This window comes from Triticum aestivum, chromosome 3B (assembly GCF_018294505.1).
Source record: "Triticum aestivum cultivar Chinese Spring chromosome 3B, IWGSC CS RefSeq v2.1, whole genome shotgun sequence".
Lineage (NCBI taxonomy): Eukaryota > Viridiplantae > Streptophyta > Magnoliopsida > Poales > Poaceae > Triticum > Triticum aestivum.
This window is the reverse complement of record NC_057801.1, coordinates 54,790,802-54,862,890: the sequence shown is the minus strand read 5'-3', so window position 1 is coordinate 54,862,890 and position 72,089 is coordinate 54,790,802. Positions and strand designations below refer to the sequence as shown.

Below are 72,089 nucleotides of genomic sequence, written 5' to 3'. Positions count from 1 at the left end.
CCGGTCAATAACTAATAAAGGGATCTGGATACCCATGTTGGCTCCCACATGCTCCTCGATGATCTCATCGGATGAACCACGATGTCGAGGATTCAATCAATCCCGTATACAATTCCCTTTGTCAATCGGTACATTACTTGCCTGAGATTCGATCGTTGGTATCCCAATACCTCGTTTAATCTCGTTACCGAAAAGTCACTTTACTCGTACCGTAATGCATGATCCTGTGCCCAGACACTTGGTCACATTGAGCTCATTATGGTGATGCATTACCGAGTGGGCCCAGAGATACCTCTCCGTCATACGGACTGACAAATCCCAGTCTCGATTCGTGCCAACCCAACAGACACTTTCAGAGATACCCATAGTGCACCTTTATAGTCACCCAGTTATTTTGTGACGTTTGGTACACCCAAAGCACTCCTACGGTATCCGGGAGTTGCACAATCTCATGATCTAAGGAAATGATACTTGACATTTGGAAAAGCTCTAGCAAAACGAACTACACGATCTTTGAGCTATGCTTAGGATTGGGTCTTGTCCATCACATCATTCTCCTAATGATGTGATCCCATTATCAATGACATCCAATGCCCATAGTCAGGAAACCATGACTATCTGTTGATCAATGAGCTAGTCAACTAGAGGCTCACTAGGGACATGTTGTGGTCTATGTATTCACACGTGTATTACGATTTCCGGATAACACAATTATAGCATGAATAACAGACAATTATCATGAACAAAGAAATATAATAATAACCATTTTATTATTGCCTCTAGGGAATATTTCCAACAGTCTCCCACTTGCACTAGAGTCAATAATCTAGTTACATTGTGATGAATCGAACACCCATAGAGTTCTGGTGTTGATCATGTTTTGCTCTAGGGAGAGGTTTAGTCAACGAACCTGCTACATTCAGGTCCGTATGTACTTTACAAATATCTATGTCTCGATCTTGAACATTTTCACGAATGGAGTTGAAGCGATGCTTGATGTGCCTGGTCTTCTTGTGAAACCTGGGCTCCTTGGCAAGTGCAATAGCTCCAGTGTTGTCACAGAAGCGTGTGATCGGCCCCGACGCATTGGGTATGACTCCTAGGTCGGTGATGAACTCCTTCACCCAGATTGCTTCATGCGCCGCCTCCGAGGCTACCATGTACTCTGCTTCACATGTAGATCCCGCCACGACGCTTTGCTTGCAACTGCACCAGCTTACTGCCCCACCATTCAAAATATACACGTATCCGGTTTGTGACTTAGAGTCATCCAGATCTGTGTAGAAGCTAGCGTCGACGTAACCCTTTATGACGAGCTCTTCGTCACCTCCATAAACGAGAAACATATCCTTAGTCCTTTTCAGGTACTTCAGGATGTTCTTGACCGCTGTCCAGTGTTCCATGCCGGGATTCCTTTGGTACCTTCCTACCAAACTTATGGCAAGGTTTACATCAGGTCTGGTACACAACATGGCATACATAATAGACCCTATAGCTGAGGCATAGGGGATGACACTCATCTTTTCTCTATCTTCTGCCGTGGTCGAGCATTGAGCTGAGCTCAATTTCACACCTTGCAACACAGGCAAGAACCCCTTCTTAGACTGATCCATATTGAACTTCTTCAATATCTTATCAAGGTATGTGCTTTGTGAAAGACCTATGAGGCGTCTCGATCTATCCCTATAGATCTTGATGCCTAGTATGTAAGCAGCTTCTCCAAGGTCCTTCATTGAAAAACACTTATTCAAGTAGGCCTTAACACTGTCCAAAAGTTCTATGTCATTTCCCATCAAAAGTATGTCATCTACATATAATATGAGAAATGCTACAGAGCTCCCACTCACTTTCTTGTAAACGCAGGCTTCTCCATAAGTCCCCATAAACCCAAACGCTTTGATCATCTCATCAAAGCGAATGTTCCAACTCCGAGATGCTTGCACCAGCCCATAAATGGATCGCTGGAGTTTGCATACCTTGTTAGCATTCTCAAGGTCAACAAAACCTTCCGGCTGCATCATATACAGTTCTTCCTTAAGATGGTCGTTAAGGAATGCCGTTTTGACGTCCATTTGCCATATCTCATAATCATAGTATGCGGCAATTGCTAACATGATTCGGACGGACTTTAGCTTCGCTACGGGATAGAATGTCTCATCATAGTCAACCCCTTGAACTTGTCGATAACCCTTAGCGACAAGTCGAGCTTTATAGATGGTAACATTACCATCCGTGTCCGTCTTCTTCTTAAAGATCCATTTGTTTTCTATCTCTCGCCGATCATCGGGCAAGTCTGTCAAAGTCCATACTTCGTTTTCATACATGGATCCTATCTCGGATTGCATGGCTTCAAGCCATTTGTTGGAATCTGGGCCCGCCATCGCTTCTTCATAGTTCGAAGGTTCACCATTGTCTAACAACATGATTTCCAGGACAGGGTTGCCATACCACTCTGGTGTGGAACGTGTCCTCGTGGACCTACGAAGTTCAGTAGTAACTTGATCTGAAGTATCTTGATCATCATCATTAACTTCCTCTTCAATTGGTGCTGGCACCACAGGAACATCTTCCTGAGCTGCGCTACTTACCGGTTCAAGAGGTAGTACTTCATCAAGTTGCACTTTCCTCCCACTTACTTCTCTCGAGAGAAACTCTTTCTCCAGAAAGGACCCGTTCTTGGCAACAAAAATCTTGCCTTCGGATCTGAGGTAGAAGGTATACCCAATGATTTCCTTAGGGTATCCTATGAAGACGTATTTTTTCGACTTGGGTTCGAGCTTTTCAGGTTGAAGTTTCTTGACATAAGCATCGCATCCCCAAACTTTTAGAAACGATAGCTTAGGTTTCTTCCCAAACCATAATTCATACGGTGTCGTCTCAACAGATTTAGACGGTGCCCTATTTAAAGTGAATGTAGCTGTCTCTAGAGCGTTTCCCCAAAAAGATAGCGGTAAATCGGTAAGAGACATTATAGATCACACCATATCCAATAAAGTGCGATTACGACGTTCGGACACACCGTTACGCTGAGGTGTTCCAGGCAGCCTGAGTTGTGGTTCCACATTTCCTTAATTGCGTACCAAATTCATGACTTAAATATTCTCCTCCACGATCTGATCGTAAGAACTTTATCTTTCGGTCACGTTGATTCTCTACCTCATTCTGAAATTCCTTGAACTTTTCAAAGGTCCCAGACTTGTGTTTCATCAAGTAGACATACCCATATCTACTCAAGTCATCAGTGAGAGTGAGAAAATAACGATATCCTCCGCGAGCCTCAACACTCATTGGACCGCACACATCAGTATGTATGATTTCCAATAAGTTGGTTGCTCGCTCCATTGTTCCGGAGAACGGAGTCTTGGTCATTTTGCCCATGAGGTATGGTTCACATGTGTCAAATGATTCATAATCGAGAGACTCTAAAAGTCCATCAGCATGGAGCTTCTTCATGCGCTTGACACCAATGTGACCAAGGCGGCAGTGCCACAAGTATGTGGGACTATCGTTATCAACTTTACATCTTTTGGTATTCACACTATGAATATGTGTAACATCACGTTCGAGATTCATTAAGAATAAACCATTGACCATCGGGGCATGACCATAAAACATATCTCTCATATAAATAGAACAACCATTATTCTCTGATTTAAATGAGTAGCCATCTCGTATTAAACGAGATCCAGATACAATGTTCATGCTCAAAGCTGGTACTAAATAACAATTATTGAGGTTTAAAACTAACCCCGTAGGTAAATGTAGAGGTAGCGTGCCAACGGCGATCACATCGACCTTGGAACCATTCCAGACGCGCATCATCACCTCGTCCTTCGCCAGTCTCCGCTTATTCCGCAGCTCCTGCTTTGAGTTACAAATATGAGCAACCGCACCGGTATCAAATACCCAGGAGCTACTACGAGTACTGGTAAGGTACACATCAATTACATGTATATCACATATACCTTTGGTGTTGCCGGCCTTCTTGTCCGCTAAGTATTTGGGGCAGTTCCGCTTCCAGTGTCCGCTTCCCTTGCAATAAAAGCACTCAGTCTCAGGCTTGGGTCCATTCTTTGGCTTCTTCCCGGTAACTGTCTTACCGGGCGCGGCAACTCCCTTGCACCCTTCTTGAAGTTCTTCTTACTCTTGCCTTTCTTGAACTTAGTGGTTTTATTCACCATCAACACTTGATGTTCCTTTTTGATCTCTACCTCCGCTGATTTCAGCATTGAATATACCTCAGGACTGGTCTTTTCCATCCCCTGCATATTGAAGTTCATCACAAAGCTCTTGTAGATCGGTGGAAGCGACTGAAGGATTCTGTCAATAACCGCGTCATCCGGGAGATTAACTCCCAGCTGAGTCAAGCGGTTGTGCAACCCAGACATTTTGAGTATGTGCTCACTGACAGAACTATTTTCCTCCATCTTACAACTGAAGAACTTGTCGGAGACTTCATATCTCTCGACCCGGGCATGAGCTTGGAAAACCATTTTCAGCTCTTCGAACATCTCATATGCTCTGTGTTGCTTAAAACGCTTTTGGAGCCCCGGTTCTAAGCTGTAAAGCATGCCGCACTGAACGAGGGAGTAATCATCAGACTGCCAAGCGTTCATAACGTCTTGGTTCTCTGGGATGGGTGCTTCACCTACCAATGCTTCTAAGACATAATCTTTCTTTGCAGCTATGAGGATGATCCTCAGGTTCCGGATCCAATCCGTATAGTTGCTGCCATCATCTTTCAGCTTGGTTTTCTCTAGGAACGCGTTGAAGTTGAGGTGGACATGAGCGTTGGCCATTTGATCTACAAGACATTTTTGCAAAGGTTTTTAGACTAAGTTCATGATAATTAAGTTCATCTAATCAAATTATTCAATGAACTCCCACACTCAGACATACATCCCTCTAGTCATCTAAGTGAAACATGATCCAAGTCAACTAGGCCGTGTCCGATCATCACGTGAGACGGACTAGTCGACATCGGTGAACATCTTCATGTTGATCGTAGCTTCTATACGACTCATGCTCGACCTTTCGGTCTTTCGTGTTTCGAGGCCATGTCTGTATATGCTAGGCTCGTCAAGTCAACCTAAGTGTATTGCGTGTGTAAATCTGTCGTACACCCCGTTGTATTCGAACGTTAGGATCTATCACACCCGATCATCACGTGGCGCTTCGAAACAACAAACCTTTGCAATGGTGCACAGTTAGGGGGAACACTTTCTTGAAATTATTGCGAGGGATCATCTTATTTAAGCTACCGTCGTTCTAAGAAAATAAGATGTAAAACATGATAAACATCACATGCAATCAAATAGTGACATGATATGGCCAATATCATATTGCTCCTTTGATTTCCATCTTTGGGGCGCCATGATCATCTTCGTTACCGGCATGACACCATGATCTCCATCATCGTGTCTCCATGAAGTTGCTCGCCAACTATTACTTCTACTACTATGGCTAACAGTTTAGCAATAAAGTAAAGTAAATACATGGCGTTTAATCATTGACATGCAGGTCATACAATAATTAAGAAAACTCCTATGGCTCCTGCCGGTTGTCATACTCATCGACATGCAAGTCGTGATTCCTATTACAAGAACATGATCTCATACATCACATATATATCATTCATCACAACTTTTGGCCATATCACATCACAAGGCATATGCTGCAAAAACAAGTTAGACGTCCTCTAATTGTTGTTGCATGTTTTACGTGGCTGCAATAGGGTTCTAGCAAGAACTTTTTCTTACTTACGGGAAAACCACAACGTGATATGCCAATTTCTATTTACCCTTCATAAGGACCCTTTTCATCGCTTCCGCTCCAACTAAAGTGGGAGAGACAGGCACCCGCTAGCCACCTTATGCAACTAGTGCATGTCAGTCGGTGGAACCTGTCTCACGTAAGCGTACGTGTAAGGTCGGTCCGGGCTGCTTCATCCCACAATGCCGCCGAAGCAAGATAATACTAGTACTGGCAAGAAAATTGACAGCATCTATGCCCACAACAAGTTTGTGTTCTACTCGTGCATAGAAACTACGCATAGACCTAGCTCATGATGGCACTGTTGCGGAACGTTGCAGAAAATAAAAAAAATTCTATGCTTCACCAAGATCAATCTATGGAGTTAATCTAGCAACGAGAGAGAGGAGTGCATCTACATACCCTTGTAGATCGCGAGCGGAAGCATTCAAGAAAACGAGGTTGAGCGAGTCGTACTTGTCGTGATCCAAATCACCGATCATCCTAGTGCTGAACGGACAGCACCTCCGCGTTCAACACATGTACGGTTGGGAAGACGTCTCCTCCTTCTTGATCCAGCAAGGGGGAATGAGAGATTGATGAAGATCCAGCAGCACGACGGCGTGGTGGTGGATGCAGCAGCGATCTCGGTAGGGCTTCGCCAAGCTCTACGAGAGGGAGAGGTGTTGCAGAGGGAGAGGGAGGCGCCAAGAGCATGGGTGCGGCTGCCCTCCCTCCCCCTCTTTATATAGGCCCCCTAGGGGAGGCGCCGACCCTAGGAGATCCAATCTCCAAGGGGGGGCAGCGGCCAGGGGGGAAACTTGCCCCCCCAAGCCAGGTGGAGGTGCCCCCACCCCTAGGGTTTCCAACCCTAGGCGGGGCCCAAGGGGGGGGGGGCGCACCAGCCCACCAGGGGCTGGTTCCCCTCCCACTTAAGCCCATGGGGCCCTCCGAGATAGGTGGCCCCACCCGGTGGACCCCCGGGACCCTTTTGGTGGTCCCGGTACAATACCGGTGACCCCCGGAACTTCCCCGATGGCCGAAACCTGACTTCCTATATATAATTCTTCACCTCCAGACCATTCCGGAACTCCTCGTGATGTCCGGGATCTCATCCAGGACTCCCAACAACTTTCGGGTTACTACATACTAATATTTCTACAACCCTAGCGTCACCGAACCTTAAGTGTGTAGACCCTACGGGTTCGGGAGACACGCAAACATGACTGAGATGACTCTCCGGTCAATAACCAACAGCGGGATCTGGATAACCATGTTGGCTCCCACATGCTCCTCGATGATCTCATCGGATGAACCACGATGTCGAGGATTCAATCAATCCCGTATACAATTCCCTTTGTCAATCGGTACGTTACTTGCCCGAGATTCGATTGTCGGTATTCCAATACCTCGTTTAATCTCGTTACCGGCAAGTCACTTTACTCGTACCGTAATGCATGATCCCGTGACCAGACACTTGGTCACATTGAGCTCATTATGATGATGCATTACTGAGTGGGCCCAGAGATACCTCTCCGTCATACAGACTGACAAATCCCAGTTTCGATTCATGCCAACCCAACAAATACTTCCAGAGATACCCGTAGTGCACCTTTATAGTCACCCAGTTACACTGTGACGTTTGGTACACCCAAAGCACTCCTACGGTATCCGGGAGTTGCACAATCTCATGGTCTAAGGAAATGATACTTTACATTTGGAAAAGCTCTAGCAAAACGAACTACACGATCTTTGAGCTATGCTTAGGATTGGGTCTTGTCCATCACATCATTCTCCTAATGATGTGATCCCGTTATCAATGACATCCAATGCCCATAGTCACGAAACCATGACTATCTGTTGATCAACGAGCTAGTCAACTAGAGGCTCACTAGGGACATGTTGTGGTCTATGTATTCACACGTATATTACGATTTCCGGATAACACAATTATAGCATGGATAACAGACAATTGTCATGAACAAAGAAATATAATAATAACCATTTTATTATTGCCTCTAGGGCATATTTCCAACAAGAAGTGCTTAGCTTTGGGTTCAATCTTGCGGTGTTCTTACCCAGTGACAGAAAGGGTGGCAAGACACGTATTGTATTGTTGCCATTGAGGATAACAAGATGGGGTTTATATAATATTGCATGAGTTTATCCTTCTACATCATGTCATCTTGCTTAATGTGTTACTCTGTTCTTATGAACTTAATACTCTAGATGCAGGCAGGAGTCGGTCGATGTGTGGAGTAATAGTAGTAGATGCAGGCAGGAGTCGGTCTACTTTTTATGGACGTGATGCCTATATGCAAGATCATGCCTAGATAATCTCATAACTATGCGCTTTTCTATCAATTGCTCGACAGTAATTTGTTCACCCACCGTAATACTTATGCTCTTACATATTTGCTTTCAATCTACTTTTATTTGCATCTTTACTTTTTGCATCTATATTATAAAATACCAAAAATATATTTGTCTTATCATACTATCTCTATCAGATCTCACTTTTGCAAGTGGCCGTGAAGGGATTGACAACCCCTTTATTGTGTTGGTTGCAAGTTCTCAGTTTGTTTGTGTAGGTGCGTGGGACTTTTGAGGAGCCTCCTACTGGATTAATACCTTGGTGCTCAAAACTGAGGGAAATACTTACGCTACACTTGCTGCATCACCCTCTCCTCTTCGGGGAAAACCAACACTAGCTCAAGACGTAGCAAGAAGGATTTCTGGCGCCGTTGCCGGGGAGGTCTTCGCTCAAGTCTAGACATACCAAGTACCCATCACAAACCCATCTCCCTCGCATTTACATTATTTGCCATTTGCCTCTCGTTTTCCTCTCCCCCACTTCACCCTTGCCGTTTTATTTGCCCTCTCTTTCCCAATCTCCTCCTCTCTTTTTGCTTGCCGTTTTTCTGCTTGCTTGTGTGCCTGTTTGTCCTTATGGCTTTGCCTAAAGGTCCTGACCACCTTCTCAGAAGGATGGATGAGATTGAATCAAATATTAGAAGCTTTATGAATTTGAAATTTGAGCATAATAATTTCTTTAGAAAAGAGCTTAAGGAACAAAAAGTTTTTTGGGGTTTATGAACAAAGAGCTTGATGATATGAATAAAGAATTCTATGGTGTTAACGCTCAAATTACCCGGCTTGAAAATGCTATAGCCAAAATTTCTGACAAGCAAGCCATCTTAGTCAATAAGATGGCCGCTAAACCAGAAAAATTACATGAAAATAATGATGAGGATCTTAAAGTTATTGATGCGTCTCCTATTAGATCTATGTTTTGCAATATGAATTTTGATGATTATGGGACTGATGATGAATCAACTTTGCCTAGAAGGCGTCCCAAGAATTCGAAGTCTTTAGATCTTAATGCTAAATTTGGTAAAAGTGAGATTGGTGAATCCTCAACTTCTAATAATGTTGAACCTACTATCTCGGATTTCAAGGAATTTGACTATGATAATTGCTCTTTAAAAGGTTGTATTTCCTTGTTGCAATCCGTTGCTAATTCTCCTCATGCTTATAGTCAAAACAAAGCTTTTACCAAACATATTGTTGATGCCTTGATGCAATCTTATGATGAAAAACTTAATTTGGAAATTACTATACCTAGAAAACTTAATGATGAGTGGGAACCTACTATAAAGATTAGAATTAAAGATTATGAGTGTTTTGCTTTGTGTGATTTGGGTGCTAGTGTTTCCACGATTCCGAAAACTTTATGTGATATTCTAGGTTTCCATGATCTTGAAGATTGCTCTTTAAATTTGCACCTTGAGGATTCCACCATTAAAAAGCCTATGGGAAGGATCAATGATGTTATTATTGTTGCAAATAGAAATTTGGTGCCCGTAGATTTTATCGTTCTTGATATAGATTGCAATCTTTCTTGCCCTATTATTCTTGGTAGACCTTTCCTTAGAACGATTGGTGCGATTACCGATATGAAGGAAGGGAACATTAGATTCCAATTTCCCTTAAAGAAAGGCATGGATCACTTTCCAAGAAAGAAATTCAAATTACCTTATGAATCTATCATGCATGCTACTTATGAATTTAGTGCCAAAGATGGCACTCGTTAGATCTATCTTCGCTTTTATGCCTAGCTAGGGACGTTAAACGATAGCGCTTGTTGGGAGGCAACCCAATTTTCTTTATGTTCTTTGTTTTTGTTCCTGTTTAGTGTTAAATTTTGTTTCTACTTTATGTTTAGATGTGTTTTTATCTTTTGTTTAGTGTTTGTGCCAAATAGGACCTATAGGATAAACTATGATGATAGTTGATTTGATTCTGCTGAAAAACAGAAACTTTGCGCTCATGAGAAAAAAAATCAATAAATCACAGAAATGTGCTTTTGCATTGATTCATTTTGCTGCTGATCAATAAACAAATTTTCCAGTACGTCCTATTTTGGTAGGATTTTAGAGTTCCAGAAGTTTGTGTTAGTTACAGATTGCTACAGACTGTTCTGTTTTTGACAGATTCTGTTTTTTGTGTGTTGTTTGCTTATTTCAATGCATCTATGGCTAGTAAATTAGTTTATAAACCATAAGGAAGTTGGAATACAGTAGGTTTAACACCAAAATAAATAAAGAATTAGTTCATTGCAGTACCCTATGTGGTGGTTTTGTTTTCTTTTTCACTAACGGAGCTTATAAGATTTCCTGTTGAGTTTTGTGTTGTGAAGTTTTCATGTTTTGGGTAAAGCTTTTATGGACTATGGAATAAAGGGTGGCAAGAGCCTAAGGTTGGGGATGCCTAAGGCACCCCAAGATATTCAAGAATAGCCAAAATCCTAAGCTTGGGGATGCCCCGAGAAGGCATCCCCTCTTTCATCTTCGTTCATTGGTAACTTTACTTGGAGCTATATTTTTATTCGCCACATGATATGTGTTTTGCTTGGAGCGTTGTGTATTATACTAGTCTTTTCTTTTTAGTTTTCCACAATCATCCTTGCTGTACACACCTTTTGGGAGAAGCCTAGTTGATTATAATTTGCTGGAATACTCTATGTGCTTCACTTATATTTTTTGAGCTTGATAGTTTTTGCTCTAGTGCTTCACTTATATCTTTTAGAGCACGGTGGTGTCTTAATTTTATAGAAATTTCTAGTCTCTCATGCTTCACTTATATTATTTTGACAGTCTTTTAGAACATCATGGTATTTGCTATGGTTACAAAGTTGGTCCTAGAATGATGAGCATCCAAGTTGGGTATAATAAAAACTATCATAGAAAAAGAATTGGATGCTATGATCAACTTGATGCTTGATAATTGTTTTGAGATATAAAGGTAGTAATGTTAGGGTCATTCTAGTGGGTAATTATGAAATTGAGAAATACTTTTGTTGAAGTTGGCAAGTCCCATAGCATGCACGTATGGTAAAAGTTGTGTGACAAATTTGTTGCATGAGGTTCTCTTTTGAGTGTCTTCCTTATGAGTGACAGTCGGGGACGAGCGATGGAATTTTTTCCTATCAATCTATCCCCCTTGGGGCATGCGTAGTAGTACTTTGCTTCGAGGGCGAAGTAGACTTTTGCAATAAGTATATGAGTTCTTTTTTTGACTAATGCGAGTCCATGGACATATGCACACTTATCCTTCCACTTTGCTAGCTTTTCTTATTACCGCACAACTCTCGCCGGTATTGAACCCTTTATTTACCTTCCTCAAAACAGCCACCATACCTACCTATTATGGCATTTCCATAGCCATTCCGAGATATATTGCCATGCAACTTTCCACCGTTCCGTTTATTATGACACGTTTCATCATTGTCATATTGCTCTTTGCATGATCATGTAGTTGACATCGTATTTGTGGCAAAGCCACCTTCATAATCTTCATACATGTCGCTCTTGATTCATTGCATATCCCGGTACACCGCTGGAGGCATTCACATAGAGTCATATCTTGTTCTAGCTTTGAGTTGTAGTTTTTGAGTTGTAAATCCATAAAAGTGTGATGATCTTCATTATTAGAGCATTGTCCTAGTGAGGAAAGGATGATGAAGACTATGATTCCCCCACAAGTCGGGATGAGGCTTCGGACTTTATAAAAATAAAAGAGGCCAAAGATGCCCACCAAAAAGAAAGAAAAAAGAAAAAAAAGGAAGAAAAAAAGAGAAAAAGAAAAGAAAAAAGAAGAAAAAAATATAAAAAGAGAGAAAAAGAGAGAAGGGACAATTGCTACTATCTCTTTTTCCACACTTGTGCTTTAAAATAGCACCATGATCTTCATGATAGAGAGTCTCATATGTTGTCACTTTCATATACTAGTGGGAATTTTTCATTATCGAACTTGGCTTGTATATTCCAATGATGGGCTTCCTGAAAGTGCCCTAGGTCTTCATGAGCAAGCAAGTTGGATGCACGCCCACTTAGTTTGTTTTGTTGAGCTTTCATATATTTATAGCTCTAGTGCATCCGTTGCATGGCAATCCCTACTCACTCACATTGATATCTATTGATGGGCATCTCCATAGCCCGTTGATACGCCTAGTTAATGTGAGACTATCTTCTCCCACTTTTTGTCCTCACAACCACCACCATTCACCACCATAGTGCTATGTCCATGGTTTGCGCTCATGTATTGCGTAAGAGTTGAAAAAGCTGAGCACGTTAAAAAGTATGAAACAATTGCTCGGCTCGTCATCGGGGTTGTGCATGATGGGATTATTTTGTGTAATGAAAATGAAGCATGGCCTAACTATATGACTTTGTAGGGATAAGCTTTCTATGGCTATGTTATTTTGATAGGACATGATTATTTGTTAGTATGCTTTGAAGCATTATTATTTTTATGTTTTATAAGCTTTTATCTTGAATCATTTGGATCTGAACATTCATGCCACATTAAATAAAATTACATTATGAATTATGCTAGGTAGCATTCCACATCAAAAATTCTCTTTTTATCATTTACCTACTCGAGGACGAGCAGGAATTAAGCTTGGGGATGCTTGATACGTCTCCAACGTATCTATAATTTTTGATTGTTCCATGCTATTATATTACCCCTTTTGAATGTTTATGGGCTTTATTTTATACATTTATATCATTTTTGGGACTAACCTACTAACCGGAGGCCCAGCCCATATTGCTGTTTTTTTTGCCTATTTCAGTATTTCGAAGAAAAGGAATATCAAACGGAGTCCAAACGGAATGAAACCTTCAGGAGCGTGATTTTTGGAACGAACAAGATCCGGAGAGCTTGGAGTGCAAGTCAAGAAGCTCCCGAGGACCCCACGAGATAGGGGGCCGCCCCCCTATAGGGCGCGCCCCCTATCTTGTGGGCCCCTCGGGTGGCCACCGACGTACTTCTTCCTCCTATATATACCTACGTACCCTGAAAACATCTAGGAGCACCACGAAACACAATTTCCACCGCCGTAACCTTCTGTATCCGCGAGATCCCATCTTGGAGCCTTCGCCGGCACTCTGCCGGAGAGGGAATCGACCACGGAGGGCTTCTACATCAACATCCTTGCCCCTCCTATGAGTTGTGAGTAGTTTACCACAGACCTACGGGTCCATAGTTATTAGCTAGATGGCTTCTTCTCTCTTTTTGCATCTCAATACAATGTTCTCCCCCTCTCTTGTGGAGATGTATTCGATGTAATCTCTTTTTGCGGTGTGTTTGTCGAGATCCGATGAATTGTGGGTTTATGATCAGATTTATCTATGGATAATAACTGAATCTTCTCTGAATTCTTTTATGTATGATTGAGTTATCTTTCCAAGTCTCTTCGAATTATCAGTTTGGTTTGGCCTACTAGATTGATCTTTCTTTCCATGGGAGAAGTGCTTAGCTTTGGATTCAATCTTGCGGTGTTCTTACCTAGTGACAGAAAGGGTTGCAAGACACGTATTGTATTGTTGCCATTGAGGATAACAAGATGGGGTTTATATCATATTGCGTCAGTTTATCCTTCTACATCATGCCATCTTGCTTAATGCGTTACTCTGTTCTTATGAACTTAATACTCTAGATGCAGGCAGGAGTCGGTCGATATGTGGAGTAATAGTAGTAGATGCAGGTGATACGTCCATTTTGCATCATGCTTTTATATCAATATTTATTGCATTATGGGCTGTTATTACACATTATATCTTAATACTTATGGCCATTCTCTCTTATTTTACAAGGTTTACCATGAAGAGGGAGAATGCCGGCAGCTGGAATTCTGGCTGGAAAAGGAGCAAACATTGGAAACCTATTCTGCACAACTCCAAAAGTCCTAAAACTCCACGAAACCACTTTTTGGATTTATTAAGAATTTATGAGCGAAATAAATAGGCAAGGGGGCCCACACCCAGTCCAGGAGATAGGGGGCGTGCCCCCCCTATAGGGCGCGGCCCCTATCTCTTGGGCCCCCTGGTGGGCCTCCGACGTCCATCTTCTGCTATATCATCACCCTTCCGTGGAAAAAATCATGGGCAAGCTTACGAGACGAAACTCCATGGAACCTTGGCGGAATCAATCTAGGGCTCTGGCGGAGCTGTTCTGCCGGGGACACTTCCCTCCAGGAGGGGGAAATCATCACCAACATCATCACCAACGATCCTCTCATCGGGAGGGGGTCAATCTCCATCAACATCTTCACCAGCACCATCTCCTCTCAAAACCCTAGTTCATCTCTTGTATCCAATCTTGTATCAAAACCATAAATTGGTACCTGTGGGTTGCTAGTAGTGTTGATTACTCCTTGTAGTTGATACTAATTGGTTTACTTGGTGGAAGATCATATGTTCAGATCCTTTATGCATATTATTACTCCTCTGATTATGAATATGAATATGCTTTGTGAGTAGTTACGTTTGTTCCTGAGGACACGGATGAAGTCTTGCTATTAGTAGTCATGTGAATTTGGTATTCGTTCGATATTTTGATGAGATATATGTTGTCTTTCCTCTAGTGGTGTTATGTGAACGTCGACTACATGACACTTCACCATTATTTGGGCCTAGAGGAAGGCATAGGGAAGTAATAAGTAGATGATGGGTTGCTAGAGTGACAGAAGCTTAAACCCTAGTTTATGCGTTGCTTCATTAGGGGTTGATATGGGCCCATATGTTTAATGCTGTGGTTAGGTTTACCTTAATACTCCTTTTGTAGTAGCGGATTGCTTGCAATAGGGGTTAATCATAAGTGGGATGCTTATCCAAGTTAGGGCAGTACCCAAGTGCCGGTCCACCCACATATCAAATTATCAAAGTACCGAACGCGAATCTTACGAACGTGATGAAAACTAGCTTGACGATAATTCCCAATGTGTCCTCGGGAGCTCCTTCCTCATTATTAGAATTTGTCTGGGCTTATCCTTTGCTACATAAAGGATTGGGCCACCTTGCTGCACTTTGTTTACTTTATTTACTTTTTGCTCATTACTATTTATCTTATCACAAAACTATCTATCACCTACTATTTCAGTGCTTGCAAAGAAAATCTTACTGAAAACCGCTTATCATTTCCTTCTGCTCCTCGTTGGGTTTGACACTCTTACTTATCGAAAGGACTACGATAGATCCCCTACACTTGTGGGTCATCAGCAGGCATGAGTCGGTCTACTTGTTATGGACGTGATGCCTATATACAAGATCATGCCTAGATAATCTCATAACTATGTGCTTTTCTATCAATTGCTCGACAGTAATTTGTTCACCCACCGTAATACTTATGCTATCTTGAGAGAAGCCTCTAGTGAAACCTATGGCCCCCGGGTCTATCTCTTATCATATTTGCTTTTAATCTACTTTTATTTGCATCTTTACTTTTTGCATCTATATTATAAAATACCAAAAATATATTTATCTTATCATACTATCTCTATCAGATCTCACTTTCGCAAGTGGCCGTGAAGGGATTGACAACCCCTTTATTGCGTTGGTTGCGAGTTCTCATTTTGTTTGTGTAGGTGCGTGGGACTTTTGAGGAGCCTCCTACTGGATTGATACCTTGGTTCTCAAAACTGAGGGAAATACTTACGCTACACTTGCTGCATCACCCCCTTCTCTTCGGGGGAAACCAACACTAGCTCAAGACGTAGCACATAGCTAGTAACCTAGTGGAGAACTTTACGCTGTTACGCTTTAGGTTAGCATATGATCCTCGAACTAAGTTCCGTAATGGTAAGTATAATGGTTTCAATGTACTGATATGTTTTTAACTTAAGAAATGGGTTATAAATTTCTCTCTATACAACACCAGTCATATCCATTTGATTAAATATGAATTGTGCATTTTTTTGTTCTGAAAATCAAGTTATGTGTCATTACCATAAACGCAAAAGTCAGATATGCTCCGTTAAAAAAGATGCAATTACTGAAAATGCTGGTGCATAAGACAGAAAGCACAGACCTCATATGATCTGTAGCGCTTTAGAAGGATAGTGTAACATTGAAATTGGAAGAATAAATTTTACGAACGTGTTCAGCATGGGAGACCAAAGTATCTTAATTTAATCATAAAAGGAGTGCTATGTGTTGTATTTGGTGGCGTAGTTTAAGGCATATGTTTTCCCATGACCGCATGTACTAATGTATATATTGCTGATTGAGTGCCGTATAGCTCCAGCCGTGTTTTTTTAGTCATTTGTTGTGAATGTTGATCATGACAAAGATCCAGTGTTAGATTCGCTCAATTACATATGGTCAGTTTACGTCACTTATTGACATTTGTTGGTAAAAATCTTCTGGTTGGTTCATGATTCATTGCTCTTGTTGTTTTTTTGGTTTCTTATATTGGTCTTTTCCGAGTCATTGAAGATTTTGCTTGCCCCTTCTGCTTGGTAAAATGTGGAAACTACAAGGTAAAGTTTGATGCAAAGTTCCATTTGCGCTGTATTTATTCAAATCTCACTTTGCTGCTATTGGCTGGTGGATCATTTCACCTACTACAGTTAGGTAAAACCAAACATTTTATTCTCACTTCACCACTAATGTCTTGATGTTCTTTGTGATGAAATTTGGATTGTGTTTGCTTTCTGCATGACCTTTCTATTTTTTGGGAACAATCTTTGTGCCCACCTGAAAGGAAGCAGGGGCGGTGCCTGGTGGGGTGTGCCCCTTTCACTTTCCTATTTGCAATATGTACTTACATAATTGACAGTTTTCTTATTCCATTGACAATATTACATGGATGATAGCATATACATGCATTCTCATCACTGTATCAGCTGATTAGTTACATATACGAGTGCACAACATCTCAATGGACGATTAACTTTGTTCATCAGAACCCATAAATGAATTGCAATCATCTAAACATGGAGACTTGCAGTCTAACCATAGTGCCTCCTCTTTGATTCAAAGATGTAAGTGTAGGCAAAGATGGCAACCGCAACTGTGAAGCCAGTGGTAGTTCTTATGACAGCCCTCTTGGCTCTGTCTCTGCATGTCCACGCCAGTAAAGTAGAGCTCGGAAAGCTTCTTGTGCGACTTCGCGTAGTCCGTGAAGAACGCGTCCTGCCAACGTGTCCAATAAGCTAATGAAGATGAATTCAACTCTTCTTTACCTTTGTGTATAATTCAACTAAGGGACGGAAAGCTCGATCCTCCATGAGAAACTTGTCTGTAAGTAGCTTCATGAGTCCGTTGGAGTCCCCTTTCAGAAGCTCATTGCAACATGTACAAAAGATGAAGTCTAGTGATGTACGACTTCACAATGTTGCACTGATGACATTACAGCTATATATAATCTTTAGCCAATGTGTTGCAATCTACAACCGCGGCGATTAAGCTTACATGAAGTAGGAGTTATGAAACTTCAGAGGATCTTTTGTCCAAGTCGAATCCCGAGCTATCCATACGAGCTTCTCTCCTAAAAATGTACAATGCAGATTAAGGGTTCAACTTATGATTGAGGAACAACGATCTGAATACGACAATAAGGCGTTGTGGCATTACCAGAGTATGTCCACCCAAGAGTGCTTCTATGTCCTTGTTGGTCAAGCCCATTCAGTAGAAGAAATCCCTAAGGTGTGAAGCACATGGTCAGATGATAACATATGCGCTGAAATACTATTTACTTGGCACAACTGAACTATCATTAGCTGAAAACAGTAAAAAAAATTGTGTGAACTGAAAAAGAATATACCTCACGTTCCAGCTCAAGACAAATGTTCTTCTCTAGGCTCCTTTTCCCCATCATGTGATAGGCTGTACTGCTGCCATCTATCTCCTCTCCAGAATTTTCAAATCTGCTAGGAACAAGTTCTCAACAAAATATTCAGAGAAAGAGACAGTTAGACAGGAACATAGCACCATCCTTTCTAGTTTTTTTTTGAAACTGTCCTTTCTAGTTTCTACAGACTATAGTTTTAACGAACAAGCACACGGGCGCGTGAACCCTGAAAAACTCGGTCGAGGCCTGCTGCGGCCTTTCTCTGGCCCCCGAAGACCGGTAAAAAAAACACTCCCCCCTCCCACCTCTCTCCTGAGCGTCGCCGCCGCCTCCGTTCCCGGCCGCTGCTAGCCATCTCCGCCGCTTCTCTCCCCCGGCGCCGCTCCGCCCCCGAGCGCCTGCTCTTCCTTATGCCTCCTGCGTGGCCTTGCGGAGTGCGGACGCGAGGGTTCCCGGCGCGGCGTCGCAATGGACATCGGAGCGGCCTCCCGCGCGTCTCCATGTCCTGGCTGTGGCCACACGCCTCCGCCTCTCCTCCTTGTCTTGAACATTTGAGCAACGCCGTTGGTGGTGTCAGGCAAAGAGGCGGTTCCGGAGGCGACAAGACATGTCCGTCGACGGCTGCAATGGCTCGAGCGCACCAGCCGATGCAGCTCCCCCTACATCTGCCATCCATGCCGCTCTTGTAGCTCCGGGGTTGGAGGCAACACACACGCTGGCCGTGAGTTGTGCAAGGATTTATGGCAGAACAAACATGTCAAAATCGAGAGTGAACTGTAAAGAGTTATTCCTTTCGAAACTGTGATCCCTGACCTGAGCACTACTTGATCCAGAGTATTTACATCCTAAATTTATCCTTTACTGTTTATAGGTGAACCTGATCTTCTCTTGCTGTCGTTGCATCTTGATATGCAAATGCAATCTATGCTTACATTGCAAAAGTGGAGATGGAAAGGAAGTTGTCATTGATCAAGGCATGTGAGCTGGGAAGCGGGCCAGAAGAGCAAAGCTAAAAACAGGAAAGGAGCTGGTAACCTATGCAGAAGAAGGTCTCTTCAAGGAAGATGATTTGTGGCTCTTGGGTGCCACACACCCCTATCAACATAATTTTAAAAAACATATTAGGAATTTTCCAAAAAAGTCTGAAATTTTGAGATATGAAACATGGTGGGTGTCTGTTGTACATCCGTGTTCAATTTCGTGGGGAATGGGTGCACATGATAATGCCAGTAGAAAAGACAAAAATATCGTATGTATAGAAAAGAATGTTGGATGTATTGTATGTCAGATCAAAGATACCACGGGCATCTATTCCCCATGAAAATGAACAGGGGTGTATAATGGGCACCCATGTTTGGTATCCTAAAATTTCAGATTTTTTTTTTAAATTTTCTAATATTTATTTTAATGTTACGTTCATATAGGAGGGTGTGGCACCCAGGTGCTCCAATGCATTTCCCGTCTCTTCAATAGGAAATAATACTCCAGTAATTACATGTCGATATATATTATCGGTGTGTATTGTGTATATCAATTAGAAAAACAGAACCAGAGTTTTTAGAAAATGTTACCTTCGCCATGGCATTCACTACAGATATGTAGACATTGGCAAAAAGAAGAAAAAAAAACTATATTAACCAACTACAGTTCAACTGAACTGAACTTGCAGAAGCACTATCATTTGGTAATTCGCAGCTCCCAGCAATTCTATCTAGGAAAGTTGGGGCTAAAATAAGTTGGACCCCACAACTCCACTCTACTGATAAGCATCAAAGGAACATATTAAAATTCTAAATCCAGGCTGTGTACGCCTAACAGAGGGGATTAAATGGGCTGTGGCAGCTTGGATTTAGAATTGGAGGGAGTATCTAGTTAGGGATCATGGTCGTTGTCCCCTACCTTGGCGCGATGAACAGAATGACTGGGGAAGTGCAGTTAACTCCTCGTCCCCAATAGTTCATGTATGGTCTCAAACGCCACCAAACGCAGTCATCAGTTTCACTCGCCCATTAAGGGATACAATAGCACAGACAGCAGCATGTAAATCACATCTCACCAGAGTGCGTACCAACGGGTGTACCCACCGCTGTGCTGACGCTCGTCAGCCACGACGACATGAGATGAGCCAAATGAGCCCTTTGAAGGACACGACCACATCGGTGACCTGCCATGCGCCCGTCCCAGCCGGAACTGGGTCCATTCCGAGCGTCGCGCGAGCATGTATTCTCCGTGGAAGTTGTACGGTCTCACATCGAGCATGGCGAACATGGCGGTGCACGGCCAGGTCAGCCATGGCGGGTACGGGACGTCCGCCCAGGATGTGGTGGTTGGATTTCTGAAGAACTTGTCATCGGCTGGCGAGTAGCAGCATGCGACCCAGACTGACGATGACATCAAGCGGACGCCCGAGGAGTCCGGTATCGACGAGGAAGAGATGGTGCCGTCGATCGGACCCGTCGAACTGAAGGAACCCGGCCAAGTGAATTGAACTTTAGCGCAGAAGTGCCGCATGCGCCACGGTGAGAAGAGCGGCGAGGCGATCGAGCGCAAGCACGACGGCTGAACGAGGCAGATGTACATGTCCGTCGGTGAACCACCCGTTCTCGCCGGATCCATAGTCGCTACCCGAGATGCCCACAGCTGTTGTCGCGTAGTAGACAATAACATTCGATGAGAAGGATCCCAAGGAGGACCATGCGGGGAAGATGTATAAAAGATGATAGATAAAGCAATCTTGAGGGGAAGACGAGGATGATCTGGGGACGAGGTTGAGTAGGGAGGTATAGCAAGATTTACGGGATTGATAATCATTACTTGCCAAACTGGCCGGTTGTGGGACAACTTAGCATTCGGGGGAAGGAACCGAAAAAAAGGAAGGGTGGGATCGATCGGCTGGACGAGAGGACTAACGTAAGAGGGGAGAGGGAACCTTAAGTTTTTTTAGGTAGTACTAGGTAAGTGCCCGTGCGTTGCACCGGAAAATATTATGTATGCATAAATGATATACCAGGTCATGCTATTAAAAATTAACTCAACCAGAAACTTCGCTGGGCTTAACCCTCCTTTTGTTTAACATCACACGTGAGCAATGCATGTATTTTCTCAAATGAAAAATTATGGTGGAGTGAACTTCAGCATATAATTATGTAAAATCCAAAGTAGTCCATAACTCTATAATCTATATGCATTAATAACTTATATGATCTGCAATTCATATCTTTGATCCGTTAAAATTTACAAGAATATTTTTGAAAAATCCACAAGGCAAACACAAAAATTCTGAAAACATATATACCTGTGCAAGTTGGCTAGCAAGTTGACTGCTAGCCCAATTGCTTGCAACGTCCCTATGTAGTTCCACTGGGAGAACGGGCACGCTCGGTTGACTGCTAGCCCAATTACATAGGATATTTTGTGCCTCCCAATTGCTTGTGCCAGCGTTGGGAGAGCGAGCTGCTATGAACGTCACATTTAGCAGATGATCCCACTGTATCACCGTCAGTTGCAGCTGGCACTACCCAATCCTCGTTCCAATTAGTCGCTAGACGCTTGGTGCTGCCGAACCGAGCGAGACCTGGTGCCACACTATTCGCACCGCAAGGCGCTGCTTCATCCCTCCCCTTTTCTTATTCCGGCGACGATGCACACTGGTAGAAAAAGAGGCTTCCGTCCAGCCCCATTAGTCGCGAAACTGTAGGAACCGCGACTAATGAAGTCTTTAGTCGCGGTTCGGCAGACGAACCGCGACCAAAGGCCTGGGCCCAGGGCGCTCGGTGGCCAGCTGGTGCACGTGAGGGGCTTTAGTCGCGGTTGGCCAGGCCAACCGCGACTAAAGGTGCGCAAAGGCCTTTAGTCGCGGTTGTCCAGGCCAACCGCGACTAAAGCTCCTCCCCTATATATACCAGTTCAGCACACTCACTTAGCCATTTGGTGCCACTTCTCTTCACAAGCTTCACAAGGGGGTGTAGGTTTGCTTTTGGTTCCTCTTATGCACACAAGGTGTTTGATGAAATACCCTAAGAGGGTGAAACAAACATGATATGAAGTGTTGGAGCCACACTTGAGGTTCCTCATTTATTTTTTCCTCCTCGATCGCGGTTAGCAACTTGAACCTTTCATGCATGTGTGTCATTGATAAAATATGCATGTGTGCAGTTCATTGTTTAATTTATATTGTTTGTAGCTAGTTAGTTTAACAAATGCATGATGGTTAATTATATATTTTATATTATAATAATGCAGATGAATCGGCAATGGATGTACGGTAACCGACTCTCCGGCGAGTTCACTACGGGTTTGAAAGATTTCCTCGTAGTGGCTAATGCGAACAAGCAGGGGGGTTTTGTTATCTGTCCATGTGTTATCTGTAAGAATCAGAAGGGTTACTCTTCCTCAAGAGATGTTCACATGCATCTGCTTCGGCACGGTTTCATGCCAAGCTATAATTGTTGGACCAAGCATGGAGAAAGAGGGGTTATAATGGAAGAAGATGAAGAAGGGGATGATTTCATCGATGAAAGCTATCTTGCTCATTTCGGTGATACTTTCATGGAGGATGCTGAAGGTGAAGGGGAAGGTGAAGAAGAGGCACGTGATGATCCCGTTGATGATCTTGGTCGGACCATTGCTGATGCACGGAGACGCTGCGAAACTGAAAAGGAGAGGGAGAATTTGGATCGCATGTTAGAGGATCACAGAAAGGCGCTGTACCCCGGATGCGATGATGGTCTGAAAAAGCTGGGCTGCACACTGGATTTGCTGAAATGGAAGGCAGAGGCAGGTGTAGCTGACTCGGCATTTGAAAACTTGCTGAAAATGTTGAAGAATATGTTTCCAAAGGATAACGAGTTGCCCGCCAGTACGTACGAAGCAAAGAAGGTTGTCTGCCCTCTAGGTTTAGAGGTTCTGAAGATACATGCATGCATCAACGACTGCATCCTCTACCGCGGTGAATACGAGAATTTGAATGAATGCCCGGTATGCACTGCATTGCGTTATAAGATCAGAGGCGATGACCCTGGTGACGATGTTGAGGGCCAGAAACCCAGGAAGAGGGTTCCCGCCAAGGTGATGTGGTATGCTCCTATAATACCACGGTTGAAACGTCTGTTCAGGAACAAAGAGCATGCCAAGTTGTTGCGATGGCACAAAGAGGACCGTAAGTCGGACGGGGAGTTGAGACACACCGCAGATGGAACGCAATGGAGAAAGATCGACAGATGGTTCAAAGATTTTGCAGCTGACGCAAGGAACATAAGATTTGCTCTAAGTACGGATGGCATGAATCCTTTTGGCGAGCAGAGCTCCAGCCATAGCACCTGGCCCGTGACTCTATGCATCTACAACCTTCCTCCTTGGTTGTGCATGAAGCGGAAGTTCATTATGATGCCAGTGCTCATCCAAGGTCCGAAGCAACCCGGCAACGACATCGATGTGTACCTAAGGCCATTAGTTGATGAACTTTTACAGCTGTGGGGTGGTGTCCGTGTGTGGGATGAGCACAAACAAGAGGAATTTGACCTACGAGCGTTGCTTTTCGTAACCATCAACGATTGGCCTGCTCTTAGTAACCTTTCGGGACTGTCAAATAAGGGATACAATGCATGCACGCACTGCTTACATGAGACTGAAAGTGTACATTTGCCAAATTGTAAGAAGAACGTGTACCTTGGGCATCGTCGATTTCTTCCGAAAATTCATCCAGTAAGAAAGAAAGGCAAGCATTACAACGGCAAGGCAGATCACCGGCCGAAGCCTGCGGAACGCACTGGTGCTGAGGTATTTGATATGGTCAAGGATTTGAAAGTCATCTTTGGAAAGGGTCCTGGCGGACAATCAGTTCCGAAGGGAGCTGACGGGCACGCAGCCATGTGGAAGAAGAAATCTATATTCTGGGAGCTAGAATATTGGAAAGTCCTAGATGTCCGCTCTGCAATCGACGTGATGCACGTTACGAAGAATATTTGCGTGAACCTCCTAAGCTTCTTGGGCGTGTATGGGAAGACAAATGATACAAAGGAAGCACGGCAGGACCAGCAACGTTTGAAAGACCCTGATGACCGGCATCCGGAATGGTTTCAAGGTCGTGCCAGCTACGCTCTGACCAAAGAAGAGAAGGTCATCTTTTTTGAATGCCTGAGCAGTATGAAGGTCCCGTCTGGATTCTCGTCCAATATAAAGGGAATAATAAACATGGCGGAGAAAAAGTTCCAAAACCTGAAGTCTCACGACTGCCACGTGATTATGACGCAATTGCTTCCGATTGCTTTGAGGGGGCTCCTGCCGGAAAATGTTCGAGTAGCCATTGTGAAGCTATGTGCATTCCTCAATGCAATCTCTCAGAAGGTAATCAATCCAGAAGTTCTACCACGGTTACAGAACGATGTGATCCAATGTCTTGTCAGTTTCGAGTTGGTGTTCCCGCCATCCTTCTTCAATATTATGACGCACCTCCTGGTTCACCTAGTCGAAGAGATTTTCGTTCTCGGTCCTGTATTTCTACACAATATGTTCCCCTTCGAGAGGTTCATGGGAGTATTAAAGAAATATGTTCGTAACCGTGCTAGGCCAGAAGGAAGCATCGCCAAGGGCTATGGAAATGAGGAGGTAATTGAGTTTTGTGTTGACTTTGTTCCTGACCTTAAGCCGATTGGTCTTCCTCGATCGCGGCACGAGGGGAGACTAAGTGGAAAAGGCACGATCGGAAGGAAATCAACGATATGTATGGACGGCCATTCTCTGACTGAAGCACACCACACTGTACTGACCAATTCCAGCTTGGTGGCTCCGTACTTTGAGAAACACAAGAATATTTTACGCTCGGACAACCCGGGGAAGCCTGAATCCTGGATTAGGAAGGCCCACATGGAGACTTTCGGCAGTTGGTTGAAAAAACATTTAATGAATGACAATGATGTTGTAGATCAGCTGTACATGTTGGCCAAGACACCATCTTCGACTATAACGACTTTCCAAGGGTACGAGATAAATGGGAATACATTTTACACGATCGCCCAAGATAAAAAGAGCACCAACCAAAACAGTGGTGTCCGCTTTGATGCAGCAACCGAGAATGGGCAAAAGGTCACATATTATGGTTACATAGAGGAGATATGGGAACTTGACTATGGACCCTCCTTTAAGGTCCCTTTGTTCCGGTGCAAATGGTTCAAGCTAACAGGAGGTGGGGTAAAGGTGGACCAGCAATACGGAATGACAATGGTGGATTTCAACAATCTTGGTTACCTTGACGAACCATTCGTCCTAGCGAAAGATGTCGCTCAGGTTTTCTATGTGAAGGACATGAGTAGCAAACCGAGGAAACGGAAAGATAAGAAAACGATCAGTGCATCATGCGATGATCCAAAGCGCCACATTGTTCTTTCAGGGAAAAGAAACATCGTGGGAGTGGAGGACAAGACAGACATGTCAGAAGATTATAATATGTTTGCTGAAATTCCGCCCTTCAAAGTGAACACCGACCCAAGCATTAAGTTAAATGATGAGGATGCTCCATGGATACGGCACAATCGTAAGCAAGCAGGGACACAAGGGAAGAAATGATGTGTAATAATTTATTGTATCAAACCTTTTGTCAAACCTTCAAGGGGTTTTAAAATGAATTAGTTTTATTTTTCTGATTTTTTTGATATATAATTGTATTTTTAAGATTTGAAAATGAAGAAAAAACAGAAGAAAAAACAGAAGAAAAAACAGAAGAAAAAAGCAAACAGAAGAAAAACATAAGAAAAAAGGAAAAACAGAAGAAAAAACAGAAGAAAAAAACAGAAGAAAAAAGGAAAAAGGAAAAGGAAGAAAAACAGAAGAAAAAACAGAAGAAAAAAACAGAAGAAAAAGGAAGAAAAAACAGAAGAAAAAAACAGAAGAAAAAAGGAAAAACAGAAGAAAAAAACAAACAGAAGAAAAACATAAGAAAAAAACAGAAGAAAAAAAGAAAAAGGAAAAAAGGAAGAAAAAAAGAAAATATGCCACCTACTGGGCCACCACGGCCTGAATACGACTAGAAACCCATTAAAGGGCCAGGATTCAGGCCCGCAGAAGGCCCAGTAGGCCCACAGGCACACAGTGACAGAATAGGCCCGTAAGCCTGCATTTGAGAGGAGCTCGAAGTGGTAAGCGCAGCCGTGCTTATAAACCACTGTCGAAGCCTCTCGGCTAGCGAGGTGGGACTAAACATCCCACCGCACCGCGCCAGTTCTAGCACAGCCCTTTAGTCGCGGTTGGGGAGGCGGACCGCGACTAAAGGATACCTTTAGTCGCGGTTGGGGTGGCGGGCCGCGACTAAAGGGTCTTTCTGCGCGGGAACGGAGGCGGCGCCAAAACCCTTTAGTCGCGGTTGGGGAGGCGGACCGCGACTAAAGGGCACCCTTTAGTCGCGGTTGGGGTGGCGGGCCGCGACTAAAGGGTACCTTTAGTCGCGGTCCGCCTCTCCAACCGCGACTAAAGGTGCGTCCATAAATACTGCACTTAGCAGTTTTGCCACTTCCCATTCTGCTCTCTCTCGACGCCGAAGCGCTGCCCCGGCCGACGCCGACGCCGAAGCCCTGCCCCGACGCCGACGCCGACGCCGAAGCCCTGCCCCGACGCCGACGCCGACGCCGAAGCCCTGCGCGCCGCCGCCCCCGTCCCCAGTGAGCGCCGCCTCCGCCCGTGCCCTGCCCGCCGCCCGTGCCCTGCCCGCCTCCGCCCGTGCCCTGCCCGCCGCCTCCGCCCGTGCCCTGCCCGCCTCCGCCCGTGCCCTGCCCGCCGCCCGCCGCCCGCCGCCCGCCGCCCTGCCGCCCGCCCTGCAGGAAGAAAGAAGAAGAAGAAGAAAGAAGAAGAAGAAGAAGAAGGAAGGAAGAAGAAAACAAAAGAAAAACAGAAGAAAAACAAGAAAAAGGAAGAAAAAAGGAAAAAGGAAGAAAAAAAGAAAAAGGAAGAAAACAACAGAAGAAAAAAAGAAAGAAGAAAAAAAGGAAGAAGAAAAAAAGAAAGAAGAAAGAAAGAAGAAAGAATATGTTTTGGAATTCATTAATATTTTTTTGTTTTGATGAATTTTTTTGTGTCTAATAAAATCAATTTTTTGAAATACACGAAAAAATGAAATGAAATGAAAAAGAAAAAATGAAATGAAAAAGAAAAGAAAAAAGGATAAAAACAGGAAAAGAAAAAATGAAATGAAATGAAAAAGAAAAGAAAAAAGAGTGTGGCCAGCACCCCCCGCCCTGCACATGGGCCATCCCGACCCCACATATATTCGTCTCCATCCGCATCCCTGGCCAAACCCTAGCCAGTCTACTCCAAGCTTTGTTCGGACAATTTGTTTATACGGAGAGGGGCGGCGAGGGGGGCGGCGATGCGCGCGGTGTTTTTTTAGGGATCGAGAGGGGACGGCGAGGGTTATAAATGTGTTGTCCTTGCCTCCCCTCTCCGTGACGCCGTCGTCTGCCGCCCCGTCTCGCGCTCTACCGCGACACCCTCTCCCACCCCTTCCTCGCCCCCTCCTTTCGCCACCGCCCTTTCGCCACCGCCACCGCCACCGCCCCCCTTCTTCACTTAATTAATTTGTTTTTACTACATGTTTTCAGGACTGACATAATGGCGGACGATAGAGCTGACCCGATTATGGACAACTATGATCCGGACGGTGAAGCACATATGTTCGGCATCATAAACGGCGATATTCTATATGTGCCGACCGGAGAAGAAGAAGATGATATCTCTTCTTATCTGAACCTTGACGGTGAAGATGAAGGGCGCCGTCAGCAAGATGATGCCGAACAAACGTCGATAAACGACGATCTTCAAATGGAAGTAGCAACCACCTCCGGCGCCGAGGTATATATATACATTGAGCCTCTGGTGATACAAACTAACTGATTTGAATAAATATGTGTGTACTAACGCGCGCGACTCTTTCTTATTTTAGCCCTCGGCCGGATCGTCGAAACAATCGAGTACGTCGTCAAAGCGTGGCGCAACCAAGACGATGAAACAAGGAGAAACATGCACCATCGAGGTTGTCGACAGTGCAACCGGCAGGCCGCTGGAGCCCCGCAAGAACGCCACCAAGTTTGTCAGCCAATGCGGAGCCATTGTTAGAGACAACGTCTCGATCACCGTCCAGGAGTGGAATGAGCCAAAGAAGGCACGAATTGATGGTTTCACTTTTGTCGATAAGAGAACAAAAAAAGATTGCTTCAAGAAGCTTATGGAACATTTCGTTCTACCTCCGGAATACAACAAATTCGATGAGGAGGGTAACAAGATTGAGGAAAACAAGGAGAGGAGGAGGCTAGTCAAACAGTTCGCTCTTCATAAGATGGCCGACGCATTCCGGAAATTCAAGCAAAATCTAGCCCATGACTTTGTCAAGCAGAACAAGACTCCGGATTTCAAAGGACAATATGAGAAACTGAAAGATGATTGGCCAGAATTTGTGAAGCAAAAGAAATCGGAGCAGTTCATTCAAATATCGAAAAAAATAAGGAAAATGCGGCTAAGAAGGAGTACAATCATGTTATGGGGCCAGGAGGGTATCGCCTTTGGGAGCCTAGGTGGGAGAAGATGGAGAACGAGCTGAGGGCGCGAGGAATCCGTCCAGGTACGGAGGGATGGGACCCAAGGGCCAAAAGCTGGTGGTACGGGCATGGGGGAACGCTGAACCCGGAGACAGGGGAGTGTGTTTACCGGGGCAAATTAATTAAACCCACCCAAGCCCTTATTAACGCAATGAGGGATGCTCAACAGGGGAAGATCAAGTTCAACAGAGAGAACGACGCGCTGACAAAAGCCCTCGGGAATCCTGAACACGGAGGACGTGTACGAGGCATGGGGCACATTCCGTGGAAAATAGGGTTCCCCCAGAACGATGACCCGTACGGTTACAGAAGCCGTAAGAGAAAGATGGATCGGGAAGCAGATGTTGTGGCGCGGTTGGCATCGGAAATGGATGTGATGAAGAAAACCATGAGTGTACTAGTAGCCGAAAGAGATGCAGCTCGGGTGCAGCATGAAGATCATCCAGCGGATCTCGGAAGCCAGCAGCGGAGAAGCAGCGTGGCTTCCACGGAGGCCCCACCGGCTGGTGCAGATGCACCGACGATCGAAATTACTGCACCGGAGCCTCTGGTGGTCCAAATTACTGCACCGGAGCCTCTGGTGGTCGAAATTACTTCACCGGAGCATCCTCGCTACCCCGTGGACGATATAAAGGAGATGAAAGAATGTCATCTGTATTATCCTATCGGGAACATGTCCATGAAGGTAGCCATCGGCAGTGCTTTACCATGTTTACCTGGAGCACTCCACCACAACAACCCCATTCAAGATGGCTATGCTCGTGTCACGGTGGAGGACATAGTCCAAGGGTTTGAGGACCTGGAGATTGACATTGCTACACCTGAAGGGGAGAAAAGACTTGGAGATGTCAAGCGCCATTTCATTCTATGGCAAAAGAAGTTTATCAAGTTTCCAGGCGAGGCGCCAAGGACAACAAGTCCACCCCCCTACGGTGGTGGTGGTGGCGGTGGCGGTGGTGGTGGTGGTGGTGGTGGTGGTGGTGGTGGTGGCGGTTCACCTACACCTCCGTCACGTCAGCCGACGCCGCCCCCCAGTCCACAACGTCCGGCGGGTGATCAGCCGCCGCCCCCCAGTCCTCGTCCGGCGGGTGATCAGACGCCGCCCCCCAATCCACCTCCGGCAAAGAAGCAGAAGCAGTCCTGGATTATTAACCCGGACCCTTATGTACCTAAGACCACAAAGGTACCGGAGCCATCACTGAAGCCTCTCCCCACAAGGCCTTGGGAACGTAGTGCCGAGGAAGTCGACGCGGCCGCGGCTGCTGATTTGGAGAAATGGAAGGCGGACTGCAAGAAGAAAAGAGAGCCCGAGCCCAAGCCAGTATTTTCTGATGAGCAAAAGAAGTGGGCTAAGTCATTTTTGAGCACACCGTCCCAAGCCGCGAAGAATCTGCCTAACGACTATGCACGTGAACTTCGCAGGCAGGCACTCATGTTCAAGGAGAACAAAGAGCGGGAGAAGGCCGAAAGTAAAAAAAGCGGGAAACAAGTTGCCCAGCTCGGGGAACAAAGTAAACAATCGATTGCCCCGCTTATAGTGGAAGCCTTCTGTCCGGATGACCCCGAGATCATACAAGCTGCGGCAGCACAGGGATTGACTGTAACGAGTGCCAGAGAACAAGCAGCCAACTTAGGTATTACTCTTCGTGAACTGTTAGGCCTTGATGAGGCGCCAGTGAAGGAGGTAGTAATTACATATGTCAAGAATGGGCCTCTCGTCGAGCCTGCGCAGGAAAAGGATCTACCTCCACAAATGAAAGGTCTGCTGAAATGGTACAAGGGTTACATAAAAAATAAAAACGCCAAAGAATATATTTATGCGGAAGTTAGACATGAGCATCACTTCAAACATTACTATGTACAAATTGAACTGAGTGAATTGTTCCAGCTTTTCAATCTGCGCGAGCTCGATAAATCTATCATCAGTTGCTACGTTCTGTAAGTGATTTATTAATTTCTACCCCATCTCGTTCATATTGCCTGCACTATATATATGTCCTAACTATATTGTTGTGTCCGCTATTATACATGTAGAATGAAGATTAAGGAATGCAGAGTAAGGAACATCCATGATGTTGGGTTCATTGACCCACACATCGTTAATGGACATGTGTTGGAGCGTTACCCCGCCGACGTGGAGGCAGACCTGTGGCAGTTTCTTACAAAGCAGGAACTCAAAAGTGATATTCTATTTCCTTACCATTTTGAGTGAGTGTTTCTGTCTTGAGCACATTCTCTTTTGTTTACTCCATGCATGGTATGTGGCCGGCTAATCGATGAGTTATGCATGACGTACTGTGCATGTATCGTGTCCGCAGGTTCCACTGGATTCTGCTAGTAATTAAAGTTAACACCTCAGAATGTCTCGTCCACGACTCTGTGAATATGGATCCAAAGCTTTGGGGCGGCATGAGAAGAATGCTGCAGAAGTAATTATTTTCATTCATTTGCGCTCTATATCGATCGGCCTATTTCGTTCATTTCCTAATATCAAGTAACTAATTAATAACTCTCTTGTTCATTTAATTTTCTTTGCCTCGTAGGGTTTGGAGACGGTTCGTAGATACAAAGGTCGGTGAATTCAAAAAAGAGCTAGAATTCAAAATGTTAAAGGCTAAGAATGCTGGGGATATTCAGCCACCGGAGACCAATCTATGTGGATACTATGTCTGTGAGATGATCCGGAGATACACCTCTGAGCGGGTTCCGAGTGATACCAATGCTCAGAGGAATAACCTCCGGTGGATGCTTAGTCCAGAAGCTCGCTTCCGACCACTTCAAGAGGAACTAGCTGGATGGTTCAGCAGGGAAGTCCTCCATCCTAAAGGAGAACACTATTACGAGGACGTAGAACTTTATATGCATTAAATCATGTATGGAAACTTGTTCAAAATTGTATATGGTCATCCGATGATATTGAATATATATTGTATATTCCTCTTGAATTCTTTTTGGTTCTAATTTCAAATTTATTTGAAATTGTACATTCATATGCATGTATGTAGTACCGTAGAATATATGAAACTCCTTCAAAATTAAAATAAAGCACAAAAGAAATAAAACAATACAAATTAAACAGAAAACAGGTTTAAGGGGGGGGGGGCTAAAACCCTAAACCTGCGGCGGCCTTTAGTCGCGGTTGGCCAGAAGAACCGCGACTAAAGGTCCTCCGCCCCGACGGCCACCTGGCGCCCACGTGGACGGGCCTTTAGTCGCGGTTCTTAAGCAACCGCGACTAAAGGGGGGGGGGCCTTTAGTCGCGCCCGGTCTGTCGCGGTTGCGCAACCGCGACTAATGGCAGTTGCGAACCGCGACCAAAGGCCCTTTTTCCACCAGTGGCAAGTAACACCGGCGAATCAATCAAATCTACCTACGTCCACAGCTGCAGGGTGGATAGGCACCATGCACGCATCGAACTGGTCCATCACCAGACCACACCACAGCTGCCGCAGGGTCGCCTCGCACCACATCTCCTTTTCTTCTTCCCTCGCTAATCGCCTCGCACACCGACCGCGCCTCTACTCGCAACCATGACGCCCGCTCTCCTCGCTGCTCTGGGCATCTTCGTTAGGAGGCAACCCCTCCTCTAGATCAGATCGAGCGGGGGTGAGGTGGTAGATCGGGCGGGTGGGTTTGCAAGGAAGAAACGATTCCACATTTCCTTAATTGCGTACCAAATTCATGACTTAAATATTCTCCTCCACGATCTGATCGTAAGAACTTTATCTTTCGGTCACGTTGATTCTCTACCTCATTCTGAAATTCCTTGAACTTTTCAAAGGTCCCAGACTTGTGTTTCATCAAGTAGACATACCCATATCTACTCAAGTCATCAGTGAGAGTGAGAAAATAACGATATCCTCCGCGAGCCTCAACACTCATTGGACCGCACACATCAGTATGTATGATTTCCAATAAGTTGGTTGCTCGCTCCATTGTTCCGGAGAACGGAGTCTTGGTCATTTTGCCCATGAGGTATGGTTCACATGTGTCAAATGATTCATAATCGAGAGACTCTAAAAGTCCATCAGCATGGAGCTTCTTCATGCGCTTGACACCAATGTGACCAAGGCGGCAGTGCCACAAGTATGTGGGACTATCGTTATCAACTTTACATCTTTTGGTATTCACACTATGAATATGTGTAACATCACGTTCGAGATTCATTAAGAATAAACCATTGACCATCGGGGCATGACCATAAAACATATCTCTCATATAAATAGAACAACCATTATTCTCTGATTTAAATGAGTAGCCATCTCGTATTAAACGAGATCCAGATACAATGTTCATGCTCAAAGCTGGCACTAAATAACAATTATTGAGGTTTAAAACTAACCCCGTAGGTAAATGTAGAGGTAGCGTGCCAACGGCGATCACATCGACCTTGGAACCATTCCAGATGCGCATCATCACCTCGTCCTTCGCCAGTCTCCGCTTATTCCGCAGCTCCTGCTTTGAGTTACAAATATGAGCAACCGCACCGGTATCAAATACCCAGGAGCTACTATGAGTACTGGTAAGGTACACATCAATTACATGTATATCACATATACCTTTGGTGTTGCCGGCCTTCTTGTCCGCTAAGTATTTGGGGCAGTTCCGCTTCCAGTGTCCGCTTCCCTTGCAATAAAAGCACTCAGTCTCAGGCTTGGGTCCATTCTTTGGCTTCTTCCTGGTAACTGTCTTACCGGGCGCGGCAACTCCCTTGCGTCCTTCTTGAAGTTCTTCTTACTCTTGCCTTTCTGGAACTTAGTGGTTTTATTCACCATCAACACTTGATGTTCCTTTTTGATCTCTACCTCCGCTGATTTCAGCATTGAATATACCTCAGGACTGGTCTTTTCCATCCCCTGCATATTGAAGTTCATCACAAAGCTCTTGTAGCTCGGTGGAAGCGACTGAAGGATTCTGTCAATAACCGCGTCATCCGGGAGATTAACTCCCAGCTGAGTCAAGCGGTTGTGCAACCCAGACATTTTGAGTATGTGCTCACTGACAGAACTATTTTCCTCCATCTTACAACTGAAGAACTTGTCGGAGACTTCATATCTCTCGACCCGGGCATGAGCTTGGAAAACCATTTTCAGCTCTTCGAACATCTCATATCCTCTGTGTTGCTTAAAACGCTTTTGGAGCCCCGGTTCTAAGCTGTAAAGCATGCCGCACTGAACGAGGGAGTAATCATCAGACTGCCAAGCGTTCATAACGTCTTGGTTCTCTGGGATGGGTGCTTCACCTACCAGTGCTTCTAAGACATAATCTTTCTTTGCAGCTATGAGGATGATCCTCAGGTTCCGGATCCAATCCGTATAGTTGCTGCCATCATCTTTCAGCTTGGTTTTCTCTAGGAACGCGTTGAAGTTGAGGTGGACATGAGCGTTGGCCATTTGATCTACAAGACATTTTTGCAAAGGTTTTTAGACTAAGTTCATGATAATTAAGTTCATCTAATCAAATTATTCAATGAACTCCCACACTCAGACATACATCCCTCTAGTCATCTAAGTGAAACACGATCCGAGTCAACTAGGCCGTGTCCGATCATCACGTGAGACGGACTAGTCGACATCGGTGAACATCTTCATGTTGATCGTAGCTTCTATACGACTCATGCTCGACCTTTCGGTCTTTCGTGTTCCGATGCCATGTCTGTATATGCTAGGCTCGTCAAGTCAACCTAAGTGTATTGCGTGTGTAAATCTGGCGTACACCCCGTTGTATTCGAACGTTAGGATCTATCACACCCGATCATCACGTGGCGCTTCGAAACAACGAACCTTTGCAATGGTGCACAGTTAGGGGGAACACTTTCTTGAAATTATTGCGAGGGATCATCTTATTTAAGCTACCGTCGTTCTAAGAAAATAAGATGTAAAACATGATAAACATCACATGCAATCAAATAGTGACATGATATGGCCAATATCATATTGCTCCTTTGATTTCCATCTTTGGGGCGCCATGATCATCTTCGTTACCGGCATGACACCATGATCTCCATCATCGTGTCTCCATGAAGTTGCTCACCAACTATTACTTCTACTACTATGGCTAACAGTTTAGCAATAAAGTAAAGTAAATACATGGCGTTTAATCATTGACACACAGGTCATACAATAATTAAGAAAACTCCTATGGCTCCTGCCGGTTGTCATACTCATCGACATGCAAGTCGTGATTCCTATTACAAGAACATGATCTCATACATCACATATATATCATTCATCACAACTTTTGGCCATATCACATCACAAGGCATATGCTGCAAAAACAAGTTAGACGTCCTCTAATTGTTGTTGCATGTTTTACGTGGCTGCAATAGGGTTCTAGCAAGAACTTTTTCTTACCTACGGGAAAACCACAACGTGATATGCCAATTTCTATTTACCCTTCATAAGGACCCTTTTCATCGCTTCCGCTCCAACTAAAGTGGGAGAGACAGGCACCCGCTAGCCACCTTATGCAACTAGTGCATGTCAGTCGGTGGAACCTGTCTCACGTAAGCGTACGTGTAAGGTCGGTCCGGACTGCTTCATCCCACAATGCCGCCGAAGCAAGATAATACTAGTACTGGCAAGAAAATTGACAGCATCTATGCCCACAACAAGTTTGTGTTCTACTCGTGCATAGAAACTACGCATAGACCTAGCTCATGATGGCACTGTTGCGGAACGTTGCAGAAAATAAAAAAATTTCTATGCTTCACCAAGATCAATCTATGGAGTTAATCTAGCAACGAGAGAGAGGAGTGCATCTACATACCCTTGTAGATCGCGAGCGGAAGCATTCAAGAAAACGAGGTTGAGCGAGTCGTACTCGTCGTGATCCAAATCACCGATCATCCTAGTGCTGAACGGACAGCACCTCCGCGTTCAACACATGTACGGTTGGGAAGACGTCTCCTCCTTCTTGATCCAGCAAGGGGGAATGAGAGATTGATGAAGATCCAGCAGCACGACGGCGTGGTGGTGGATGCAGCAGCGATCTCGGTAGGGCTTCGCCAAGCTCTACGAGAGGGAGAGGTGTTGCAGAGGGAGAGGGAGGCGCCAAGAGCATGGGTGCGGCTGCCCTCCCTCCCCCTCTTTATATAGGCCCCATAGGGGAGGCGCCGGCCCTAGGAGATCCAATCTCCAAGGGGGGGCAGCGGCCAGGGGGGAAACTTGCCCCCCAAGCCAGGTGGAGGCGCCCCCACCCCTAGGGTTTCCAACCCTAGGCGGGGACCAAGGGGGGGGGCGCACCAGCCCACCAGGGGCTGGTTCCCCTCCCACTTAAGCCCATGGGGCCCTCCGGGATAGGTGGCCCCACCCGGTGGACCCCCGGGACCCTTCTGGTGGTCCCGGTACAATACCGGTGACCCCCGGAACTTTCCCGATGGCCGAAACCTGACTTCCTATATATAATTCTTCACCTCCAGACCATTTCGGAACTCCTCGTGATGTCCGGGATCTCATCCAGGACTCCCAACAACTTTCGGGTTACTGCATACTAATATTTCTACAACCCTAGCGTCACCGAACCTTAAGTGTGTAGACCCTACGGGTTCGGGAGACACGCAAACATGACTGAGATGACTCTCCGGTCAATAACCAACAGCGGGATCTGGATAACCATGTTGGCTCCCACATGCTCCTCGATGATCTCATCGGATGAACCACGATGTCGAGGATTCAATCAATCCCGTATACAATTCCCTTTGTCAATCGGTACGTTACTTGCCCGAGATTCGATTGTCGGTATTCCAATACCTCGTTTAATCTCGTTACCGGCAAGTCACTTTACTCGTACCGTAATGCATGATCCCGTGACCAGACACTTGGTCACATTGAGCTCATTATGATGATGCATTACTGAGTGGGCCCAGAGATACCTCTCCGTCATACGGACTGACAAATCCCAGTTTCGATTCATGCCAACCCAACAAATACTTGCAGAGATACCCGTAGTACACCTTTATAGTCACCCAGTTACGTTGTGACGTTTGGTACACCCAAAGCACTCCTACGGTATCCGGGAGTTGCACAATCTCATGGTCTAAGGAAATGATACTTTACATTTGGAAAAGCTCTAGCAAAACGAACTACACGATCTTTGAGCTATGCTTAGGATTGGGTCTTGTCCATCACATCATTCTCCTAATGATGTGATCCTGTTATCAATGACATCCAATGCCCATAGTCACGAAACCATGACTATCTGTTGATCAACGAGCTAGTCAACTAGAGGCTCACTAGGGACATGTTGTGGTCTATGTATTCACACGTATATTACGATTTCCGGATAACACAATTATAGCATGGATAACAGACAATTGTCATGAACAAAGAAATATAATAATAACCATTTTATTATTGCCTCTAGGGCATATTTCCAACAAGAAGTGCTTAGCTTTGGGTTCAATCTTGCGGTGTTCTTACCCAGTGACAGAAAGGGTTGCAAGACACGTATTGTATTGTTGCCATTGAGGATAACAAGATGGGGTTTATATCATATTGCATGAGTTTATCCTTCTACATCATGTCATCTTGCTTAATGTGTTACTCTGTTCTTATGAACTTAATACTCTAGATGCAGGCAGGAGTCGATCGATGTGTGGAGTAATAGTAGTAGATGCAGGCAGGAGTCGGTCTACTTTTTATGGACGTGATGCCTATATACAAGATCATGCCTAGATAATCTCATAACTATGCGCTTTTCTATCAATTGCTCGATAGTAATTTGTTCACCCACCGTAATACTTATGCTCTTACATATTTGCTTTCAATCTACTTTTATTTGCATCTTTACTTTTTGCATCTATATTATAAAATACCAAAAATATATTTGTCTTATCATACTATCTCTATCAGATCTCACTTTTGCAAGTGGCCGTGAAGGGATTGACAACCCCTTTATTGTGTTGGTTGCAAGTTCTCAGTTTGTTTGTGTAGGTGCGTGGGACTTTTGAGGAGCCTCCTACTGGATTAATACCTTGGTGCTCAAAACTGAGGGAAATACTTACGCTACACTTGCTGCATCACCCTCTCCTCTTCGGGGAAAACCAACACTAGCTCAAGACGTAGCAAGAAGGATTTCTGGCGCCGTTGCCGGGGAGGACTTCGCTCAAGTCTAGACATACCAAGTACCCATCACAAACCCATCTCCCTCGCATTTACATTATTTGCCATTTGCCTCTCGTTTTCCTCTCCCCCACTTCACCCTTGCCGTTTTATTCGCCCTCTCTTTCCGAATCTCCTCCTCTCTTTTTGCTTGCCATTTTTCTGCTTGCTTGTGTGCCTGTTTGTCCTTATGGCTTTGCCTAAAGGTCCTGACCACCTTCTCAGAAGGATGGATGAGATTGAATCAAATATTAGAAGCTTTATGAATTTGAAATTTGAGCATAATAATTTCTTTAGAAAAGAGCTTAAGGAACAAAAAAGTTTTTTGGGGTTTATGAACAAAGAGCTTGATGATATGAATAAAGAATTCTATGGTGTTAACGCTCAAATTACCCGGCTTGAAAATGCTATAGCCAAAATTTCTGACAAGCAAGCCACCTTAGTCAATAAGATGGCCGCTAAACCAGAAAAATTACATGAAAATAATGATGAGGATCTTAAAGTTATTGATGTGTCTCCTATTAGATCTATGTTTTGCAATATGAATTTTGATGATTATGGGACTGATGATGAATCAACTTTGCCTAGAAGGCGTCCCAAGAATTCGAAGTCTTTAGATCTTAATGCTAAATTTGGTAAAAGTGAGATTGGTGAATCCTCAACTTCTAATAATGTTGAACCTACTATCTCGGATTTCAAGGAATTTGACTATGATAATTGCTCTTTAAAAGGTTGTATTTCCTTGTTGCAATCCGTTGCTAATTCTCCTCATGCTTATAGTCAAAACAAAGCTTTTACCAAACATATTGTTGATGCCTTGATGCAATCTTATGATGAAAAACTTAATTTGGAAATTACTATACCTAGAAAACTTAATGATGAGTGGGAACCTACTATAAAGATTAGAATTAAAGATTATGAGTGTTTTGCTTTGTGTGATTTGGGTGCTAGTGTTTCCACGATTCCGAAAACTTTATGTGATATTCTAGGTTTCCATGATCTTGAAGATTGCTCTTTAAATTTGCACCTTGAGGATTCCACCATTAAAAAGCCTATGGGAAGGATCAATGATGTTCTTATTGTTGCAAATAGAAATTTGGTGCCCGTAGATTTTATCATTCTTGATATAGATTGCAATCTTTCTTGCCCTATTATTCTTGGTAGACATTTCCTTAGAACGATTGGTGCAATTACCAATATGAAGGAAGGGAACATTAGATTCTAATTTCCCTTAAAGAAAGGCATGGATCACTTTCCAAGAAAGAAATTCAAATTACCTTATGAATCTATCATGCATGCTACTTATGAATTTAGTGCCAAAGATGGCACTCGTTAGATCTATCTTCGCTTTTATGCCTAGCTAGGGGCGTTAAACGATAGCGCTAGTTGGGAGGCAACCCAATTTTCTTTATGTTCTTTGTTTTTGTTCCTGTTTAGTGTTAAATTTTGTTTCTACTTTATGTTTAGATGTGTTTTTATCTTTTGTTTAGTGTTTGTGCCAAGTAGGACCTATAGGATAAACTATGATGATAGTTGATTTGATTCTGCTGAAAAACAGAAACTTTGCGCTCATGAGAAAAAAAATCAATAAATCACAGAAATGTGCTTTTGCATTGATTCATTTTGCTGCTGATCAATAAACAAATTTTCCAGTACGTCCTATTTTGGTAGGATTTTAGAGTTCCAGAAGTTTGTGTTAGTTACAGATTGCTACAGACTGTTCTGTTTTTGACAGATTCTATTTTTTGTGTGTTGTTTGCTTATTTCAATGCATCTATGGCTAGTAAATTAGTTTATAAACCATAAGGAAGTTGGAATATAGTAGGTTTAACACCAAAATAAATAAAGAATTAGTTCATTGCAGTACCCTATGTGGTGGTTTTGTTTTCTTTCACTAACGGAGCTTATAAGATTTCCTGTTGAGTTTTGTGTTGTGAAGTTTTCATGTTTTGGGTAAAGCTTTTATGGACTATGGAATAAAGGGTGGCAAGAGCCTAAGGTTGGGGATGCCTAAGGCACCCCAAGATATTCAAGAATAGCCAAAATCCTAAGCTTGGGGATGCCCCGAGAAGGCATCCCCTCTTTCATCTTCGTTCATTGGTAACTTTACTTGGAGCTATATTTTTATTCGCCACATGATATGTGTTTTGCTTGGAGCGCCGTGTATTATACTAGTCTTTGCTTTTTAGTTTGCCACAATCATCCTTGCTGTACACACCTTTTGGGAGAAGCCTAGTTGATTAGAATTTGCTGGAATACTCTATGTGCTTCACTTATATTTTTTGAGCTTGATAGTTTTTGCTCTAGTGCTTCACTTATATCTTTTAGAGCACGGTGGTGTCTTAATTTTATAGAAATTGCTAGTCTCTCATGCTTCACTTATATTATTTTGACAGTCTTTTAGAACATCATGGTATTTGCTATGATTACAAAGTTGGTCCTAGAATGATGAGCATCCAAGTTGGGTATAATAAAAACTATCATAGAAAAAGAATTGGATGCTATGATCAACTTGATGCTTGATAATTGTTTTGAGATATAAAGGTAGTAATGTTAGGGTCATTCTAGTGGGTAATTATGAAATTGAGAAATACTTTTGTTGAAGTTGGCAAGTCCCATAGCATGCACGTATGGTAAAAGTTGTGTGACAAATTTGTTGCATGAGGTTCTCTTTTGAGTGTCTTCCTTATGAGTGACAGTCGGGGACGAGCGATGGAATTTTTTCCTACCAATCTATCCCCCTTGGGGCATGCGTAGTAGTACTTTGCTTCGAGGGCGAAGTAGACTTTTGCAATAAGTATATGAGTTCTTTTTTGACTAATGCGAGTCCATGGACATATGCACACTTATCCTTCCACTTTGCTAGCTTTTCTTATTACCGCACAACTCTCGCCGGTATTGAACCCTTTATTTACCTTCCTCAAAACAGCCACCATACCTACCTATTATGGCATTTCCATAGCCATTCCGAGATATATTGCCATGCAACTTTCCACCGTTCCGTTTATTATGACACGTTTCATCATTGTCATATTGCTCTTTGCATGATCATGTAGTTGACATCGTATTTGTGGCAAAGCCACCTTCATAATCTTCATACATGTCGCTCTTGATTCATTGCATATCCCGGTACACCGCTGGAGGCATTCACATAGAGTCATATCTTGTTCTAGCTTTGAGTTGTAGTTTTTGAGTTGTAAATCCATAAAAGTGTGATGATCTTCATTATTAGAGCATTGTCCTAGTGAGGAAAGGATGATGAAGACTATGATTCCCCCACAAGTCGGGATGAGGCTTCGGACTTTATAAAAATAAAAGAGGCCAAAGATGCCCACCAAAAAGAAAGAAAAAAGAAAAAAAAGGAAGAAAAAAAGAGAAAAAGAAAAGAAAAAAGAAGAAAAAAAATATAAAAAGACAGAAAAAGAGAGAAGGGACAATTGCTACTATCTCTTTTTCCACACTTGTGCTTTAAAATAGCACCATGATCTTCATGATAGAGAGTCTCATATGTTGTCACTTTCATATACTAGTGGGAATTTTTCATTATCGAACTTGGCTTGTATATTCCAATGATGGGCTTCCTGAAAGTGCCCTAGGTCTTCATGAGCAAGCAAGTTGGATGCACGCCCACTTAGTTTCTTTTGTTGAGCTTTCATATATTTATAGCTCTAGTGCATCCGTTGCATGGCAATCCCTACTCACTCACATTGACATCTATTGATGGGCATCTCCATAGCCCATTGATACGCCTAGTTAATGTGAGACTATCTTCTCCCACTTTTTGTCCTCACAACCACCACCATTCACCACCATAGTGCTATGTCCATGGTTTGCGCTCATGTATTGCATAAGAGTTGAAAAAGCTGAGCACGTTAAAAAGTATGAAACAATTGCTCAGCTCGTCATCGGGGTTGTGCATGATGGGATTATTTTGTGTAATGAAAATGAAGCATGGCCTAACTATATGACTTTGTAGGGATAAGCTTTCTATGGCTATGTTATTTTGATAGGACATGATTATTTGTTAGTATGCTTTGAAGCATTATTATTTTTATGTTTTATAAGCTTTTATCTTGAATCATTTGGATCTGAACATTCATGCCACATTAAATAAAATTACATTATGAATTATGCTAGGTAGCATTCCACATCAAAAATTCTCTTTTTATCATTTACCTACTCGAGGACGAGCAGGAATTAAGCTTGGGGATGCTTGATACGTCTCGAACGTATCTATAATTTTTGATTGTTCCATGCTATTATATTACCCCTTTTGAATGTTTATGGGCTTTATTTTATACATTTATATCATTTTTGGGACTAACCTACTAACCGGAGGCCCAGCCCATATTGCTGTTTTTTTGCCTATTTCAGTATTTCGAAGAAAAGGAATATCAAACGGAGTCCAAACGGAATGAAACCTTCAGGAGCGTGATTTTTGGAACGAACAAGATCCGGAGAGCTTGGAGTGCAAGTCAAGAAGCTCCCGAGGACCCCACGAGATAGGGGGCCGCCCCCCTATAGGGCGCGCCCCCAATCTTGTGGGCCCCTCGGGTGGCCACCGACGTACTTCTTCCTCCTATATATACCTACGTACCCTTAAAACATCTAGGAGCACCATGAAACACAATTTCCACCGCCGTAACCTTCTGTATCCGCGAGATCCCATCTTGGAGCCTTCGCCGGCACTCTGCCGGAGAGGGAATCGACCATGGAGGGCTTCTACATCAACATCCTTGCCCCTCCTATGAGTTGTGAGTAGTTTACCACAGACCTACGGGTCCATAGTTATTAGCTAGATGGCTTCTTCTCTCTTTTTGCATCTCAATACAATGTTCTCCCCCTCTCTTGTGGAGATGTATTCGATGTAATCTCTTTTTGCGGTGTGTTTGTCGAGATCCGATGAATTGTGGGTTTATGATCAGATTTATCTATGGATAATAATTGAATCTTCTCTGAATTCTTTTATGTATGATTGAGTTATCTTTCCAAGTCTCTTCGAATTATCAGTTTGGTTTGGCCTACTAGATTGATCTTTCTTGCCATGGGAGAAGTGCTTAGCTTTGGATTCAATCTTGCGGTGTTCTTACCTAGTGACAGAAAGGGTTGCAAGACACGTATTGTATTGTTGCCATTGAGGATAACAAGATGGGGTTTATATCATATTGCGTCAGTTTATCCTTCTACATCATGCCATCTTGCTTAATGCGTTACTCTGTTCTTATGAACTTAATACTCTAGATGCAGGCAGGAGTCGGTCGATATGTGGAGTAATAGTAGTAGATGTAGGTGATACGTCCATTTTGCATCATGCTTTTATATCAATATTTATTGCATTATGGGCTGTTATTACACATTATATCTTAATACTTATGGCCATTCTCTCTTATTTTACAAGGTTTACCATGAAGAGGGAGAATGCCGGCAGCTGGAATTCTGGCTGGAAAAGGAGCAAATGTTGGAAACCTATTCTGCACAACTCCAAAAGTCCTAAAACTCCACGAAACCACTTTTTGGATTTATTAAGAATTTATGAGCGAAATAAATAGGCAAGGGGGCCCACACCAAGTCCAGGAGATAGGGGGGCGCGCCCCCCCCCTATAGGGCGCGGCCCCTATCTCCTGGGCCCCCTGGTGGGCCTCCGGTGTCCATCTTCTGCTATATCATCACCCTTCCGTGGAAAAAATCATGGGCAAGCTTACGAGACGAAACTCCACGGAACCTTGGCGGAATCAATCTAGGGCTCTGGCGGAGCTGTTCTGCCGGGGACACTTCCCTCCAGGAGGGGGAAATCATCACCAACATCATCACCAACGATCCTCTCATCGGGAGGGGGTCAATCTCCATCAACATCTTCACCAGCACCATCTCCTCTCAAAACCCTAGTTCATCTCTTGTATCCAATCTTGTATCAAAACCATAAATTGGTACCTGTGGGTTGCTAGTAGTGTTGATTACTCCTTGTAGTTGATACTAATTGGTTTACTTGGTGGAAGATCATATGTTCAGATCCTTTATGCATATTATTACTCCTCTGATTATGAATATGAATATGCTTTGTGAGTAGTTACGTTTGTTCCTGAGGACATGGATGAAGTCTTGCTATTAGTAGTCATGTGAATTTGGTATTCGTTCGATATTTTGATGAGATATATGTTGTCTTTCCTCTAGTGGTGTTATGTGAATGTCGACTACATGACACTTCACCATTATTTGGGCCTAGAGGAAGGCATAGGGAAGTAATAAGTAGATGATGGGTTGCTAGAGTGACAGAAGCTTAAACCCTAGTTTATGTGTTGCTTCATTAGGGGTTGATATGGGCCCATATGTTTAATGCTGTGGTTAGGTTTACCTTAATACTCCTTTTGTAGTAGCGGATTGCTTGCAATAGGGGTTAATCATAAGTGGGATGCTTATCCAAGTTAGGGCAGTACTCAAGTGCCGGTCCACCCACATATCAAATTATCAAAGTACCGAACGCGAATCTTACGAACGTGATGAAAACTAGCTTGACGATAATTCCCAATGTGTCCTCGGGAGCTCCTTCCTCATTATTAGAATTTGTCCAGGCTTATCCTTTTCTACATAAAGGATTGGGCCACCTTGCTGCACTTTGTTTACTTTATTTACTTTTTGCTCGTTACTATTTATCTTATCACAAAACTATCTATCACCTACTATTTCAGTGCTTGCAAAGAAAATCTTACTGAAAACCGCTTATCATTTCCTTCTGCTCCTCGTTGGGTTCGACACTCTTACTTATCGAAAGGACTACGATAGATCCCCTACACTTGTGGGTCATCAGCAGGCATGAGTCGGTCTACTTGTTATGGACGTGATGCCTATATACAAGATCATGCCTAGATAATCTCATAACTATGTGCTTTTCTATCAATTGCTCGACAGTAATTTGTTCACCCACCGTAATACTTATGCTATCTTGAGAGAAGCCTCTAGTGAAACCTATGGCCCCCGGGTCTATCTCTTATCATATTTGCTTTCAATCTACTTTTATTTGCATCTTTACTTTTTGCATCTATATTATAAAATACCAAAAATATATTTATCTTATCATACTATCTCTATCAGATCTCACTTTCGCAAGTGGCCGTGAAGGGATTGACAACCCCTTTATTGCGTTGGTTGCGAGTTCTCATTTTGTTTGTGTAGGTGCGTGGGACTTTTGAGGAGCCTCCTACTGGATTGATACCTTGGTTCTCAAAACTGAGGGAAATACTTACGCTACACTTGCTGCATCACCCCCTTCTCTTCGGGGGAAACCAACGCTAGCTCAAGACGTAGCACATAGCTAGTAACCTAGTGGAGAACTTTACGCTGTTACGCTTTAGGTTAGCATATGATCCTCGAACTAAGTTCCGTAATGGTAAGTATAATGGTTTCAATGTACTGATATGTTTTTAACTTAAGAAATGGGTTATAAATTTCTCTCTATACAACACCAGTCATATCCATTTGATTAAATATGAATTGTGCATTTTTTTGTTCTGAAAATCAAGTTATGTGTCATTACCATAAACGCAAAATTCAGATATGCTCCGTTAAAAAAGATGCAATTACTGAAAATGCTGGTACATAAGACAGAAAGCACAGACCTCATATGATCTGTAGCGCTTTAGAAGGATAGTGTAACATTGAAATTGGAAGAATAAATTTTACGAACGTGTTCAGCATGGGAGACCAAAGTATCTTAATTTAATCATAAAAGGAGTGCTATGTGCTGTATTTGGTGGCGTAGTTTAAGGCATATGTTTTCCCATGACCGCATGTACTAATGTATATATTGCTGATTGAGTGCCGTATAGCTCCAGCCGTGTTTTTTTAGTCATTTGTTGTGAATGTTGATCATGACAAAGATCCAGTGTTAGATTCGCTCAATTACATATGGTCAGTTTACGTCACTTATTGACATTTGTTGGTAAAAATCTTCTGGTTGGTTCATGATTCATTGCTCTTGTTGTTTTTTTGGTTTCTTATATTGGTCTTTTCCGAGTCACTGAAGATTTTGCTTGCCCCTTCTGCTTGGTAAAATGTGGAAACTACAAGGTAAAGTTTGATGCAAAGTTCCATTTGCTCTGTATTTATTCAAATCTCACTTTGCTGCTATTGGCTGGTGGATCATTTCACCTACTACAGTTAGGTAAAACCAAACATTTTATTCTCACTTCACCACTAATGTCTTGATGTTCTTTGTGATGAAATTTGGATTGTGTTTGCTTTCTGCATGACCTTTCTATTTTTTTGGGAACAATCTTTGTGCCCACCTGAAAGGAAGCAGGGGCGGTGCCTGGTGGGGTGTGCCCCTTTCACTTTCCTATTTGCAATATGTACTTACATAATTGACAGTTTTCTTATTCCATTGACAATATTACATGGATGATAGCATATACATGCATTCTCATCACTGTATCAGCTGATTAGTTACATATACGAGTGCACAACATCTCAATGGACGATTAACTTTGTTCATCAGAACCCATAACTGAATTGCAATCATCTAAACATGGAGACTTGCAGTCTAACCATAGTGCCTCCTCTTTGATTCAAAGATGTAAGTGTAGGCAAAGATGGCAACCGCAACTGTGAAGCCAGTGGTAGTTCTTATGACAGCCCTCTTGGCTCTGTCTCTGCATGTCCACGCCAGTAAAGTAGAGCTCGGAAAGCTTCTTGTGCGACTTCGCGTAGTCCATGAAGAACGCGTCCTGCCAACGTGTCCAATAAGCTAATGAAGATGAATTCAACTCTTCTTTACCTTTGTGTATAATTCAACTACGGGACGGAAAGCTCGATCCTCCATGAGAAACTTGTCTGTAAGTAGCTTCATGAGTCCGTTGGAGTCCCCTTTCAGAAGCTCATTGCAACATATACAAAAGATGAAGTCTAGTGATGTACGACTTCACAATGTTGCACTGATGACATTACAGCTATATATAATCTTTAGCCAGTGTGTTGCAATCTACAACCGCGGCGATTAAGCTTACATGAAGTAGGAGTTATGAAAGTTCAGAGGATCTTTTGTCCAAGTCGAATCCCGAGCTATCCATACGAGCTTCTCTCCTAAAAATGTACAATGCAGATTAAGGGTTCAACTTATGATTGAGGAACAACGATCTGAATACGACAATAAGGCGTTGTGGCATTACCAGAGTATGTCCACCCAAGAGTGCTTCTATGTCCTTGTTGGTCAAGCCCATTCAGTAGAAGAAATCCCTAAGGTGTGAAGCAAATGGTCAGACGATAACATATGCGCTGAAATACTATTTACTTGGCACAACTGAACTATCATTAGCTGAAAACAGTAAAAAAAATTGTGTGAACTGAAAAAGAATATACCTCACGTTCCAGCTCAAGCCAAATGTTCTTCTCTAGGCTCCTTTTCCCCATCATGTGATAGGCTGTACTGCTGCCATCTATCTCCTCTCCAGAATTTTCAAATCTGCTAGGAACAAGTTCTCAACAAAATATTCAGAGAAAGAGACAGTTAGACAGGAACATAGCACCGTCCTTTCTAGTTTTTTTTTTGAAACTGTCCTTTCTAGTTTCTACAGACTATAGTTTTAACAAACAAGCACACGGGCGCGTGAACCCTGAAAAACTCGGTCGAGGCCTGCTGCGGCCTTTCTCTGGCCCCCGAAGACCGGTCAAAAAAACACTCCCCCCTCCCACCTCTCTCCTGAGCGTCGCCGCCGCCTCCGTTCCCGGCCGCTGCTAGCCATCTCCGCCGCTTCTCTCCCCCGGCGCCGCTCCGCCCCCGAGCGCCTGCTCTTCCTTATGCCTCCCGCGTGGCCTTGCGGAGTGCGGACGCGAGGGTTCCCGGCGCGGCGTCGCGATGGACATCGGAGCGGCCTCCCGCGCGTCTCCATGTCCTGGCTGTGGCCACACGCCTCCGCCTCTCCTCCTTGTCTTGAACATTTGAGCAACGCCGTTGGTGGTGTCAGGCAAAGAGGCGGTTCCGGAGGCGACAAGACATGTCCGTCGACGGCTGCAACGGCTCGAGCGCACCAGCCGATGCAGCTCCTCCTATATCTGCCATCCATGCCGCTCTTGTAGCTCCGGGGTTGGAGGCAACACACACGCTGGCCGTGAGTTGTGCAAGGATTTATGGCAGAACAAACATGTCAAAATCGAGAGTGAACTATAAAGAGTTATTCCTTTCGAAACTGTGATCCCTGACCTGAGCACTACTTGATCCAGAGTATTTACATCCTAAATTTATCCTTTACTGTTTATAGGTGAACCTGATCTTCTCTTGCTGTCGTTGCATCTTGATATGCAAATGCAATCTATGCTTACATTGCAAAAGTGGAGATGGAAAGGAAGTTGTCATTGATCAAGGCATGTGAGCTGGGAAGCGGGCCAGAAGAGCAAAGCTAAAAACAGGAAAGGAGCTGGTAACCTATGCAGAAGAAGGTCTCTTCAAGGAAGATGATTTGTGGCTCTTGGGTGCCACACACCCCTATCAACATAATTTTAAAAAACATATTAGGAATTTTCCAAAAAAGTCTGAAATTTTGAGATATGAAACATGGTGGGTGTCTGTTGTACATCCGTGTTCAATTTCGTGGGGAATGGGTGCACATGATAATGCCAGTAGAAAAGACAAAAATATCGTATGTATAGAAAAGAATGTTGGATGTATTGTATGTCAGATCAAAGATACCACGGGCATCTATTCCCCATGAAAATGAACAGGGGTGTATAATGGGCACCCATGTTTGGTATCCTAAAATTTCAGATTTTTTTTTGAAATTTTCTAATATTTATTTTAATGTTACGTTCATATAGGAGGGTGTGGCACCCAGGTGCTCCAATGCATTTCCCGTCTCTTCAATAGGAAATAATACTCCAGTAATTACATGTCGATATATATTGTCGGTGTGTATTGTGTATATCAATTAGAAAAACAGAATCAGAGTTTTTAGAAAATGTTACCTTCGCCATGGCATTCACTACAGATATGTAGACATTGGCAAAAAGAAGAAAAAAAACTATATTAACCAACTACAGTTCAACTGAACTGAACTTGCAAAAGCACTATCATTTGGTAATTCGCAGCTCCCAGCAATTCTATCTAGGAAAGTTGAGGCTAAAATAAGTTGGACCCCACAACTCCACTCTACTGATAAGCATCAAAGGAACATATTAAAATTCTAAATCCAGGCTGTGTACGCCTAACAGAGGGGATTAAATGGGCTGTGGCAGCTTGGATTTAGAATTGGAGGGAGTATCTAGTTAGGGATCATGGTCGTTGTCCCCTACCTTGGCGCGATGAACAGAATGACTGGGGAAGTGCAGTTAACTCCTCGTCCCCAATAGTTCATGTATGGTCTCAAACGCCACCAAACGCAGTCATCAGTTTCACTCGCCCATTAAGGGATACAATAGCACAGACAGCAGCATGTAAATCACAGCTCACCAGAGTGCGTACCAACGGGTGTACCCACCGCTGTGCTGACGCTCGTCAGCCACGACGACGTGAGATGAGCCAAATGAGCCCTTTGAAGGGCACGACCACGTCGGTGACCTGCCATGCGCCCGTCCCAGCCGGAACTGGGTCCATTCCGAGCGTCGCGCGAGCATGTATTCTCCGTGGAAGTTGTACGGTCTCACATCGAGCATGGCGACCATGGCGGTGCACGGCCAGGTCAGCCATGGCGGGTATGGGACGTCCGCCCAGGATGTGGTGGTTGGATTTCTGAAGAACTTGTCATCGGCTGGCGAGTAGCAGCATGCGACCCAGACTGACGATGACATCAAGCGGACGCCCGAGGAGTCCGGTATCGATGAGGAAGAGATGGTGCCGTCGATCGGACCCGTCGAACTGAAGGAACCCGGCCAAGTGAATTGAACTTTAGCGCAGAAGTGCCGCATGCGCCACGGTGAGAAGAGCGGCGAGGCGATCGAGCGCAAGCACGACGGCTGAACGAGGCAGATGTACATGTCCGTCGGTGAACCACCTGTTCTCGCCGGATCCATAGTCGCTACCCGAGATGCCCACAGCTGTTGTCGCGTAGTAGACAATAACATTCGATGAGAAGGATCCCAAGGAGGACCATGCGGGGAAGATGTATAAAAGATGATAGATGAAGCAATCTCGAGGGGAAGACGAGGATGATCTGGGGACGAGGTTGAGGAGGGAGGTATAGCAAGATTTACGGGATTGATAATCATTACTTGCCAAACTGGCCGGTTGTGGGACAACTTAGCATTCGGAGGAAGGAACGGAAAAAAAGGAAGGGTGGGATCGATCGGCTGGACGAGAGGACTAACGTAAGAGGGAAGAGGGAACCTTACGTTTTTTTAGGTAGTACTAGGTAAGTGCCCGTGCGTTGCACCGGAAAATATTATGTATGCATAAATGATATACCAGGTCATGCTATTAAAAATTAACTCAACCAGAAACTTCGCTGGGCTTAACCCTCCTTTTGTTTAACATCACACGTGAGCAATGCATGTATTTTCTCAAATGAAAAATTATGGTGGAGTGAACTTCAGCATATAATTATGTAAAATCCAAAGTAGTCCATAACTCTATAATCTATATGCATTAATAACTTATATGATATGCAATTCATATCTTTGATCCGTTAAAATTTACAAGAATATTTTTGAAAAATCCACAAGGCAAACACAAAAATTCTGAAAACATATATACCTGTGCAAGTTGGCTAGCAAGTTGACTGCTAGCCCAATTGCTTGCAACGTCCCTATGTAGTTCCACTGGGAGAACGGGCACGCTCGGTTGACTGCTAGCCCAATTACATAGGATATTTTGTGCCTCCCAATTGCTTGTGCCAGCGTTGGGAGAGCGAGCTGCTATGAACGTCACATTTAGCAGATGATCCCACTGTATCACCGTCGGTTGCAGCTGGCACTACCCAATCCTCGTTCCAATTAGTCGCTAGACGCTTGGTGCTGCCGAAGCGAGCGAGACCTGGTGCCACACTATTCGCACCGCAAGGCGCTGCTTCATCCCTCCCCTTTTCTTATTCCGGCGACGATGCAAGTAACACCGGCGAATCAATCAAATCTACCTACGTCCACAGCTGCAGGGTGGATAGGCACCATGCACGCATCGAACTGGTCCATCACCAGACCACACCACAGCTGCCGCAGGGTCGCCTCGCACCACATCTCCTTTTCTTCTTCCCTCGCTAATCGCCTCGCGCACCGACCGCGCCTCTACTCGCAACCATGGCGCCCGCTCTCCTCGCTGCTCTGGGCATCTTCGTTAGGAGGCAACCCCTCCTCTAGATCAGATCGAGTGGGGGTGAGGTGGTAGATCGGGCGGGTGGGTTTGCAAGGAAGAAGAAAAAATAGGAAACTGAACGGGAGTTACGGGAGCTAATTAAGGGAATCGGGAGAGGTTGCACGCTTACTATCGACGAGAGAGAGATTGGAGGGAGAAAAGAAAATCGGTGGGGAGAAAACCGGTGTCGGGAGAAAAAAATCGCTGAAGGGGAGGGGGGATCGTACGAAGAGGTTGGACGAAGAGGGGGAACGTAAGAGGGGAAACGGAACCTTACCTTTCTTTTAGGTAGTATAGAGATAGAGACTTCGGAGAATCAACTTTTTCCAACCAGCTCTTGATGTTAGGTGCTCTTGTTCATTTCCTTGTGTCATCACTCAATACATACGTCTCTGATATATTATAGTTGTGCATTTCCTTGACTTCGACATGTGAGCGTAAATTAGATGCTACTAACAAAAGATCATATGTGTTTCCCCCTTTTTTGCAGTTAAACCAAGGCTCAGATTTCTTTGTGTAGACACACTAAAAGCATCTCTAGTGGCTTGTGTATCCCATAGTCTATGTCAAATATAGACCATCGGAGGCCAAAAAATGTGTCCAGCGGCTTGTGTATGTGCTAGTCTAAATTTTAGACATCCACCCGAATCGCTACGCATTGTCCATATTTAGGCGACGGAGCGAGGACGTCCAAACAGAGCTGCCCCTTCGCGAGCTCGCTCCCGCGCCGATCTGGAGAAGTTGGAGACGAGAAGACGCCCACGCCACTGCCCCGAGGAGCTCGCCGTCGCTGAGGTACGCTCTGGTTTTTCCGATTCGGGGAGAGGGAGAGTGATTGAAGAGACGGGGCAGGGAGATGGGGCCGATGGATCTGAGGCCAAATCCGGCCTCCTCCGCCGGCCACTGTCGCCCTTGCGGATGGGGCAGGGAGATGCGAGAGAAGGGGCAGGGAGATGGGGCTCCGGTTGGGAGCGCGGCGCCGGCGGCGAGCATGTGCGCGAGCGGCGGGTGCGCCGGCTGCGAGCGGCTGGTGTGAGGGGGATGCGCGAGCTGCGGGTGCGAGCGTGTGCGCGAGTGGCTGGGGCGCCGGCTGCGAGCAGCGGCTGTGAGGCACGAGCGCGAGGCGGCTGCGAGGTAGTAGCGTGTGCGCGAGCGCCGGCTCTCTGAATATTGCTGCTGCTCCCTGTATCTGAATATTGCTGCTGCTCCCTTCATCTGAATATTGGTATTGTTCTCTGAATATCTGAATATTGCTGCTGCTGCTCTTTGTGTGCAGATGGAAAACTCATATGAGATGGACTCACAGATCAACAACTCCTCATTTCTGGACATGATGAATGTAGGATCGAGTGACACAAATTGTTATGGAACAGCAGATTGTAGCCCACTTGCGGAACAAGTGACGATGCCTCCACAAAAGGGGAAAAAATCTGCGAAACCAAAATCAACAAAAGGAGCCTCCACAAAAGGGAAAAATTGGTCAACTGCTGAGGACTTGGTGTTGATTCAAGCATGGGCAAACACTAGTCTGGATGCGGTGACCGGGACCGATCAGAATTCAAGTACTAATTACGAACCTTCGCCGAAATAAGTTTTCGGGTTAGCGAGGACTTTCTTTGAAGTAGTCATTCCATAGTAGAACAAATCCTGCATCTCTTGCTCGATTGATTTTCTGACGTCCATGCTTGGAACCGCCATGGCATCGACGGTTCCTCTGCTCTTCCTTCTCACGCTCTGCGAATGCTACAAGAATGAGTTCGTCGTCGTCAGATGAAGACGACGATGAATTCATGAGCATATCCAAAGAAGAAATGTTTCCACTCATCATTCTGTTGTGTGAGAGAAGACAAAGGAATTCAGGAGAGGAATGAGAAGGCACAACCAGGATTGGTGAATGAGAGGTGGGAAGGGTGGTATATATAGACCTGGAATATAGCCGTTGAAAATATAGCCGTTGGAACTAGAGCCATTGGAAAAGTAGCCGCTGAAAATATAGCCGTTGGAGACATAGACTACCAAATTTAGACAATCCACTGAAAAACTGAGGTTGTCTAAAATGAAAAAAAATTACACCATTGTGTATGTGAAGATATAGACTACCAAATGTACACAAGCCACTAGAGATGCTCTAAAGACCACCGCAGAGTCTGACATTCAAGAATTCTGCAAAATACATTGTAGAAAAGGTTATTTTCCAGATGATTCATATATGATTTTGTTTATAAGATACAAGTGTGTTTCTCCGGGCGTGGATATCTTCTCATGCACTAGCAGAACATCCGATGATTGTTGCATGTTGACCGTGTTCATTTTTTTTCTCTGTTGATTCAACATAAAGCGATGCCTCTTGAAGTAGCTCCTGAGAATCTAACATATGACTAAGATAAGCATCATGCATTCAGGTTTCATTTCTAAAATCCTTTGTTCAAGCAAAAGAACATTTGCACAACAACCACATTTTCTTCAGTTTCGGGATGACATCAGTTCTACCCCCCGATGGTAATGCACACAAGCTGGATGTACTCATTATTCCGTTGGCTCTGCTCTGGTGAGTTCTTCCATATTGGCCTCTTTGATTAGTTGCCTCCATGTGCCCAACCTGATCTCCCTTCAATCACTAGTAGAAAATAGGGTTTTCGTTCGGGTCAGATAAGCCCATTAGTCCCTGTTTAGTCACGAACCGGGACCCATGGGCCCATTGGTCCCGGTTCGTGAGGCCAGGGGGCCTGCCAGGCCTCGTGGGGGCATTGATCCCGGTTCGTCTGGCCCCTTTGGTCCCGGTTGGTGGGACAAACCGGGACCAATGGGCCTCGCTCCTGGCCCACCACCATTGGTCCCGGTTGGTGGCTCGAACTGGGACCAAAGGCTGGTCTTTAGTACCGGTTTAAGCCATGAACCGGGACCAATGATGTGCCTATATATACCCCCTCGTGTAAGAGCAGAGCACACTGCTCTATTTTTTCTGGCCGGCAAGGGGAGAGGGCTTTGTGGTGCTCTAGCTCACCTCCTATGCACACGAGGTGTTCGATGGAATGCCCGAGCCACACTACTTAAGCTTTCTCCTCTCCAAGCTTGACCTCCAAGCTCTATTTTCCTCAATATTTGTCTAGGTTTAGCAGTCCATCATGTCCCGTCCCTGTCTTCACCGCCATCGATCGCCCGCATCGATCTCGTCGCTGGCACCACCGTGGTGAGCCTCTTGTTCTTATCTTCTTTCTGAAAGGAATTTTTTTACTTGTATGTTTAGATAGATACTTGTATAATTTTCTTACTTTTAGTATTGCTTCTTATTATATAGTGCGGTGGTTTTGGTATCCGCCCCCGTCGGCCCTCGTCCTGTCTATGATTCGGATGTGGTATATATTATCTTTATAACTATTTGGTTCATTTATTGTTTATGACAATTATGCCAACTAACGTGACATAGATTTTATTTATCTAGGAGGTATGTGAACCGGAAATTTAGTTGAAGAAGAAAATAATTTCTTGAAGGAAAAAATAAAAAAAATTAAGGTGGAGAATATGATATTGGAGTTGCATGTTGCGGATGTCGTCGATGATCACAAGATCAAGATGGATGCAATGCGCTTGAAGATTAGAAATATTAGAAAATATGCCATTCATATCGAGGCTTGGTATCATTATGCCGTTGGATCAATTGTTACCTTGGTTGCGATTATGACCGCATTTGTTTTCGCATTGAAATGTTTTACATAGTTTCAATGTATGGTTTAATTAATTAGATGCTCTGGAAAGCTATATGTTGTTAGATGAGAACTATGTATGTACTCTGGTTTTAATGTGATGATGAACTTCTATTAATTTGGTCACTTAATTATCTATTCATGATGTTCTATAATGGTTTTTGACACACTTAGTTATATATAATGCACGCAGATGAACCGACAATGGATGTACGGTGATAGACACACCTCCGAGTACATTAAGGGCATGCATAATTTTCTCGAAGTGGCTGAGGCAAACAAGCAGAATGGTTTTATGTGTTGTCCATGCCCTATATATGGGAATACGAAGTCTTACTCTGACTGGAAAACCATTGACACCCACCTGCTTTATAAGGGTTTCATGCCACACTATATTGTTTGGACCAAGCATGGAGAAATAGGGGTTATGATGGAAGACAACGAAGAATAAGAGGACAATGACAACTATGTGCCCCTGAATATGGTGATGCTGCAACGGGGGAAGCTATTGAAGATCAAGAGGAACCAAACGATGTGCCCGATGATGATCTCCGCCGGGTCATTGTTGATGCAAGGAGACATTGCGAAAGTCAAAAGGAGAAGTTCAAGTTCAATTGCATGTTAGAGCATCACGAAAATGTTTGTACCCCAATTGCGAAGATGGCAACACAAAGCTCGGTACTGTACTGAAATTGCTGCAGTGAAAAACAGAGAATGGTGTGCCTAACAAAGGATTTGAGAAGCTACTGAAAATATTGAAGAAGAAGCTTCTAAAGGATAACGAATTGCCCGACAGTACGTATGCAACAAAGAAGGTTGTATGCCCTCTAGGATTGGAGGTGCAGAAGATACATGCATTCCCTAATGACTGCATCCTGTACCGTGGTGCGTACGAGGATTGGAACACATGCCCGGTATGCGGTGCATTGCGGTATAAGATCAGACGAGATGACCCTGGTGATTTTGACGGTGAGCGCCCCCGGAAGAGGGTTCCTGCCAAGGTGATGTGGTATGCTCCTATAATACCACGGTTGAAACGCCTGTTCATAAACAAATAGCATGCCAAGTTGATGCGATGGCACAGTGAGGACCGTAAGAAAGACGGGAAGTTGAGAGCACCCGCTGGCGGGTCGCAGTGGAGAAAAATCGAGAGAAAGTACTGGGCTGAGTTTGTAGGTGACCCAGGAACGTATGGTTTGGTTTAAGCGTGATGGCATTAATCCTTTCGGGGAGCAGAGCAGCAATCACAGCACCTGGCTCGTGACTCTATGTATATATAACCTTCCTCCTTGGATGTGCATGAAGCAGAAGTTCATTATGATGCCGGTTCTCATCCAAGGCCCTAAGCAACCCAGCAACGACATTGATGTGTACCTAAGGCCATTAGTTGAATAACTTTTACAGCTGTGGAATGGAAACGGTGTATGTGTGTGGGATGAGCACAAACAGGAGAAATTTAACCTGCATGCGTTACTGTTTGTAACCATCAATGATTGGCCTGCTTTCAGTAACCTTTCAGGACAGACAAAAAAGGGATACCACACATGCACGCACTGTTTAGCTGACACCAAAAGTATATGTCTGGAAAAATGCAGGAAGAATATGTACCTGGGCCATCGTCGATTTCTTCCGACCAACCATCAATGTCGAAAGAAAGGCAAGCATTACAAAGGCGAGGCAGATCACTGGAAGAAGCCCGCCATGCATACCGGTGATCACGTACTTGCTATGGTCAATGATTTACACGTAATCTTTGAAAAGGGTGCCGACATACTATCTGTTCCAAATGACGCTGAGGGACGCGCACCATGTGGAAGAAGAAATCTATATTTTGGGACCTACCCTACTGGAAAGACCTAGAGGTCCGCTCTTCAATCGATGTGATGCACGTGACGAATAACCTTTGCGTGAACCTGCTAGGCTTCTTGGGCGTGTATGGCAAGACAAAAGATACACCGGAGGCACGGGAGGACCTGCAACATTTGCACGAAAAAGACGGCATGCCTCCAAAGCAGTATGAAGGTCTTGCCAGCTACACTCTTACCAAAGAAGAGAAGGAAATCTTCTTTGAATGCCTGCTCAGTATGAAGGTCCCGTCTGGCTTCTCGTCAGATACAAAGGGAATAATAAATATGCCAGAGAAAAAGTTCCAGAACCTAAAGTCTCATGACTACCACGTGATTATGACGCAACTGCTTCCGGTTGCATTGAGGGGGCTCCTACCGGAAAACGTCCGATTAGCCATTGTGAAGCTATGTGCATTCCTCAATGCAATCTCTCAGAAGGTGATCAATCCAGAAATCATACCAAGGCTAAGGAGTGATGTGGTGCAATGTCTTGTCAGTTTCGAGCTAGTGTTCCCACCATCCTTCTTCAATATCATGATGCACGTCCTAGTTCATCTAGTCGACGAGATTGTCATTCTGGGCCCCATATTTCTACACAATATGTTCCCCTTTGAGAGGTTTATGGGAGTCCTAAAGAAATATGTCCGTAACCGCGCTAGGCCAGAAGGAAGCATCTCCATGGGCCATCAAACAGAGGATGTCATTGTATTTTGTGTTGACTTCATTCCTGGCCTTAATAAGATTGGTCTCCCTAAATCGTGGTATGAGGGGAGACTGACTAGAAAGGCACGCTTGGAGGGAACTCAATAATATGCAGAGACGGGCATTCTTGGTCTCAAGCACAGTACACAGTTCTACAGAACTCTAACTTGGTGACCCCGTATGTCGATGAACACAAGAACAGTCTGCGCTCCAAACACCCAGAGCAGTGTGACGATTGGATTACATATGAACACATCAGGACTTTCGGCAGTTGGATGGAAACACGTCTCAGAGGTGACAACACTGTTTGTGATGAGCTGTACTCGTTGTCCAGGGGACCATCTTCGACTGTATTGACTTACAAAGGATACGAGATAAATGAGAATACATTTTACACGATCGCCAAAGATCAAAAGAGCACCAACCAAAACAGCGGTGTCCGCTTTGATGCAGTAAACAAGAGGGGAAAGGACACATATTATGGTTACATAGTGGACATATGAGAACTTGACTACGGATATGATTTTAAGGTCCCTTAGTTTAAGTGCAAATGGGTTAGTCTGTCAGGAGGCAAGGTACAGGTAGACCCATAGTATAGAATGACAATAGTGGATCTGAACAATCTTGGATATACAGACGAACTGTTCGTCCTAGCCAATGATGTTGCACATGTTTTCTATGTGAAGGACATGTCTACCAAACCGAGAAAAAGAAAAGATAAGGAAGCGAACACATCATACAATGAGCCAAAGCGCCACATAGTTCTTTCAGGAAAAAGAGACATCGTGGGAGTGGAGGGCAAGACAGACATATCCGAAGATTATGAAAAGTTTCATGAAATTCCTCCCTTCAAAGTCAAGGCTGACCCAAGCACCCTGTTAAACGATGAAGATTATCCATGGTGACGGCACAATAAGCAAAGGACAAAAGCGAAGAAAAAGTGAATACTTTCTCTCCACGACTATTATGATGATGCCTTTGATCTAGAATATCACTGCAATTACATGTGAAGAAATGAAATGGCTGTTGTAACAGACAAGTTTTCGTCCGAAACCCTGATACCTCGAAATAAATAGTCCGTTTTGTACAAGAAGTGCATTCAGTTTTTGCTGAAACCCTCTCAACTTTTTAGCACATGCTATGTGGGTGAAATGATGATGCCATGCCAACTTTCAACCTTTTTCGAGTTCATTTGAAATGCTTTTCAATTTCAGGCTCATTTAGCTCAAAGAATGAACTAATATAAAAAGGAATGAACTGGAAAACTTTTATGAAACTCTAATAGCAAAAATAGTAAACTAAAAGAATGAACTAGAAAACTTTAATGAAACTCTAATAGAAAAAGAATGAACTAGAAAACTTTAATGAAACTCTAATAGCTAAAGGAATCAACCAAAAAGCTTTTATAAACCTCTAGTATTATTGAAACTAAAATTATATAAAATTTATGCAACTAAAATTATGAAAGTATTTTATGTTCAACACATTAAAAGCAAAAAGAATTTTCATAAAATAAATAAAAAGGCAAAAAAGAAAAGAAAATAAATAAGTAGAAACAAAATAAAATAAATAAGTAGAAACAAAATAAACTTTAATAAATAAGTAGAAACGAAATAAACTTTAATACAGTAAAATAAATAAACTTTAATAAAATAAATAAAAATAGGAAGAGTAAGTAGAAACAAAATAAAATTAATAAAGAAAAAAAAGTACCACCTCCTGGGCCACCACGGCCTGAATACGACTAGAAACCCAATCATGGGCCAGGATTCAGGCCCGCAGCAGGCCCAGTAGGCCCACATGAACACAGTGACATGTTAGGCCCGAAAGCCTGCAGTTGAGAGGAGCTCGAGAGGGTGGGCGCAACAGCGCTTATGAACCAATCTCGAGCTCTCTCAACTAGCGAGGTGGGACTAAACTTTGGCCGCGACGCGGGCAGCATAGGGCCTTTGGTCCCGGTTGGTGGCACCAACCGGGACTAAAAGGAGGGCATTGGTCCCGGTTCGTGGCACCAACCGGGACCAATTCCCCCCTTTTAGTCCCGATTGGTGCCACCAACCGGGACCAAAGGCCTCTGCTTCCCGCCCTTTGGGCTGCTGAAAAGAGAACTTTAGTCCCGGTCGATGGCACCAACCGCCGGGACTAAAGGGGGGCATTTGTCCCGGTTGGTGCCACGAACCGGGACCAATGCTCAATGTATATAAGCAACACTTACCAAATTTTTTAGTTTCATCTCTGCAGTTGCCCCGTCCCGACGACGGCGCCAGGCTGCGCGAGCTCGCCCCGACGACGCCGTGGCCGCCCCCGTCGCCGCCCGCGCCCCGCGCCGTCACCACCCAATGCCGCCCCGACGCCGTCGCCGTGCGCCACCCCGCGCCGTCACCGTCCAGACGCCGTCGCCGTCACCTCCCCGCGCCGCCCCGACGCCGTCGTCGCTCCCGTCGCCGCCCGCACCCCGCACCGCCCCGATGCCGTTGCGGCGCACCGTCACCGTCCCGACGCCGTCACCTCCCCGCGTCGCCCCGACGTCGTCGCCGGCCCGACCAATCTCGCTTGGTGAGCTCAAAGTCCCACTGTCGAGGAGTTTCCTGTGTTTATTTTAGTGCTCACGATCTGATCCGATGCACTCTGTTTGAGTATGACATAGACAAAATCAGATAGTGTGCTTAGAAAAAGAGAATAAGGAAAAGAGAAACCTTAATGGCGGCAGCCACATCGAAACTAGATGATACACCGTATGTTGTTACGTAAGCTTTATTGTGTTTGATTATTATATGCTTGTAAAATATTTATTAAATATAAATAGCTTAATATAATAAAAAAATCCCATGCATGTTTGCACGATGATATTGGTCTTGTCCATGTATGTTGCATGCTGAGGTGACATACTTACATGTTATAAGTAAAATAGTTTAGCGTGGCTAATTATTTAGATATAGAAGATTTCAGTATTTTTTCTAAGCCAATATTGAAGATGATGTGGTACTGTGTTCCCTTCTCCAACCTCGAGCCAACCCTACCTTCACAGCTTTCCTTCCCATCGTCACCTCCAGTCCAGTGGCAATGCTGCAATGGCCCTTGCCTCTCTTCCTCACCCCCTCTCCCCCGAGATCCGGACCCTCCCTTTCCTGGCGAGCTCGCCAAGTTCGCATGCTCTTAGTTTCTAATTTCACGGAGCACTCTAGCTCACTTGTACTACTGTAATCCCCTCGAAAAGAAAAACTTGTACTACTGAAAGTAATTCTGGGAATTCAGCACGATGCGCTCCTGGAAACTGTTTGGGACTTGGGAGCTGATGCATTTCTAATTTGTGATTTGTTTTTCCGCTGACAGCTTGTTGGCACGTGAACCTGTGGCTTGTTAATTGGAGTCCATGTGTAATGTTTCTCTACACATTGGGTTCAGATGCTTTATGGTGCAGTCTGGATTATTATTTTTTGTCTGCCGATCTCATCTCAACGTGAACTAACGTAGCCTGCATTTTTATGTATAGAAAGAATGCAAATTAATCAAGAGTATACGCAACTCCATTGGACTCTGATTTGTTTATCAGTGCAACACACAGACTTTGGTTTGTTCGCGTCATACCCTATAAGCTAAGCTACTCCATTTGACCGTGTGTCCAGCACCTGTGGGGACGTATTTCAGATACAAGAGGGATGCCCTAGAAAAAAAGATAAAAGACGGATGGACTATTCAAACAAGAAAATCAAGAAAAAAACAAAAGTATGTCAACAGTGGGATTTGAACCCACGCCCTTTCGGACCAGTACCTAAAACTGGCGCCTTAGACCAACTCGGCCATCTTGAAGTTTCATGGCAACGTCGACAAGAAACTATATAATTTATAAGCCAGGCCTCAAACTCACGAATGCCACTATGTTTTCGTTTTACTGTTCATCTGATGTGGTTGAGTTATTAGCTCAGGTAAGGTTGCACAGTGAATGCAAAGATGTATACGTAATTTAGCAATTCCTTAGCATCATCCACAATCTTAAGGGGCCGGCAGTGTATCCTTCTCAAGCTTGGCATCGCCAGGTTTCGACTCCGGTCTTGGTCCCATCTTCCGCGCCTCCACTTTGTGGCCTGTTGGGGACGGGAGCTCCTTTTGGTCCCGGACCGATCACTGGATCGGTGGGATGTCAAACCCTGAGATCACACTCTTCTCACTTACTCCCCCCGTTTCTTTTTAGTTTACATATAAGATTTGATCAAACTCAAACTCTGTAAAGTTTGACTGGCTTTGTAGGAAAAGATATCAACACTAACGCTATGAAATCGATATTATTTGATGCATGATGAAATTACTTTTCATAACATATAACTTTAGTATTGTAGATGTTGATATGTTTTTCTATAAAATTATTCAAACTTTAAAAGTTTTATTTTGACCAAATCTTATATGCAGACTAAAAAGAAACGGAGGAAGCTCTGCTTTTTCCACGTGGGCTTGCATTGTTGTTAGTGATTCGAAGGCATTCACGGTGACCTTGGTACTGCGGCCATGGTCCGACCTATGACACCATCTTCGGCCTTCCTCACTCTCTCTTTCTCACACACACAGAGCTCTGCCGCCGGTGGATGGATTCTGGTCAATACGCCACCAAGTCTTGTGATGCGGCACTTTTCTTGAGCTCTGTCGCGAATCCCCACCGACGTCTCACCTGGAAAACATGGGTGTTGTTGCACACTGCTTGCACATCAAGATTTTCCTCTGGCTCTCCTTCCAGAATAGGTGTTGGACGGCCGACCGCCTGGCTCGACGAGGTGTGCCGTGTGCGGACTACTGTGCCCTTTGGGACCATGAGCTAGAGAGCATGCAACCTCTGTTGGTTGGATGCTCTTTCTCCAGGTAGCTATGACACGAAGTCTTCTCATGGTGCAAATCCACTATTGTTGTGCCTAGCCAAGACTTCCCCCTTCAAGCTGTGGTGGGCGGGCTCCCTTCACCAGACGTCGGATGTCCTTTGCAAGGTAAGCGCCTCCATCGTGGTGCTCACGGCCTGCTAGCTTTGCAAGCACAGGAACAAGTACAACTTTCATGACAAGCGCCCTTTGTGAGGCACCTGATCCTAACCATTCAAGAGGATGTGCATCTTTGGGAAGCCAAGGGTTCAGATATCATCCTACCACCGAGCAGGTAGCTATCCTTTTTTTGGGGCCGAGCATCCCCTTTTGTTCTGCTCATGTGATCACATCATGTCGTCTTCTGTGTACGTGGATGTGTGCATTTGCCTGCCTATGTTTTCTCATACTATCAACATACACAAGTTCTGCATATTCGCGGGCAAGCATCGGGTCAGGCAAGACAATGAACAAGGTGGGTGGGCTCCGGTGGATCCAGAGGATGAACACCATCCCCTCATCGATGTGTGTCGTGTTGGCCTCGACCCTCAATGCTTAGCTGCCAGTGATGGAATGTGGAACGCGCGGTGCAGTGACGCCTTTGTGAGAACGTCGCCCACGTGTGTGGATCTTGCCACCTATAGATGTTGTCACATCTCCACTTCAGGTGGCGGTGGATGAAAGACAAGGCATTGCGGATTGATAGGAGGAAAAAACAAACACAAAACTATTATAGGATGACCAAAAGGCTATATAGATAGATGAAGCAAATCAAAAGGTATCGTTAACGCACACGGCACATCCACTACCATCTTGCATTAATGGCGGCAGAAGAAGGAAGTAAACGTATGAACTAGGAGCCCCATTACCATGGATACAACACTGCTAGCAGATGATGCGGTTCGGTGCGGAAACATCGCCGTTGCGCTCGTTGGGCCGGGAGAATCTTAGAAGCAGTCACAGGGCTGTGTCACTCTGCGGTTATGTAGTGTGAGGCCCACGGCGTGTTGGACTGGTTCACTATAGGGCCTCTGGATCAATTTGTAGAGTAATAACGATGATAAGTTGGGCCAGTCAGCTAACGTCTAATGTGAAATGACGCGAATAAGGAAAGAAACGCCTTGCGAAAAAACAGATGCTTCTGGTACGTTCACGATTACGATCGGACGGCTCAAATTCTCACATCGACGTGGAGGCTCGAAAAAGCAGATCCTTCTGATGCATCCACAATTATGATCGGACGGATCAAAGTCTCGAATCGACGTGGAGGTTCGGAAAAGAAAATGCTTACGATACGTTCACCATTATGATCGGACGGCTCAAAGTCTCAAATCGATGCGGAGGCTCGGAGGTAGTTGACAAATTAAAGAGGAAAAGGAAAACCTAATTTCTTCTTCGTCTGGTGCTCCCTTCCGGCCCAATGCGGCTCTAAATCTCTCTCCGCCGCCGGGCCGTCGCCGACGCCTCACGACCGGAACGCCGCCGCCACTGACGCGCCTCGACGCCGCCGCCATCGCCGTCCCTGCTCTCTCCACCCCGTCTGCGAGCTTCGACATCGGTCTTTGAGGTATGACCGCGATTTCTGTCATCTAGTGATTATTATCACTCAAATCAAGCCCTAACTAATTTTAACCTCTACAAATTTCTGGTGTGCCGGCGCACCATCTAGACCAGTCCCCGCCGGTTGATGCCCCTTGTTAAATCTGCCCGTCCGCGACCCTGAGGCGCTCGGCGGCAGCGAGGAGGATGCCTGGCCTACCTTTACCTGACTGGGACGCAGCGTACGCCTCTCCCCCCTAACTTATTTTGTTGCTGCTGTGCTTATGCTATACTCGTGCAACTTGTTACTTGAGTTGTGTCGAATTTGCCTGGTCATGTCTGTGTGGGCAACCCAGGAGAAAAAAAAAGGTACAATGTTCAGAGCTTACCTTGATTGCATTTGGAAATTAATAAATGAGTATTAGCTATTGACTCATCCCTGGTTGGAAACTAGTAATTGGCCATTTTTATTTCTAAGAATTTATCACTCGAAATCTGTGTGGCCCACCATGGTTGTATCTATTGTTGGGATCGTAGTTCCTGACGTCACACTGCCCGGAAACTCCCTTCCCAGGGGCGTCGTGTCGTACATCATGTTACCCGGGAACTCCCTTCCCGGGGATGACTTGTTCGACATCACACTACCCGGGAACTCCCTTCCTGGGGTCGTTGTGTCGGATGTCGCACTGCCCGGGAACTCCCTTCCCGGGGTTGATGTGCTGGACGTCACACTAACTGGAGTAGCTCCTCTCAGGGTGCTACGCTCTTTCCATCAGACTTGCTTGTCGGGTCTCCCCCGACGGTCGTGAGTTGTGCCTCCCGCATAGACTCAATGGACCCCGAGTGTCGTGCCTCCCACACGGACTCGATGGACCCCGAGCACGTCGGGGTCGCGGCATGGCCTACTAGAGAGCGTCGCGCCTCCTGCACGACCTCGTTTGTCGCCATAGTCACGGTCGAGGCCTTGTCGCCCCATGACCGTCTCTTCATTGTCTCCCAGTTGAGGCTTGTCGAAGAGTGCCGTGTCGCCCACACGGGCTTGTAGAACCTCGAGAACCTGGTTGTCGGGGTGTGGCTACCTGAGAGTGTCGTGCCTCTCACACGGGCTCACTGGTCGCCAACATCATGGTTGGGGCGTGGCCCACCAGATGCGTTGTTGCCGTGCCTCCTGACACGGGCTTGTCGGGTCCCGAGGATGTCGGGTATGCCTTTGCCGTGCCAACTTGCATGGGCTTGACCAGCGTCGCAGGGGGCGTGGTTGCCAGGGTGCGGCTCCCCCACACCCGGGTCTTCGTCTCCGCCCAATCGTAGTCTCCCGAGAACGTTGTTGTCGGGGAGAGCGCTACCGATGTCCGGAGGGGATTACTTGAAGAGCTCCGTGCCTGGTGCTGTGCCCTTCTGCACGGCTTCAATGCTTGTCGAGACTATGGTCTCCGGAGGCGCTGGGCCCTCCTGCATGGTCTCAATGCAAGCCATCATCATTGCTGGCCCACCGTCCTCTTCAGGCTCCACGAGATTTGACGAGACTACAACATCCTCGTCAGCTATCCTCTTGCGGCATTCACGTGCCCAGTGGCCCTTGATGCTGCAATATCGACACTTGTCTCGGTCGTTGTTGCCGACACCTTGTCAGGCTCCGCCCTGGGTGCGACCGCCACCTCTACCGGTGCCGCCTCCGCTGCTCGGGGTACCTCCACGGCTTGTTTCACTATTTTGACCCTTTCAGAAAAATTTAGTACAAAATGAACTTCATACAAAATTATTTCACAATTTGACCCTTTTGGTAACGCCACAAGCCGTGGCGTTTCTTTTTTATTTGGAAACGTCAAACTAGTTAGCGTTGCTTCACTTCATAAATAAATGAAAAATATGAAAAGCTAGGTGAAACGCCAACCATCCTTGGCGTTGCATGCTTGGGCAGCAACGCCCACCCCCTTGGCGTTTCCAACAACGCAACAAACTTTGGCGTTTTAGCCCTGTCACGTAGCATCTCGATCAGGCCAGCAACGCTAGCTAGTTCGGCGTTTTCATATAGTGCAGCAACGCCACGGCCTTTGGCGTTTCTGAAAAGGGTCAGATTTTGAAAGTGTTTTGTGTGGAGTTCATTTTGTGCTAAAGTTTCCTCATAAGGTCAGAAGAGTGAAAAAGGCCTACCTCCACCACGTCCTTGACGCTTCCTCGCCTCCCACTTCTTCGAGAATAGGAGTTGTCCGCCGCCGAAGCTCTCGTGACCGTCATCAAGGCGGTCCTCGACCACCCGCAACCAGCTCGTGAGCTCCTTGATGGAGAGCTCGCTCAGGTCAAGCAAAGTCTCGATGGAGACCACCACCTGAGCGAAGCGAGGTGGCACGAGGCGGAGAAATTTCCACACGACTCTCGCGTTGTCCATGGTGTCGCCGAGCGCGTGGAGCTGTGACGCAAGGCTGGAGATCCGCATGCGAAGTCGTCCACGGGCTCGCCCTCCTTGAAGGCGATGTTTTCGAAGTCCGCCCGCAGCTTCTGGTCATGTCTGTGTGGGCAACCCAGGAGAAAAAAAATTTAGGTACAATGTTAGAATCGCAGTTGGATACTGCACTGTGGTCTCTGTGTGTGTCGGATGCTTTGTGGGATAGTGAAGTTCTTTTCACTGTAAGTGGCTACTTCCAAGAATTAATGTGTGATATATTCAGAGCTTACCTTGGTTGCATTTGGAAATTAATAAATGAGTATTGTCTATTGACTCATCCCTGGCTGGTTGCACCTGGAAACTAGTAATTGGCCATTTTTATTTCTAAGAATTAATCACTGGAAATCTGTGTGGCCCACCTTGGTTGTATCCAGATTCTGAAAAGTAGCTTATATAGTTGTTCTGTAACTGTTCAGCTGCTTTGCAGATATGCGCTCATGTGTATATGGTAGATGGTTTTCTTGATCTTAATAGTGAGATGAGATGAATGTATCTTCTTCTTTTGATGTTGGTGCTGCATACATGCAGGGACGCTGGGTGTGAATTCAGTTACCCTCAGTCTGCAGACCAGATGCGCCAGCAACAGCTGAGAGCTCGATTATCTCCAGATGAGCAGCTTGCTGCTGAAGAAAGTTTCGCGTTGTACTGCAAGCCAGTTGAGCTATACAATATCATTCAGCGGCGAGCCATTAGAAATGTAAGTTCCATCTTAATTTTGCAGCTTCTTTTGACATGAATCACATGTGTTTATCACATAACCATCATGTGCAAGTGATTTGAGATACCAATGATCTCTCACTGACTTTTACAGCTAGCTTTTCTGCAAAGATGCCTTCATTACAAGATACATGCAAGCCGAAAAAAGAGGTACACACTTTGACTCTACTGCAGAACATGCTGACACTCAGAATTGTTGTGATCCAAATCCGATATGTCGAGAAAAAGAAAGGACTGTCCTGTTTCAAAACGTATTTTCTTTTTTACATAGCGGACACTTCACAATTTTTTATTTGCGAATTGCAGAGACTTCACTATTATGTACTTTGTTGATTCCTTTAGCTCTCTTGGAACCGCGTACATAAGGTTGTTACGATTAGAGTTGAATCAAATTGGAAATGCTTTGAACACAGTAGTAGATCCTACTCCACCCAATAATTTGAAGAACGTAGTATGATTTATTATTATTATTAATGCTTATTTAGTCATTTGGAAACTAATTGGATTGATAATTTCCCTTCCGAATGCCATTGCCTAGGTTGGCTATGCAACAGTTAGCACATACATGATCATAAAAAGTAGAAAAGAAATGCATCAGATGTCGATAAACTTGGCAAGTGGAAACACTTAGGCATGCCACCTTGCAAATCATGCATCTTCCTCCCTTAATTTGGCAAATCGGATCAATTTTAGTCCAATCGAACCGGGGTATGGCAGGCAAAAGAACGGCATGCTGGCCGTGACATGGCATGACTGGGATCTTGCCGGGGGTTTTCCTACATGAGATGCACATGAGTGAGGCGCTCTGTGTTAGGGTTAGTATATTTTTCCAGACAGGTCATGTCGGAGGGGTCACACACTCACGCACAGTGTGGTCCTAGCATGAGCATTACATTAGACCCATCTTCTAAAGTACAATTTTGTGGACTGAAATTGATATCATTAGACTCATCTTCTAAAGCACAAATTTGTGGTTATGTTTTTGTATCACAATTGTTACATAGTAATAGTTTAATTCCTGGGCAAATGTTTAATCTACTGAAACTTAATAAGCCTGGTATTTGAAACAGAGGTGGTACTATATATTGTATTACACATTTGGTACATTTGTGATCTATGGAACTTTAGTGTGTGTACTATACACATGATGTTTATTCAAATATGGCTCTTGGTATTCGCAAAAAAAAGTATGGTTCTTCGTAGAGCAAAGTGAAGTACTTTAGTTTACGGTGTGCCCGGGCTTTAACAATCCGCTAGCTTTTCTCATGGCCCTCGACAAATTCGTCAGCCCAACAGCTCGAAACCACCACCGTCCCGCTCTGGTACGCCGTCAAGAGAGTTTTGATAGTCGCCTGTGATGGCAAGCACCACTCCTAGGCCCGCCTCAGCTCCCTGTGTAGGAATCTAAGAGCGATGGTGGCCTCAGGCTCCGTTCGAGATTCTCAGCGGCTTGTGCCTCCTCCCACCGGAGAATGACCGCGGCCTGCTGCTGTGGCCTTGGATGGTGCTCCTCCACAGATCAAGGGGGTGAGGTACGAGGGTGCGAGAGACATGGCAGTGAGATAAGCTCATTTTATTTGTATTTTTATCGCTAATAGACGAGGAACCATGTGATTCCACCGATTTGGAGAAATCTGTTGGTTTGGCATCGGAGAGGTATATCCACTTGTGGGGAATCACTCCATTCCAGTTTCTTCTCAAACCAGACACAAGAACCAGTGTCAGGTGCAGAACCAACCCGTGACATTCCACCCCATGCCCCCAAACCAAACACACCCTCGCATAGTTCAAAAAAGCGCTAGGCGTTAATTGTGCGTTTTGCCACCGCCTTGCGCTTTATTGACCAAAGTGCATGCTTATATGTAGTTATGCACAGATTAAGCGTAGTTATGCGCAATGCGTTTTGCCAACGCTTAGAGCCTAGGCGCGCTTAAGCGTGCCTCTTTTATCTATGCACCCTAGTAGAAGCTGAAACGGTAGCTTGGCCAAACAAGGCCCAAGTGATTAAGTTCTCAGGTGCAATGTCTGTTAAACTATGTACTAGCCACTTTTGGATTTAATTGTCTAGTCATCATGTAAATACTGATAAGTGTTTGTGCTATGGATGTAGGATTCAGATAACTATATCACTATCTCGAAGTACAAATACTGAGTTGCCAGAACAGAATATCTTTCCTCTTTATGTTCTGTTGGCTACACCTACCAGTAATATTTCGCTTGAAGGGGTAAGTCTGCCTTTTTTAGTTCCACACATGCAACATTTTGTACCAAATGATCTCTTATCTCACTAATGCATAATGTTTTGCAGCATTCTCCGATATATCGATTCAGTCGGGCTTGTTTGCTTACAACTTTTAGTGAATTTGGTAATAAAGGTCGCACCAACGCTACATTCATAACCCCAGACATCAAGAATTTATCAACCTCCCGACCTTGCAACCTTAACATTATCGTTATCAGTTGTGGTATGATGTGCTTCATATGTGATGCTTATGGTTTTACATTTATTCACCACCATCACATTTGGTTCCCTTTTTAGTTTCGGAAGGGAAAGTTGGGGAAAATCTTGGTGAAAATCTTGTGGACCATGTGGAAGGCCCTGCTCTCCAAAGTAAGTTTGTGGTTGTTATTTTGTGAAAAAAATACTAAACAGTTACTAGAATAAGCGCATGCTTACCGTTGTTTAACACAATATGTTAAAACTTACTCCCTCCGTAAACTAATATAAGAGCGTTTATAAATCACTAAAGTAGTGATCTAAACACTCTTATATTAGTTTACAGAGGTGGTAGCAAGTAAGACATTTAGATAGCCACACAAAATGGGTGCCACACAAAATATGTGCCACACAGGTTCAGCTACCACTAGCCAGTTAATGTTGCTTATCATGTGATGGAAGATAAAATTGTATTCTCAAATGCCCAATTCTTGACAAGAATGAAGACCAGTGATAAAACTATGTTTATCTCCTAGTATGCTAAGCTAGTTCATGCCCAATATTCTTGGCCAAACCAATCCAACCCTTGCAACCACCTATCTCACAGCTAACAGCAACTTACCAGACCTTCTCTTGCATGGAAGATTAGTATTACAGTCGTTGGAAACCAAAAATAGTTAACAAACATTCCTTTAATCCATGGATAACTACTTAACAAAGTGTAGGTGAGCAACATCTAGATGTGTTTACCGCCTTTAGTGTGGTTAGGAGAATCAAATGAAAAGTATCCTTAAACATTGCATTATCTGTTTTTGACAAGGGGCTACTAGGCCATGTATGCCATTAGTTTAGATTATTTTATCTCCTTTTATGGTATAGTTATTGTCAGTCACCCATACTGGCTAGTATAGCTAGCACATGTGCCTTCTGAAATGAAGTGTAAAGAACACATTGAATCTCAGAAACCACTTATGATTTGTAGTGTTGTTGAGTGTAGTTATTTACTATCATGTATGTGATGCATTTTGTCAGAGCTTGAAGGGAAATGTTTCTGGGGTAAAATACCAATGGATCTACTTGGTTCGTCTTTGGAGAACTGTGTAACTTTAAATTTGGGACATACAGTGGAGTTGGCTTCTGCAGTTAGTATGAGTCCAAGTTTCTTAGAGGTATGCCAGTTCAACTTGCTCATGGTTTTAAGCTTTAATGTTCCTATTGTATGCACTGCAAATTTTCTGTAGTATTTAACCATAGGATGGACGAAGCAAAATCCTTTTGCAGCACCTGAAGCATGTTTCAACTAAATAAATTACCTTAGCCACCTGTACGTTAAATATTGATGATCTACCCCATGTACCTTCTGCTATCTAGAAGGGTGTAGTGCTTGCAATTAATTAGCACATCCCATCCAAAAGTTCAGATGGAAAATTGTCAAATTAGTAGTGCAATTTGCATCAAGATAACTGAACATATTATAAGATGAACATTAATAGTAAAGGTTTAAATTGTAGTTTATGGAAATTCCAGTGATTCTGCAAATGTGTTTCATTTAGTTCATTCGCTATCTTTTTTGTTTTTAATAGAAAATTGTTAAATCAAGAGAGAGAATATGAAGTGTAGTGGAAACTACTTTCCAATCTTACGGGTTGTTTGGTTCCCAGTCACAACTTGCGATGCTTAACCATAGGCAAGCCACAATTTTTTGAGGTACATACTTGTTTTTTGCCACACATAACTACCTATATGGCCTATGTGTCATAGACACAATCTTTTGCACAACTTGCCATACTTAACCATAGGAGCCACAGTTTTTTGAGGTACATACTCTTTTTTTGCCACACACTTAACTACCTACATGGCCCATGTGTCATAGACACAATATTTTGCACAACTTGCCATGCTTAACCGTAGGCAAGCCACAATATTTTGAGGTACATACTCGTTTTTTACCACACACTTAACTACCTATATGGCCCATGTGTCATAGACACAATATTTTGCCACACTTGTGGCTTTAATTTTGTTAGCCACACTTTTGCAGTAAGCCACACATTGCATAAGCAAAGTTAGCCTTGAACCAAAGATGCCCGTACTTGACTCTATATGTTGATCTACTTGCCTTTCCTTTTGTTATATATGCAGCCGAAATTTATGGAGCAGACAGTTGCTTGACATTTTGCTCTCATAAGGTTGATGCTACGGTAAGTTTATCCCTATTACTTTATTTTTTATCTAATAATTGTTTCTGCATTTAAGTGGTAAGTATTTTCTATATAGGATGGCAGCACCTTACTGCAGTATGTTCTATTATTTACTTCCTTACTTCTCTGAGATTTGTATTATTGTTGCAGGGTTCATATCAACTCCAAGTAGGCATATCTGCTCAACAAGCTGGTGCAAAAGACATGTCTGAATCTCCATATAGTAGTTACTCATACAGTGGTGTGCCACCTTCATCATTACCACATATCATAAGGTAACACTACTACATGTATATGCATATCTATAGCCCTATTTATTGTAGTAGAGTCATGAGTAACTGCATTCGCTTGCTTGGAAAGCTTAGTTCGAAGATATCTATTTTGAGTTTTTGATAGGTTTTAGTAGATGGCCACTGTTTTGCAGTCAGCGCAGCTGAGCTTGCTGCTTGGTGAGAACATTTCATGTGTGTGTGGATGGCATGTACCAAATGTGGCAACACTAACATGGACAGACTGGTAAATGTTTAGTTTCATAGTTGAGCATGAGAACTGGACATCTGTGACAGTTGAGCAGGCTAAGATGAATCTGTTCATTGTTAGGTGTTGTTTTAGAATGCATGGAGTCTATCTTTTAAATTGGGTGATAATATACACAAATATATACTGATTTATCATGTTCAAATAATAGTTCTAGATTTTCCGTAGAAAATACCTTCAGATCATTATATTACTTTCAGTGGCTTTCCTGATATATAGTTGAAGAAAGTGATGGCATTGTTCATAGGGACATAATGCAGAATGAAATGAACATATTGCAA

The 72,089-nt window shown here is 44.3% G+C and overlaps 1 non-coding gene across 1 annotated transcript; it reads right to left on the bottom strand.

The window, feature by feature from the left end:
* Positions 1-60,816: 60,816 nt before the first annotated feature.
* Positions 60,817-60,897, bottom strand: TRNAL-UAG (transfer RNA leucine (anticodon UAG)). Its single transcript has one exon. It is a non-coding gene; the product is annotated as a tRNA-Leu (tRNA).
* Between the last annotated feature and the right edge of the window lie 11,192 nt (positions 60,898-72,089).